At 40.8% G+C, this 63,625-nt stretch overlaps 2 protein-coding genes across 11 annotated transcripts; one reads left to right on the top strand and one right to left on the bottom strand.

The window, feature by feature from the left end:
• The first annotated feature begins 2,956 nt into the window (after positions 1-2,956).
• On the top strand, positions 2,957-37,091 carry ACOT9 (acyl-CoA thioesterase 9). 10 transcript variants are annotated; one of them, XR_010884296.1, is made up of 18 exons: positions 2,957-3,053; positions 5,201-5,292; positions 7,025-7,051; positions 10,101-10,146; positions 14,014-14,184; positions 14,278-14,315; positions 16,328-16,411; positions 16,985-17,088; positions 17,865-17,938; positions 20,267-20,334; positions 21,287-21,398; positions 22,503-22,593; positions 23,101-23,186; positions 23,973-24,060; positions 24,249-24,399; positions 24,660-24,799; positions 33,853-33,963; positions 36,699-37,091. XR_010884296.1 is itself a non-coding variant. In XM_067297211.1 (16 exons), exons 1-16 carry the CDS (start codon positions 3,040-3,042, stop codon positions 24,716-24,718), a joined length of 1,305 nt encoding a protein of 434 aa, XP_067153312.1. In that variant the 5' UTR covers positions 2,958-3,039; the 3' UTR covers positions 24,719-27,622. The 10 variants fall into 10 exon arrangements, 8 of the variants coding, with proteins under 8 accessions (XP_067153320.1, XP_067153312.1, XP_013807417.1 ...); XR_010884297.1 differs by lacking the exon at positions 33,853-33,963; XM_067297211.1 differs by lacking the exons at positions 33,853-33,963; positions 36,699-37,091 and having other exon boundaries at positions 2,958-3,053; positions 24,660-27,622.
• On the bottom strand, positions 33,553-43,274 carry PRDX4 (peroxiredoxin 4). The gene is made up of 7 exons (XM_067297260.1): positions 43,031-43,274; positions 40,034-40,151; positions 38,852-38,968; positions 38,239-38,361; positions 37,098-37,228; positions 35,347-35,381; positions 33,553-33,676 (listed from the first exon to the last, which is right to left on the bottom strand). Exons 1-7 carry the CDS (start codon positions 43,272-43,274, stop codon positions 33,626-33,628), a joined length of 819 nt encoding a protein of 272 aa, XP_067153361.1. The 3' UTR covers positions 33,553-33,625.
• Positions 43,275-63,625: the final 20,351 nt, after the last annotated feature.

Below are 63,625 nucleotides of genomic sequence, written 5' to 3'. Positions count from 1 at the left end.
TGAGTTAGCTTTCAAATTCACAAGGGAGAAGAAAAAATATTTAAAAAAATCCGAAAGTATCAAAAATAATTTCATGGACCCATAAGAAATACAGGGAAGAAAAAAGAACAAAAGGGAAATTAAAAATCAGGTGATTAAGATACCTAGACCTCATAACCTATGCTACAATTATTTGGCTATATGTAAATACACTTTTTTTTTTCCGGTGTGATGGTAAGAATATTTTACAAAGAGGTTCTAAAGAACTCAATTTGTGAATGAATTGTATCGATGGACATTGTACTTTAGAAGTAGCTTCTTCTGTTTGTCTCAGCTCTGTTGATTTTTGAGAATCTTTCATGTAATCTTGACCAAGCTGAAGTTAGTGATGAAATTTCTAATGACTTCCATAAGGTTAGGATTTTAGCCTTGAGTGGTCAGCCTATTTATTTACACTTTTCCTAGAGGAAATAAGAAGTGGTAACTGTTCTGACAAGGATCAAGTTTTTTTCAAATTATACAATTATGCTGGAAATTCATTAGTAAATGCATTTAAAGTAAACCAATGTTGAAATAAACTGTTATAATGACATATGCACTAAACTCTGGATTAGTTCTTGCTTCTCATGTTACAAGCAGTAGCTTGTTCCATGCAGAACCTGCTGAGTATGAACCTATATTTCCTCTAAAAGGGATGGTACTTCACTGTTTGAGAGGTGGAATGGTTAGAATTATCTGAAAAGATGGTACACATTTTCCTCTCATTCTCATTTTATCTCCTCTCTAAATCTTACTTCTAAGTGAGGAGCCAGAAAATGTTACAACAAAACAAAAAAAACCAAGCAGCACTTAAAAAAGAAAGTGTTGCAACAGGTGCTGCTGTTAATAAAAGCATACAGAACAATATGTATCTTAAGAAGGCATGTTTTCCCCACATCCCTCCAGAGGTAGAAGTACTGTCCAGGCTTGAGCTACAGGCTATAGTCATGCTAGTTCCCCAAGATCCTTTCATAGGGATGCAGCTGAACAATCTATTCAGAGAATTATGGGCCTCAGTTGGATACTTGTATTGATAACTATTTCAATTTGCATCTAAATTTCTGAATTTTCTCTTATTTTGGAGGATGGAGGAGAAGGCTCAAAGTGGGGACCAGCTTGCTTTCTTCAGTGTTCAACTAATCAAACTCTTCTTTACTTTTGGTATTTTAATTTTTGATTTCCTCCTTCGCTAGGAAGATTCCTTGAATTCCTGTATGAATGCCTCTGTCATGCCTCAGAAGTTCTCTGCTTATAATAAATAAAAGAGGGAAGAATAAGAACTTCTTATTCCACATTAAAATGCAGTGAGTTAATAATTTTTGAGTGTAGTATTAAATGGCTCTCAAGTATTTCAGTCCAAATTATATCTCCAAATTATATCCCTTCTCAAATCTCTCAGTGTTGTCTTTTCTAAGTCTTTAGCAATGTACTTATTTCTTTGCTAACTCGTATCTCCTATGAGCACTGTTTTGCTGGTAAATTTAAATAACCAGTGAGAACAGTAGAAATTATGACTGGTGTGCAAGCCATGGGCTGTACCTGTCCATCTATATACAAGTTGCCCTGAGATGTTTAAATAGCTACTGATTAGTTCTCTGTAAATTACATCCTTATAATGTTTATGGTCTGTGAGGAGAGGGAGCTGCCTCTCTGTTCTGAGACCTTGGTATGGGCCCTGAGGGGCCTCTCTGCTCCCAGATAGTTTTTACCTCTTTTTTTTTCAGTTCACAATATAAAAGTAATTCTAATTGAATTACATTTGTTGATACTTCGTGTGTGGAAAACGCATGGATTTAACAAAATAGTGCCGCATTAGCCTTTTTTGCCCTAGAAAATACGAATTTTCCCAATTACGTTCTGTAACAGTGCCACCAAGTGACACGTAAAGGGAGGAAAAGGTATTTTCTAATGATTCAATTACACAGCCATTTATAGATTTTGTTGGTCAGTGTGAGAAAGGCAGTTTGGAAAGGAATTTGAACAGGGCCTGCTGACCCCCCCCTTTTTGTTTTTCCTGGAATGGGAAGGCTGTGTACACTGACAAGGTAGTGCCCAGGCATTCATAAGCCTATTTTTCTTTAGAATTCAGTGGAAGTGAAAACAAATTAATATTAAAAAAGAAAAAAACACCCACAACATTTATTAAAAACAAACAAACAAACCCAAAACGCAACAGGAAGGACCCGAGGCCGCCGTGCTTTGCCCGGGCTGTGGGGCCCCGTGGCAGCAGCGCGGGAGCGGCTCCGCAGGGCGGGCCGGCCGTGGACTGGCCCAACGGCCGACGGCTAACGGTCGCCGCCGCGGGCGCGCGCCCCGCCGTGCTCGGGCGCTGACCTCGCCGCCGCGCCTCTGCCCTGCGGCCGGTGCCTGCGCGCGGCGGCTCCCGTTGGGCGCGGCGCCCGGCCCCGCCGCGCTCGTGCTGAGCGCCACGTAGAAGAAACCGGTTCCAGCAGGAGTCACGGGGCGGCGGGGCGAGGCAGCCCCCGCCGCCGCGTGCGGCCCAGCACGTGCGCGGCTCGCAGCCGCCGAGCCCTCTCGTTTCCGTGCGGTGGCGGCCCCATGGGCCCCGGGTGACTTGTTTTCACTCGCGTGCTTCGCAGCCACGCGGGGACAGGGAGCGGGGCAGGCGGGCGCCCGCGGCAACGCACCGCAGGAAGCGCTCACGGCCGCGGGGGAAAATAGGCGACACCGAGAGGGGAGGGGGGGTGCTGGGAGCCCGCACGCCGCGGGGCGGGCGCCAGGCCCTTGGGACATGTCGCCTGGGACAGCGGCGTGAAGCTTTGCTCGGTCGAGCCCCGCCTGGGCGGTGGCGCGGCGAACGAAGCAAACCCACGCGGCGGCAGGGAGGTAGAGCGCGCGGGACATAGAGTGTCACTGCGGGAGGGCCGTCCGGGTCGCACGCTCTGTGCCAAGAGGGCCGCGAGTCTATGGTGCTGGAGGACCGCGTGCCTGTGGCAGGCGTGGCCCTGGCCCGCAGGCGCTGGGCGAGCGGCGGTGCCGGTGGCGGAGCGCGGAAGCACCATGCTGGCCGCCCGGTAAGGCTGCTCGGCTCCTGCCCACGGTGGCGAGGCCGGCGGAGGCGCCCGCTCCGGGAGAGAGGGAGGCAGCGGTTCAGCCCGCCTTGTGCTGCACCGCCGGGCCCCGGGGCGCAGCGGCGGCGGAGGGGAAGGGAGGGAGCCGCCGCCCCGGGACGCAGCGTCGGCGGGGCGGCGGCTGCCCCGGCGGCGGGCTGTGCGCGTCCCCTGAGGAAACGGTCGCTCTCGGCAACGGGTCTGGCGTCCGCCGCGACCCCCCTCGGCCCAACAGCCGCCCCCGCGGTGGCCGTTCACTCAGAGTCCGGCGCCGCAGGTGCCTGTGGTGTACCGGCTTGCCGATACGAAGGCGTGCCTTTATCATTTCGGTGGCCCCCACCCCCTTATTTTTATTATTATTTTTTGCGTTGCGGGGTGTTGGCTTGATACAACTTGGAGGAAGACAAAAAATACTGAGTGTAGTCGTAGGTTTCTTTCACAGCATTTAATTTCATTTTCTGGCTCTTGGAAAGTGAAAGATGTTCCAGACACTGAAAAGGGCTGGTTAAATCTCATCAAACTATTGCTTGTTGGATGAATAGAACTGAGGATATTGGTTTAGATCCTTCTATAGTAATACTTGGGTCAAAACTCTTCCCTAAAATCTACTCTGAGCCAGTGATTCTCATTTTTTAAAAATATACTTCTCAAGTGGTTGTCATGCCATGTTTAACAGGGTGAAGGGGTTCTGTGAGTGGGAAGCCATTAGGAGCAGCATGATAACCAGGCAGGTATGAGAAGAAGCAAGGCTTGCGAGGCACCAGTGCCCTCACTTTCCCTCCTTTGGCCCATAGAGTGTTTCTTCTATGTCTCTCTCTTTCTCACTCTTGTGGAGAGGAAACAACTCTTTTTTAGGAACTGATGGGCTGTGCAACTTTGACAACACAGTTGGCAGCACATATTTGAGAAAGCATTTTGAACTTTTGTATGTTTATTTGTGTAGGGAATGTGTATCATCATACATAAATGACAGCAAGTTTTATGATCCTGTGGGAGTGCAGGCTGGGTTAAGCAAGAAGTCTTTTGCTGGCTGTGCTATGAGATGTGTTTGGTCCAGAAGCTGTATCTGTAACAGAAAGGTTTCACAATTACCACTAACATGATCTCTAGTGCATATGAAACTCTATTAAAAAAAACTTTTAAGGTGGTTAAGGTGTGTGTGTGTTTTTTTTTTTTTTCCTTACTGTTTTAAGTAATCCTGATGTAGCTGCAGGTGGAGGCAGCTTGTATGTACACGATACATGTGTGTAAATATGTTCATAGGGGAGATGTAGCTAGAGATATGTATATGGCCCTGCTTTCCACTGGTGCCTGGGGATGTGTCTTTTTTTCCTTTTTTTAGGAGAAACCCCAGCCTTGATCACAGAAAATTAAGGGACAGGCAACCCATGTTACTTCTTAGGATAATACTGTGAACTATCATGAGGGGTTTTACTCTTGCAGACCTTCTGTGTGTTTTTATGTTACCACAGTTTTGTTTGCCTGGAGGATCCTTCCTGGCTGCTAGCTGGTTGAACAGTTACTGAATTGCTGGGCAGATTACATTCTCTGAAGGATTTCATGGTTGCTGCTTTTTGCTGAGCAACTAAGAAGATTATGTCCTGCACTTTATGCTTGTTATGAGTTGGAGCAGTGCATAACCATGGAGAAGAATATCATGGTTCGCTCACTGGGGAAGTGTTGGGGGCCTTGTGATATCCTTCCTAGAGTATTCCACCTTCCGCTTCCACATATGCCAGACAAGCGCGTGTGTCGGTGTTTATGTTTAGAGTCGTGGATAACGTGCTAGATGCATGCAGATCCTGTCTGTGCTAGGATGTCTACATTGTAAAGCTGGTGTTCAGTCTAAGCTGTTGTCCCAGGGCATCTGAATAGTCAGTGAAGAGCACAGTCACCTCCAGTGAATCATTCTTCCCTCCTGTTTTAGGATAGGGACAGATACCAGTTTGAATTTCAACTGGCTTCAGCTGTTGGTTTGCTTATGATTCTAAAAATCAGACTAAAAATAAAGAATGGTAGTTCTGAAGCAATCTGTACCATTAAAAACAAATCCTAATTTAATTGCATGGCAGTAGTATTAATGATACTAAATCCTTCCACTATGTCTGTAGATTGTGCACCATGAAGAAGCTTTCTTCTGTCCTGGCTAGGACACTCACTTCTGGGACCAGTGGCTCCCTGTCACTTCCTGACATGTCTGAAGGTAAAGTAAATAGCTGTATTTTGGAAGACTTAGAAATGTTGCTAAGGAGCTTACTGTTTCAGATGGTAGCCTTTGATGTGTTAATATGGTTTGGATACATTGCAAAATGGCCTTACCCTTGACTGTTAGCTCATAGTACAAATATTTTGGAAATAGCAGAAAATCATTGCGTGTGTTCTGAGATCAATGACAATGAATATGCATACGTTATAGAAATTACAGATTTAGGGATTAGTCTGGATCTTTAGCCTTGGAAGAAGTCTCTTTTCTGGAGGAAGAACTTTTTTGTAAGGAGACTCTGGATGGAAAGTCAATATAGTACAGGCAGGTACTAAGGAGATTGGAGACTATGGTCAAGAGATAGTTCTGTAAGACTTTATTCACACTCTGTGTTTTTTATTGTGTCAATATTGTTTCATAAACATAGAAAAATCTTTTAATTTGATCAGCATCACTGCCATGTGAAAATGTGCTTGTCAATAGTGCATTGTGCTGAAATATTGTTTTAATGCTCTAATAATAATTAAATCATAGTATTCCTGTTTCAAAAGCTTTTTAAAAAGTTTTCTGGCATTCTTAACCTATGCATTGAGAAAAGGAGAGGAGGAAAAGGGCCAAAATTGTATACAAATAATTCCTTCATGAAGTTCTGCTTGTTTCTAATGTCAGCTTTTCCCTTTTGTTCTCTAAATGGAAGCCCTAAGTAATCCAATAAAAGAGAAAATGAGGCTTATTGGCTGTTAGAGATTTTTTTTTCATTATTGTTAATAAATAGTAATTTGGGAGTTAAAGGAGAGAAACAAGTAAACAGAACATTGCATAATTGCAAATATTACCCAGCTTTTTTATTTGGACATTTTATAATGATACTACCTGGAAGGACAGTACAAATACTGAAGTCATGAAGCCATCCTGGCCTTAACTCTGATTTGTTACTGAAGAATACTAATATTTTGTGGGCTATAATAACTGTAAATATTTGAAATTTTGTTCCAAAATTATAAAATTAATAAAAATGCTGTGCAGACTTTTGAGGATATGTAAACAAGCTCTTCTTCCTTTCATTTGCTATATATGTTTTCACAAAACACCAAATACTGAGTAGCTTTTCACACCCTTCTTTCTAACTTGGGGTCCCAGTTGTGAATGTGCTCACTTCTTCCATGGTTCTCCTAAAGCATACTGTGCAGAACTTCAGTAATTTCCTTTGAAATAACTCTCATCCCACTTCCTGAAAAATGCTCCCAATTATTCTTTCGTCCAAGTGCAATCCTGACGTTCCCATTAGTGTCTGAGGTATTACGATTACTCATGCTGTTAAGTGTTTGCAGCTCTAGATTCAGAGATCTTGTCATTAATGTGTGCATTGAGAACCAATATTAATATTGCTTGCTGACAGTAAAAGGTAGCACAGTGTTTGAGAAATTAATTGGAATTACGGTGGAGGCAGATATTACACAGGGCCACTAGATGGATGAACAGTAAAGCTGTCTGTGATCAGATGTGAAGGAAGGGACTAATTCAGTTGAAATCACAAAGACACTGACTCAACCTTGGAAACGAGCAAGGACAAGTTGCTTACAGTTGCTTACTAAAATTAAGGTGCATGTACTTAAATGGAATTTAAGCAAGTAAAATTATCAGATTCATAGATTACCCCTGAATAAAGGTAACTTGTTTTCTTTCTTTTACAATGGTATTGTTAATTTAACATGTGCTTTCTGCTCCACAGGACATTTACCCATTCATGTGAATAATGGTGTGTTGTGGTAATCTGTATATATTTTAATATTTGCTATAGCACCAAACTTACCTTGCTACTCTCTTGCCTTACTTTAGCATTCATGAAGAATGAAAAGCTGTTGTTCTCCTCTGTCAACTTGCTTAAAGCCTCTTTGTCTTTATTAAAGTTGTTAGTCATAACAAGTGAATGGTCTGGTCTTATTTGTAGAGATACTGTTGTAGTAGGTCTCAGTCAGCACACTGTATTCCTGATGGCATGCTGGATAACACATTTATAAGAGGCTTGTGGGATACAAAATCTCTTACATACCAACTCTTGCAGTATTTAGCTTCACTGTAGACATCTGAATAAAAAGACTTGCTGTTTAGAAGCAGTGAATATCTGCAGCTTTCACTGAAGTTTGGACCAAGTTCTGTACACAAATGGCTGGTAAAATATATTAGTGGTCTACCTGAAGCTGGCCACAGCCTGGGGAGGCATCAGCACAAGGGGGTATGGATCTCGTTGAAGGATGCAGTAAGCTTGTCCAGCTGCATTCATGTCCTCTGTCATTGTACAGAATAGATTGAATAAATGCAGGTCCTCTTGCTCTGGCATTAATGTTCCAGGAGATTCTGTAAAATATTGCAACATGATATGGGTGAATGGGTGAAACCCATTTTCTATAGTTATGTTTTGTACATCTAAGACATTTACCAGTTGTAATATAAAAAAAGAGAAATAGTTAATGGTGTATTGAACTTAATTCTGTTATAAAATAATGAAAATGTAGAAGAGCAATATCATTTTCCCAGGGGGAAAAAAAAAAAATTATGTATTTGTGAGTCTATAAAATGGACCAGATTTAGTTTGGCAACATCTTAGAAACACTTTTACATTCAGTTCTTTTATTGTTAAAATGAAGGTTACATAGTCGCAGTCTGGCAAACATTTACTTGTATGCCTAGCATTGAAATCAGAAAGAGTAAATGGGATTAACACTGTATATACATGTTTGCAGGTTTGGACCGAAGGCTTTTTAGAGCTTTTTACCTCTTTAAAACTGAAAAGGAAGATGAACTTAGTTTAAACCAAGACAGAGACACTGACTCTGGAAGTGCTGTTTATCCTCCCTATCCCAGCAGTCTGCACACTATTGGGAAATTGAGGTTTTGTGTTCTAGAAGCTGTAACTGGGTTTCTGCTAACTCTGTATTATTCAACTGCATGCTATGGCAGCTTCACAGATGGAGTATGAGTAACAGGAAAGTAGTACCTATTATGTAAGCAAGCTAGCTGCTGCTTAAAAAACCAATCAGAACCCCCTTCCAAAAATCAACTCTTCAATTTTTAATCAGTTTCTTTTCACTGATAATTTCTTGTTCTTAGAATTAGTAAAGGAACTCTTCTTATTTCCAAACATATTTTTAGCCTAATTTCTTTAAGAAGTTAGGCCTCAGTAATCAGTTTTTGTCTTTGTCTATCTGCCTATCTTCGTATCCCCGTATTCTTCCAGAATCTTTTCTTGCCTGCCTTAAGCCAAAATAAAAATAGGTAAGCACAAATCGCAGAGACCTGTGTTTCCACAAGCTCTGTGAAAATTGGCATGTGAATTAGAGGTTCATTAGGGTGCCAAAATTAGTGTTGCCATTCAGCCGCTGACCATTGTGTTTGATGGCAGTTGGCAAGTAACAGGGATCTGCGTACTGGCTGGCAGTCAGCCGTATGTAGCTGAAGTGGCCACAGCTCGTGCTGGTGCTTGACCAGAGGTGCTTGACTAGAGGTCAGAAGTAGACTGAGAGTGTACAGACGGGAGCTGAGGGTGCTGGGGGAAAGGAATGAGAAAGGGGAGGTTAGGAGTATTGCAGCTATGGAGGTATGGGGGACTTGGGCAGGAAAGGAACAGCAACTGAAGTGACTGTGCCAGCGGGCAGAGTGGATCTGGCTGAAAGATGGTACCTGTTTTTAATCCATAGGAAGTCAGGCTTCATTAACTCCAGTGCTCACAGGACAGCTTGCTGACCACAGGGAATACTCTGACCTGGCATTTAGCTTGGAGTTGGCAAAGCCTGATTGTATCTAATAACCTAAACATATAAAGGATCAGCTGATGGGTCACCAGCAGCCCCCCTTCTGTTTCATTGTGGATTTTTTTTGACAGCCCTTCCTTGATGTGTCCTTAACTATTTTGCCCTAACATTTGAGCCCTCTCCATAAAAATCTTTGTAAGTAAGCAAGGTATCCACTTCTCAACTTTCTTCTGTTTTGAACTTAAGAATTTATTGTTGCTGTTTGTTTTCAGATGTTTGCAAACAGTATACATTCACCTGCCTGATAGTGATGGAGTGGTCTGATCGACTTGACTAGATCTTAGCACACTTAATAGTCCCATCCAAGGAAAGAGTCAAGTAATTGCTTCTGCAGGTTCTTGAAATTTAAGAAAACCTTATGCAGGGCTAGTATTAATTGTGATAGTGCAAAACAGTGCTGGAAGCAATTGTACAGATCTGTCCTAACACTGTAATGTCTGAGGCTGCTAAAAATGTATTTCCTGAGTGAAGGCATATGAAAATATGCTGGCAAGAGCCAGACTACTGACATTACCTGCCCTTCATGGGTGGGACTGATTAAAAAGTGCTCTCAGCATTCCCTGTCTCCCAGCTGTGCTGTTCCCTTTTGGGTTCCTTTTTATGACTTCATGATCTGTGTTATCTCCACGGTTTGTTTGTGTTTAGCCTGAAATATTTTCACATCAAAATTCCTCAATCTGATTTTGATCTGCTGTCTTTTTCAGTTGTTAATTAGCACTGCAGGCATTTGATTGCATTAACAAACACTCTAAATGCATTCTTTGCTGATCTTGGCTGTACACAATAAGCTACAGAATCATGTTACTCAATCCATTATTGTGATATGCCTACTAACAGCATCAATGAATTTGGCCAAACTTTTGTTTTGAAGCCAATATTTGCATGACTGCTTAATTTTCCTGTTCTGGAATGAGGATTTTGTTTCTTTGCACCAGGCAACCTCACATTTATCACTTGCAGAACTAAGCTTGATTTGCTTTGATTTTTTTGTTTCAGTGCGAAGCAGATTGAGGGATATAGTGGGAGCATCTACCAACTGGAGGTACAGTGTACATTAAATGTATTTTACTTTATTTGTGAAACCCAGAGGGAGCTCAGGGTTGTGGTAATGGAAATTGACAATGTTCGCTAGCTAGCTGGGGAAAAAAAGCATCTGGCCAATGCTAAAAAATAATGCAAACCAAAGGTTTTTGAATTCTTACTGTACCACAGACTTCTGAGATTTCTCTAGCAGAAGATTTATCTTTAACACCAAAGGAATGAAGTTTATGTTCTTAACTCTTACAAGAATTTTGCATTAGCTTTGAAATTGATGGAAGTTTAAGAGCCATAGAGTCTGACCAAAAATGTTACATTGCAGTCATCTCTTGGTTTATCTGTTGGGGGATTATCCATGTGGCAGATTTATTCTGCCCTGGATTCAGAGGCAACAGAACTGGGTCTGCATGAAGCAGGCTGTATTATGAATGGCCTGGCAGCACCCATGTGGCTTTGTAAAATTGTCAGCTTTGGGTCTCTGTTCTCTAGTCAGGAGTATCTCAGGCATTTCTTTTTTCTGCTGTAACCTAATTGTGGCTTAATTTGCATATAATTTCTATCGTCCATGTTTTGGGTTATTTTGCTCCCCCTCCATTATGTTGGATAAACCAGAGCTGACTGTAGTCCTCCAGCTGTTAACAGTTCTGAGTAAGTCAGTATAACAGTCTGGGGAAATTATGTATTGCAGAATGAGTGGTTCCATAGCTATTTTATTGACTGTTGATATTCTTATGACTGTATTTGCTGAGCTATTATTTCACACTTTGTGCACTGATAGGAAATGTGGAGAGGTATCTGCATGCCTGGATTGAGTGTCTAATGTGTCCTGGCTTTCTGACTAGGTCTATCTGAACAGTACTATAGGCATGCTAATGAAAGTGCCTGAATCTCGGAAGCTGATTTTTGCCAAGTAACAAAGCATGAGGCGACCTGAAAATTTCAATAGGTCAGCTGACAAGCACTCTAAGGTTGATTAAAAAAAAAAAAAAAAGCCTTTCCTGCAGCCACAAATAGGGAGGAACCATGCTATATGGAAATATCATCTGAAGATAGGAAACTCATAGAAGGCCTGGTCAAATACAGTCTTTCCATCCATTTCTTCTCCCCCACTGCTCCCACCATGACAGGAGAGGAGACTGAAGCCAGGATCACCAGAGCAATGTATTCCTTAGATAGGTATATCCCTTGTGCTATATAAAATGCAGAATAATTGTGTTGGAAGTTGTTTGCAGAGTGTTGTATGCTTCAACTACCATGAAGAAGTAAAGCTGGGTAGCCCATAGCTGGATGTGCTTGAGAATGACAAGCTTAATCTGTGGGGAAGTTTGGAAGACATCAGTCATGTGGATGTTGAGATCCCACTTGTAGGACGGAGTGACAAAGAACTGATATGCATAGACAGAACAGCTAGTGCTTTAATGAACTTAGACCACAGGATGACTAAGAGGATCCAACAGAGCAGCTTGACAGGGGTCTGGAAATGGGAACTAGATGTGGGCTGCGAAGGCCTGATGCACAGACGTGTGGACTACTGTGAGAGTAGGAAAGATACAGGTTGGAGGAACACCTTGGACCATTAAGTTTGCTAAAATGAAATTTTGTTTTGTGATTTCTCTTATAGGGGTCAGTGGCATTTTGCATTAAAAAGAATGATTTTGCTTGTGCGTTCTCTGTTTCTATACTTACATAGTTAAGAATGAATCCATTCCCCTTTACTAATACAGTGCAGTGATTCTTACTATGGATATGAGATATTTCTAAATAAAGCTATTGGATCTAGGTTATGGAGTAGTTTGGACTGTGTTGAGATCATTAGGAATAACATCCATAGAAGTCTGCATAAGAAGACCTGTAAAATTCTTTTGCAAGTACAGTTTGATGACGGATTCATAGGATGATTTACACTAGACTTCACCAGAGTCTAGGAAGAGTTTTGGCCATTTTAGAAACAAAAAATGTCATTTCTCAAAATACTTAGAGCAGTTATTAGGTGAATACCTAGGTGAAGTGTTGACTGGTATTGCAGTGTTGAAAAGTATTTATCTGTTGTAAAATGTAACTGCCTTGAGCCCAATATTTCTGTATATTAAAGAGTGCATTCTGAAGCTGAAGTGAAGAAGAGCTCTGCTGTTGACCTCAGAGGAGCCAGGATGGGACTGGTGAAAACAGAATGTAGTTGAATTTTTATTGTTTATTTTTTATGTTTTTAGACAAAATTTTGATTTAATCTCTGACTAATTTCTCTTAAACCTTTCACTGAAAGACCTTAGAAACAAATCTTTAAGAAAGCATAGGGGTGCATTGCCTTTGACTGCATTTTTTTCCTTAGTCATCTAGTATATTCCATGTCTATACAGTGTCTCAACTTCAAAAAATCCCTCTGGAGTAGGGAGCTATCATTTCATCTTCTCTGAACTCTGCAATATTATGTATTCATGTTGCTCAGATGATATTTTTTAAACAATAAAATACTCTTGAAATTTTCTGTAAATGTCTGTGTTCTTTGATTATGGATTATTCACATTCCCCCCAAAATTATTAAACAGAAAAGGGGGTATAAATATGTGGAAGTGTGACTCCTTTGGACCTCTCCTCTGCTGAAATAAAACACAAGCCAAAAAAAACTTTGTCTTAAAATATGGCTAATATCCAGAATGCATCCAAAATAAAAACTTTAAGACAACTTTCCATTCCTTTTTGGTGAAAAGTTTCTTTTCTGTTATTTTCTTATAGATTGTTTTTTAAGTGTCTCTGTTAAACAGTGGCACGCAAATCACAGTAATGCAGCATGCACCACTGGATGAATGGTACATATCCACTACAAGTTTAAAATTAAGTTTGGTTACTTAGTGTTTAATGCCTTCTCTTGCTCTAAGAAATTGATTAATCATCTTGTGCACTCTCTTGCTTTATACCTGAACTCTTGCATGTCTAACCCTCAGATTATTAATGCTTTGTTGTTGATTCTAGGGATGTTATCAAATATTTGCTTTCTTCAGGCAGGCTGCACTTTTAAGGGAGGGAAGTTTCAAGGAACAGGTAGGAGAATGGTGGGCAGGGTTGTTACATGGCGTAGGTATCTGTGCAGGGAACCAAGCTGGTGGATTGGAAAGAAGTGAGGATAAGTTGGCCCTCTCTCTTGTTCAAGCTGCAACCCCTCTGGACTCGGTGGTGCTGGAAAAGCACCCTCTGAAAGGGTAGAGTTCCCTTTGCTGTGTGGTTACTTTCCATAACTGCATAGCAGTAAGAGGACTGGGCAGAAAGAGAGAGAAATAGGTTTGTTTTCCCTTTCTTTTAGCTTGCTGGTCAACTGTATGCTGTATGAACTGATGCTGTAAAGGGAAACGTCATCTGCAGGTGACAGCAAGTCTTAGCAGATGAGATATCTCTCTGGTCAGTACTAGGCAGCATTTTATGTCTCCTTTGTTTACTTGGGAGAGATTATAGGTCTGATTTCCAGCATACAAAATTGGCAAGAAGAATTGGGATATAGAAGCTACAGAAGACATGAGTGTGCACAAAAATCCGTAGGTTAAATTGTACATACTTAAATTTTTTTAAACTATTTTGTTTTCAAGGAAAAACATTTTGCTATCATTCAGGATTAGATAAATTTTGTTTATCTCTTTAGTGCAAAGTAAGGGTTTACCACTCATACAATAAAACTATTTTATTAAAAACTTCTCAGCAGTAGTCTTGCATAACAAAGCTTATTATGTGCTTTTTACTTTCTTTTCAAGGCACACTTGCTGTGTCTTGCTATTTTTATATCTTTCTTCCTTTCATTGTAGTAATCTTCACTGTGGCATCTTTTAGGTAGGGTTTCAGTTCTGTTGTCATACCTCAAATGGTGTTTTTCTTCTCTTACTAGGGATCATGTACAAGCAATGCAAGAAAGAAAAGCTCTTCATACTTTACTGGCAAAACGGCAGGAAGATCTGCCTCCTAGGAGAATGAAAGATAGCTATTTGGAAGTTATCCTACCTCTAGGAAGTCAACCTGAAATAAGAGAAAAGTATCTGAACGTACACAACAGTGTCAGGTAACAAAGCAAGTATGTTATATGTACAGAAAGGTGTTAACTTTCATGCATTATCAACGTAGGTATTTAATTGTCAAAAAACATATTTTACAGGTTTGGAAGAATTCTTGAAGATCTTGACAGTTTAGGAGGTAAGTATCTGTCTCTTGAAATGAATGCATGAATAATGCAGACAAAGTGAGTCTGAGTAGTGTTTGGGATGGTATGATATTTCCTCAGAGAGAGGATCACATCAAAGTGCTATCTCTAAGGGGGGATCAGGGAAAATATACAGGTGTTGAAAGAAAATGAGGGGTGATAAAGAATAACCAGAAGCAAAATGGCTCCTTATATCTTCAGTTTCTTGCCTCTGTCCAGTTTTGTAAAGGACCAGCTACAAAAATAGTTTATTGAGAAATGCGCCTAGACTGTGAGTCTGTGCTGAGTTCTAAGTGAGAGAAAATTGCATAGAGAGCTATTTCAAATTAAATCAGATTATTTTTCTCTTAACAAAAAAAAAACAAACCCAGCTGATAGTGAGGGGAAAGTTACTTAATATTCCTTTTGGGGGAGAAATAAGACAGTATAGTGTGGAGAGAATGTATCCATTGTGATCAAATAAAAACCACCTGGTATAGATTCTTGGGTTGTGTTTTGGAATTTGTGTTACAGGTAGAAGTAGAAACCACTCAGTTGTTTTGTGAGTTAGCTTTCTTGATCTTTTTCTCCCTGGTTCATTTATTCATGATGTTTAAAAGTTCAAGGTCTTTGTCTTTTGTTTTCCAGCTAAAATAAGTGCTGGGTTGTTAATATAACCTGGGGATGTTTTTCTCTTAAAATGTCACAAGATGATTTCTGTTTTGATCAAAGTTCTGTAACTCATTGGGAGCATTTTGGTGGAGGTTTTTGACAAAGAATTAAACACTTATTTAAGGGAAGCTCTGAATGGAAAGTACATATTGATTTCTTTGACGGAAAAGAAAGACCTTTTAGGAGTCCGGATGGCCAAAATTGAGGAAGGCAGAGAAACAAGTGAATGCATATCACCTATGTCATCAGGGATAGATGAAATAGCTAGGTTATTTGTATTTCTTTCTGGGATGTGAAAGGTATTGCCTTCCAGTTCCTGTCCTGAATTAGGAAAGGAGTCTTGAAACTATTGGCTACCCTCTGCTGTTAAATGAGATGAGCTTGTTTTTCTTTCTCTACCTTGCTTATCTTCCCTGTAGATCTGTGAAAATCTTAGATTTTTCCTGATACAGCGCAGAATGTTTTCATTTTTGTTTTTAATCATATTTGACTTCAGTCAGTTCTGTTGGGGATGTATCAGTTTGGGTTAATCCTAACTGTGATCTTGACAGGCATTCTACATCAAGATGTGATTGACTTCAAATTATTTATCCATGGCAATAGAAGTCTGATAAATCCAACTCCGACTCTTACTAAATTGTATTGATAGGTATAACAGTTTTTAGAATGGTGACTTTAGCAATTTGAGAGAAAAAGTATCTCATTTGTTGGAAGGATCTCTCTCCTCTCTGCAAACGAATACTTTTGATTACAGTAATCTCTATCAAGTGAAAATCACGTGAATAGTAGACAGTATCTTTGCAGCAAAGTACTTTAGGGAGTTTACTTGGATGTACTCTTGTGATCAGAGCTAATTAATTTAAATAATGACTATACTTTCATGCCTATAAGCCACATTTATCTAATTTGCACCGCTTTAAAGGAATCAGTATTTGAAAATAAGTCCTCAGATAACATGTATCCTTGGACAGCCTGCATAAAATCAGAGTAGGAGGTAGGAAGGGAATGCAAGATCTGAGACAAATGGGCTACAGGGATAAAGGGAAGAGATTATATGGGATAGGGAGTAGAGGAGCAATGGGTTGAGGTAAGGTGCTAAAATCAGTTTTCCTTTGTAGTAAGTAAATATGCATATAGCCTAGACAACTGCTGAATCACAGTTTTCTTTATAGCAATCCCATGAGTTACACACATGAAAATGTGGAATTCATCTGCAGCCATGCAGGCTGCTGTTTGAGTTTGTGTTTTTAGGTACCTCTCATGTTTCACGGAGATGGCTTTGATAATGCTTTACTAACGCTTTGGTAAAATACAGGAGAACTGAAAGCTGACTCCATTTTTCAACTCTCTGCAGTTCTCATTTGCTACACTCACACGAAGCAGGAAGCACAGCCAAGGTCTCCCTTATCAATAGTTACAGCCCTGGTGGATAAAATCAGTAAGTGGCAATTTGATCAGTAGAAATGATTTCATCTATTGGCCTGAACCCCTGGTCTTTCTGCAGCTATTGCTTTCCCATGTTTCTTACTGGGGATTTCTTCTTCCCTCTCCTGTTTAGTTCACTTTGTTGTTTTGGCTTATAAGTACTCTGGCTTTTTTTGGAAGGGGGCGAGGAGGGAAGAGGGCTTTGTAGATGCTTTCCTAGCATTTCAGGTTTCCCTTCCTTTCAAAACATGAGTTTTTATGCTTTCTGCACTTCTGTGTTCAGTGTTGTATTAGCAAGTGATTCTCTTACCTTCATTATTGAACAGTATTTCTTGTGATGGAGTTAGGCCTTGCTTATGTCCCATGTTCTGCTGAGCATCTCTGTGGATCTGTCATCCATCTGCCACCTATATGCCTACTTCTTCCTCCTGTTCTAGAGTGTGGTCCCTTGCAATGACTGTCTTTTTCTGGGTTGTCTTTGTGTGTGTTGTCACTTACAGAAAACAAAGAAGCCTTAGATCACTCACATTTAATCCAGAAAGACTGGATTCTCTATCTCCAGTAACCTCTAATGTTTGTCTTTTAGATTTGTGCAAAAAGATCATATATCCAGACTGTGACATCAAATTCACTGGCAATGTTTCCTGGGTTGGGAAGACCTCAATGGAAGTGAAGATGCACATGCTGCAGGTTAGTTCTTGTGACTTCTCTCCATCCTGTGACAGTCACGCTTTATATTCTGAGGTGCTTCAGAAAGGATTCTGAATGAGGATGTTAGCAGTCTAAATTAAATTTTCTAGGATAACTGTCTTGAAGGGCTTGAAACAGCTCTAGTGTTTCCAGACCAAGGTGAGTGCTGATGCTCTAGGATCAGCAAGATCCGTTGTTGCTAATTTTTCTGTCATTTATTTAAGAGTAATGCAGATACAGTATGAACGCCTAATTGTTTATACTGTATTACTTAATATATACTTACTTCAGTAAGTATACTTAATTACTTAAGTATTACTGGCTACAATTCAGATAAACACTCAGCTAAATATTTTATGATTCAGTGTGTCTCCTTGAGTGAAGTCTCTAATGTAGAAGATCAGGTTACACCTTTGTTGTCTGAACTCCTCCCAGTGTGGCAATTTGATATTAACAACAAATAGTTGTTGTGGCATTTCTCAGAATAAAGGATAATTGGATCATTTTAGAATGAGTATGATGATTTTTCTAGCTGAAACTAGTAATTAGTTAGCATTCCTTTGCTTAATATTTACATTGCAGAATTCTGGAAACTAATGTTTTAAGTTTTGTTCTTTCCTTGCCTTGGATCTATTGTGAGAGAGCTCAGAAGGGATGACAATGAGAAAGCAAACAGGTTTACAGTGTGATTGTATGGTTGATGTCCACTGGATAGCTTGCTAAGCACTAATACAGTTTTAGAGTTTACGAATATAGTTGTTTCCTGTCTCTTTTAGCTACATGATGGTGACTACAGCCCTGTGTTAGATGCGACCTTTGTCATGGTGGCCCGGGATCCAGAAAACAAACGGTAATTTGTAGGACAGAGGAATCCTCTTCAGACTCCTGCTGTAGTGAAAGTTGCAAACGTGGTAGCTTGCTATGTATGTGTAGAAACTATATAGCATCGGTTACAGATAAATGACACACTTGGTGTTTTCTCTTGGCCAAATGTCCCTCTAATTTCTTGTTACTTTTCTGGGGCAAGCTTCAGAGCATTGCATTCAGCAGTTAAGTGACACAAGGAATCGCTGTTAGTCCCGGGATTTGACCCTTTTCTTTAATAGATTTATCCCTGTGCTTGAATGACTGGCCTGATGAACATGGAATTGAATGAGTTGGCTAGAAACTCATCTGCATTCTGGAGTACTAGTTAGAGTTAATTGGTTTCCTGTCCTAAGGAATGGAAAGATTGAGCCTTAATGGTTCGGTAATCTTTGAGTGAAAAATGCCTTTAATTCCTTAATAGAAAATAGTAGGTGTTGTCAGAATGACTCATCAGCCTGAAACTTGCTATGTAAATAACATGGGATTGGGAAGTATTTTCACAGAATTACAAGAAAGAATTACCTTATTTTTTCTAGTTTCACTCTTTAATGCCTAGTCATTAAAAAACAAGCTGCTTGGTTTCAGTTTTGGTTTGCATGACTCCAGCACTATTAAAAATCAGCTGTATTTCTTACCTTTCTGTAAATAGCTTGCAAAAGTCATAAACCATTTTCTGTTTCTAACTAGTTTAAATAATTGTTTGTATTTAATGAAGAGGGTTGTGTTTAATGAAGGGGTTTTTGCCTGACATAATTATTTACTCCTGATAATAATAAAAGTAGTTATTAGTTTGTTTTCCTTCAGGTTTATATGATATTTTTAGGTCCCGTTAACATAGTATTCATGCACAATATACTTTAAAAGAAATTTATCTATCTTATACCCATTTTGAGGAAGCAGGCTTGTTTTGCAAAAAATAATATCAAATTGATATAATTATATGCTAGCAGACTGACTAATGCAGCAAAACAAATGGTGGTAACTCCAAGCAACTCTCCAAGGCAGTGTTCTTATTCTACTTTACAAATGGGCAGCTGAGGGCATGTCTATATGGAGGTACGTCATAGATACAAACTTCACTGCCTTTTCTCTGAGCCAGATGGACAAAAGCCAGCTGTGTTTTGGAAGACTTCTATCTGTATAAGAAGGGGATTCTGTGTTAGGTAAAGACTTTGCAGAGAGGTACGAGATAAATTAGATTGTGCACAGCACCACAGAAATGTGGGCGTATGGCTTTGAGCCATAGCAAATGTGCATCTCAGCAGCTTGGGGCATGGACAGAAGAGCTGGTGCTGACGTGCCCTGAGCTGGGGAGAGCAAATATGAGCCATGTGATGGAGCAGGAGCCACTGGGTCTCGAACATTCCCCAACCAAAGTTCTGGCAAAGAGGAAAGAGAGCAGGCTGTTCCCAGCAAACAGTGTCTCTGTGTGCTGCTTGTCAGCCACCCGAATAAAGGTTCAGGGCTAGATGTGAATTGCTCAGCAGATTTGCATGTTTGTGTGTGTATGTATATATGTATACATATACACACATACACATGTATATACATACGCAAACATGCAAATCTGCTGAGCAGATAGATATGTATGTTTTTGTTCTGAGCATTCCTATAAATAGTTAAAATACAAAAATATTATGTGGAAATTATGAGGAAGAAGGGCTCTTGAAAATAAGCAGTTGCCTTGCCTTGTGAACAGAAAGAATCAAATTTTATATAATTATGCTAGAGTGGATTTATTTGTGCAGTAATATAAACATATGAATTGGGACTCCAGGCAGCCTCATATCATCATCTTTGATAAGTGTTACATGTGGTAAACAGCTTTTGGCTGTTGATAAGGCTGTCATGGGAATGTATAGATTATAAGAACACTTGCTACTTAAAGCACTGTGTTCTTTCTATTCCAGAAGGAATTTTGTTTTGCCATTGAAGTTTTGTATATCTATTTTAGACTGTTCTAGATCATCACATCTTCATTTGCTATGTTTCTAAATAGCTTTCTCCTTGAGTGACGTTCAGTACAATCTATGGGTACAGTTTGGGCTCTTTAAGAAGCACAGATGCATTGGTTACTCTTTCTTAATGGTACTAGATAGTGGTTGGATCTCTTACCTGACTCTTCAGAATTAAAGTTAATAAGATACTCATTTGGCAGCAGCCACATCATGAAATAACATTTATTTCTAAGATATAATCTGAAGTCTGTCTTTTCATCTTGTAACTTGTATGTAAGTAAAAATGTTATAACGTAATATTTATAGGACAAATTCTTATAAAGTTTGTAACTTAAAAAAATTCCTATCCATAGGCCAGCATTTGTTAATCCACTAATTCCTGAGAGCCCTGAGGAGGAAGAAATCTTCAAGCAAGGGGAATGTATGTTTTATTTCCTGGCAGTATGAAAATCTGACTCAGCTTCAACTTAGTAGCTGGAAAGTAGACTTCAGGAGTTCTGCTGCTAATAGATGTTCCTAATTTGTTTAAAATCAGATTTTTGTTGTGTCTCACGTGTCAATATGGCTAGAGATGGAAGAGAGAGGATTTAAAAGCTTGATACCACATTCTTGGAAACCCTTTGGCTAAGCTGACAGGCAAGGGCACTTTTGGTGTACTCTGCACCCTAGACTTCTGTTTCCAGGATGCTCACTCCACTTCGGTCCTGACTGCGGCATGGGCTGTCCTGATGTTCTGGTTGATGCATTGGCCCCACGGTGGGCCTGCTGGAGTGCATCACAGCTCATTCCCTATCTGGGTGGCTGAGTTTCCTTTGGAAAGGAACTCAGGCATGGGAGAAAAGCGTGCAGCACCTTCTTCTATTGTTCCAAGCTGGAATTTTAAAGCAGGGAATTAAATTTAGCAGAAAAATAAAAGATTGTATAAACTGAGCAACAGATCTTTTAAAGTTTCAATCAGTGTGGCCTGGGGTAATAAGTTTGATCATAAATTTGCATTCTTGTACCATTGGAAAACCTACAGATATTTGTCTGTTCTGTAGGGTTTTTTGTCTGATATGTTTTTTGTACTTTGGGAGGATATTTAAGTGCCCTGTTGGAGGGGTGGATGGATATCACAGTATATGTATAAGGAGTCTTCATCACATTCGGGAGTAACAGTGGATTTCTGCCTTATTTTTATTTTGATGCCATCAATTCTAAAAGCCAAATTTCTGTTTGAGTCCAAGTCTAGCACTGTGGGACTGTGAATCTTATTTTTTAACTTGTGGGAAAATAAAGTGGAAAGAGACAGATGATTCCAGGTTAAAATCCCCAGAGCCAAGTGAAAGGGTTTTGTCTTTGAACTCCGATTTTTTTTTTTTTTTAATGTTTAGTTAACAAGACAAAGAGGATTGATTTCAGCACTGCTTCCTTACTGAAAATGGCTCCCACTGCAGAAGAAAGAAACATTGTTCATGACATATTCCTTAATACATTGGACACAAGGCAAGAAAGGGGGGGTGGAGGAGAACTGAAGTCTTGTGAGAGGGAAAAGTAACATGCCTTTTGAGTTGGAGAGCAGAGTGGAAGATACGTAGACATTTGTTTTCCTATTTCAACATTTAAATTCTTGGGTGCTCTGCTTGAAACACAGATACAAAGTTTGATGTGACATTTATGCCTCTCAAAAGTATCTTTCAACATCCAAGAGTGTTAGCTGTGCAAGGATGATAAAAGTGACAGTGTTAGCACAACGAGCTTCTGAGCAAGCTGTTTGGAATAATCTTCAGAAAGAAGGTTAATGATGTTTAACTGAACAAGGGAATGGAACTCTTTTGCAGCCTTGTGACTTGCAACCATATAAGAGTTTTCTGCTGTGATATCTAGAAAAACCTGTGAGGGCAGGAATTGGCCATGTTTGACCAGGTAACCTTACAGTGTGTTTTAAATATAACACCTGACAACATTTTCTGAGGGAGACTAGTGTTGACATACTTCTCCCATTGAAATTTCTGTGAAATCTTCCAGTGCCAGTGGTGGTAGAGCAATGCCTAATGACATTAGTGTACTGTTGCATTTGTGGATAGTTTATAATTTCTTTAACTTACTAACATTATGTAGTTGATATTTCAAAACTGTTTACCAAAGTAAGACGTGCCTTCCATTAGAATTAGCAAATGTATTTTGTTCACACTCTGTCTGGGTTTGAAAACCTCAAACTGTCTGCCTGTTTGATGTTGAATTACTCTGTTAGTTGATTGTGTGCTTTTAATTCATATTATGACTTAATAAACAGTGCAAGGCTTTTCTGGAAAAGTAAGCACATGCTTTGTGGATGTAGTTCATTTCTTCTTTCATGCACCTTTCATAAGTTGAGACTGTTCACATAAACTTGAACATTAGCAGAAGTATTTGAAAGATTGGGAGCAGAGGCTATATGATTACAGTAACAAATCCAAATACCTCTTTGGATAAGGCTTCAAGGTCTGTTGGAATAGCTTTTAGTGGTAGCATTTTTGGTTTTTTTAGTGCCCACATTTCCTGTTGGTGCATTTTTGTCTTGCTGAATTCTGCTAATGTGGGTTATTAAGTTTATTGCCTCTTCCATAGGACGGTAAGTTTCCGGAGTCGTGTATTACCACCCAATTCAGTGTGGATGGAAGATGCAAAGTTGAAGAGCCTACAAATTTGCCACCCTCAGGTATTTTGAAGTATATTAATGAATTACAAAAACAGTTATTGAATTAAGAATTGTCTTTTAAGACTAGTGAATCCTTTATTCTGTTTAGGTTCTTCTGTCCTCCTTACCTATTTAGAGCTGAGTTTCTGTTGCCATTCTTGTATTATCTGTATGGATTAACACTGAAAAATAGAAGATTTTCAATGCTTTCTTTTATTATTAGAGTGCTCATTTTGTGTAAAGAAATTCCTTTGCAAAGTGTTTAAGTTGGACTTCTGGTTGATGACACAATTTTGAGTTTTGATCTTACATTGTCAAATGAGTCAGATGAGCGCCTATTAAGTTAACTTGCTACAGCCATTTGGCCTTTTGTATATATTTTTCAGTAGCGCTCTTTATATATTCAGATGCTGGGTGTTCTGTTAAATCCTGTAAACAGAAGTGCAGATTACTAGGCAGAATTCAACACAATATTTTGGGAAAAATATATGTTATATAGCAGTTTGCTGATGGTGTTTCTACATGTAGGAACGGAACATCTTCAATAGGATCTTTGGGGGTTTTCTCATGAGGAAAGCATTTGAACTGGGATGGGCAACTGCTTGCAGCTGTGGGTGAGTTGCAGACTTGCAATATTTATATAATCCAGAACGTGGTGCATGCATTCATAGGTCAGAAAACCAAGCTAACCAACATAAGTCTGAATAGAAAGGACCTAGATGTCTGACTGAATGTGGCAGGACACAGCAATATTTTGCTTAGATGGTGCACCTGTCATTTTTACAAAGAGATCTGTATCTTTCTCCTTAGAGCTTGGTTTTTAAATATCACATGCAAAGATAGAAAATATATCCTTTTTGTTTTGTCATTCCAAGCTATTGAGATTGACTTCTAAAGATGCATTTTCTTTCTAAACATACGAAATAAACATTCTAACAGGTACTGCATCTTCTCATTACATACACAAGAGTAATGGTTTCTGAACTTCTAAAAAGTGCTTGTTCTTAGAAAATGTGACTGAGGTCATCATCCAGCAAAGATCTGTGTATGACTTTAATGGTGAGCATGTGCATAGCCTGATAGAAAGATGAGTGTTTTTTGTCAGTACTTGGACACCTGAGGCCTAAGCAATGATGGCATGAAGACTGCCTGGCAAGCATAAGGCAGTGATGCCATAGTGTGTCCTAAAGGAGTGTGTACTTGAATGCATATAAGAGAGGTTTCCTCCAGTTATTTTTGTCTAGGGTGATGGCATAATTCTTCAGCAATTCCTGTGGCCTGTATTTAATTGAGACTTATTTTCTAAAAAAAAGTCATTAAAAGGCCGACAGGGAAATAGCTTCAGTTTCTCCAAGCACCCTAGTTATTCTTGAGAGCAAATTTCTCTTTTTCTTGCTCAGGGGTTCCAGACCCTTTATCGTATCTGTTGATGATATCATGTTTCAGAGGCCAGTTGAGGTTGGCTCCTTACTACTGCTTTCTGCACAGGTAGGAGTTGGTTTCTTTTTGAAGAGCAGAAAAACTTACCCTTCATATTATCTCTCTTAATCACTGATAATGAACAGTGCATTGTGAGAGAGTGTGACTTTTCTTGTTAAGCAGTAAAACAAAGCCTGTTTCAGTTTTTCAGTGCCAATGATGAATTACTAATTGTACCTCCTGTCTTAACCATGTAGGTTTGTTATACAGAAAAAAACTATATCCAGGTTCGAGTACACAGTGAGGTTTATGATGCAGATACCAGAGAACACCAGACAACCAATATCTTCCATTTTACATTTATATCAGAAAAGGAGGTCCCACGGGTTGTCCCCAAAACGTATGGAGGCAAGTATCCAATTAATGCATTTTCATTATAATTCTGTGGAAAAGAAGACTTTCTTTCCTTCTGTTTGAATATAATGAAATGCTGAGATGAACTATTGACATTTGAATAATTTAACAGCATTTCATGGCAAAGCACATGTATGCTTTGATGACAAAACAAATGCATTTTGGATTGCTCTTTAATATTGCCACTCTCTGTAGTTGCCCATTATTGATACTAAGTTAATAGTGTATTATCTCTTTTCTTCACGTTATTTCAGAGTCCATGTTGTATTTAGATGGAAAGCGACACTTCACTGCAACCGTAAAAGAAATCTGAGAGGCACTGAATGCTGCATCAAAAGCATAGCAGCATGCTGTCTTTGAAAGAGAGCTGTCGCCAGAGATGACTACCAGACAGGTGCCTGCCATACTGGGAAAAAAAAAAAGTTCCTTTTTAGCACTATTTATGTATTTGCCTATAAGTGGATTTCTTAGTCTCTGCTACTAGCATTTTTTTTAGAAATCTACTTCAACACACTGATTCTTTTAGGAAAAAAGGCTGGAAAAAATACCATTTTAATCTTTAGAAAGCTTCTGTCTGTCTGCTTTGAGAGATCTTGTTACCACCTTTGCTGTCTTGTCACCATCTGCCTTATTTCCCTAGATAGTTCCCCTCTGTGTTTCTCTGATAAGGGGTAGAAGTTCTATCAGAAAAATATGGGCAATAAGTAGATAAACACAGATGAAGCCATTTGACCTACATTAATGTGTAAATTAGGTTCAGGATCTTGTTGTTTTTAACAAAGACACAAGCATCTGGACAGCAGCAGAAGCTCACAAATTATTAGAGTGTGCACGCGATATTAGCGTGTACATAATATGCAAGCAGGCATTTTCCATCATCTGGGATTTTACAGGGTTGTTGCAGCTTCTGTTTTGGATGGTTTCCTGTTCCCTTGGGGAGCTTGGTTTTTGTAATGAAATAAAATGGCCAGATGGGCTGTTCTGGCATTCTGTTTGCATACAGGCAGTTCTGCCAGTCTCTTGTAAAACTTTTTGTTGTTGTTGTTTATTTGTTGCTAAAACTGCAAGTGCTTTCCTGAATGAATTATTCATGACGGTCTGTAGAGTAGGGATCTGACTGAGATTGGGAAAGGGCATTGTGGAGCGAAACATTTTGGTTTATTTGGAGTTGGGAGCAGAGAAAGGAAAATGCTAAAATGGTATTGGTTGTATCTGATAGATGCAGGAGTCAGGGGTCCAGGGAATCTGTGCTGAGCAGCTCCCAAGTCAGCTGCTGAACAGTGAGAGAATTGTTACTCTCCTATGAGGGAATAGCTATACCACTCCTATGTAGGGGTGGACTGTAATGGAGTATGAGTATTGCACTACTTTAAAGCTTGTCAAGTTTATCTGTGAAGGACAGTCACAATCACAAAATTGGATCTCTGATACCTTCAAATCAAGACTGATGTCCTGTGTGATCAAGACACCCAAACAAGAGTAGCAGGGCTCAGCAATAGGTTAAATGGAGGAACTATCATGTCTTACAGTGCAGGAGAATAGACTCAGCTGTCCCTTACAGGTTTAAAATCTTCAAAATGGGGAAGCAGCAGGTAGATTTGATGCAACTCAGCAAAGATGTGTGAAGCAGGTTGATAAAATAAAGCAATGTGATGAGATTTTATTTCAAAGTAGGAAAGTTTGAGAAATTCATGATTAGGAGCAGCTTCCTCTGGCGCTGGAACGATAGCGTGAAGTTCATGGCTTGTAAAAGCTGACGGCCGTTCATGGAAGGGGAATGAGCGTTCCATCAACCCGCATGTTATGCATTGACTTTTCCCTTCTAAGATTTTGCTGCATGTGTTAGGCAGCTTTCCAATGGAGAAAGTGTTACTTGATACAGATTGGGTTGATGCATTGCAGTGATAGCATGCTCCCTGTTCCTTATATCGAGTTCCTTTCTTCAGCCACACTCTGTTGCTGATGCAGCTGTATGATCTTATAATCCTTTTCTTTAATGGTTATGAAACTCTGGGTATGTATTGTGTGTGTATTTTCTGTTTTCTGCCTCTTCGTGTTCTAAAACTCTTTGGAAGCTGAGTATATTTGACTGGTCACACAAATAAAGAACGGAAATTCTCTCCCAGCTTCTTCCTCCCTTGCTGTATGCATCACTGGGGTGTTCAAAGAAAGCAGTAAAGCAGGAAGTTGAGACATCTGTCTCAGAACTATCTATTACTTCTGACTATATAGTTTTTTTAGCTTTGGCCCAGGGGTCCTACACGGGTCACTTTTGCATAGCAATTATAAGTTAAATGAGTATCAAATTCTTCCTCTGCTGCCTTTTCAGTTATATTTAAATATGAAGTTATCATAATTTCTAAAATTATCCTTTGGAAAGTGGTTGGAAAGGAGGAAAAGAGATAACATAGTGGGGAGGAAAGCATGACATAAAACTCCCTGGGCACAGTGAAGAAAATGAATCCAGTAAAAGAAGATGCTTAAAAGGATGTGTGTTTTCAAAGTTCATGATATCTTAAGAATGTACAACAATCACAGTTAACTATAGAAATGTACGTACAGCCATACAGAATATGTGTGTGTGTGTATACACACATATATATATATATAAAACCTATGTAAACTATGTATAGTAATAAAAAGAAAGAGAATATGTGCTCATGTATTTTTATTCTTGGAAGGTAACTCCAAGCTGGCTCCGTCTCTGAGTACAGGCTAAGGATATCTGTATTTGAGGAATGTTGTTTATGTACATCTCTGTATGCTTTCATGGGTGATATAAAATTAGTTTTTCTTAAATCTCATATTCAGAATTAAAATATTTTAACATAGTAATTATTATTAGGTTTATTTTGCAACTTAATGACCAACCCCTCAGTGCTATAAAGTAACTAACCATTACCACACAAAGCTAAATGTGTTAATAGAAAATCTTTTTGTTTATAGCTAACATATCTGTGTAACTGGCTATGACTAGTGGAAAGTAAATGTTTCTGTGCCCATCATGTCTTGGAATGCAGCAAGGAAGGGGGAATTCTAGCAGCTGGATTGCCCCGCCCCCAACCCTTTCAGTTAACAATGACGGATAAGGAGAATTCTGTGAGATTGGTGAGCTAAGTTGCCTCCCATAGTACTTTGTTTTAGATGTTTTTATTTTTCTGTGTCAAAAATAAAATGATTAAAAATGACTTAATAAAAAATACCATAAGAACTTTTAGTAATCCCTCCTCAAATTCTCATTCTTTTGCAGCTAAGTAGCAGTGTTTAGCATTGTAGGAAGAAATTTCTTGAAGCTATGACAGCATTGGCAAGTGTGAGGGTTTTAGTTCAGGAACTGTAAAATTACTGCATGTTTCATTGGTTTTACTGTATGTTCTCTTCATTCTTTGTCAGTATCTATTGGTGACAGACTTTTATTGCTGGTCCTCCTCTGAACAGATTTTAAACTAGGTGTGTGAGATACTATTTCATCTTGGGCTAGGGACTAGCTAACAGGAAAAGAAAAGAATAAATATTCAGATTTCATGAAGGGGTTGGCAGCGAAGTAACACAAAGCTTTGCTCCAGGGTTAGTGATGTGATGAACTATGAAGCTTTGGATTGTAATTAATGTGGTTGCTTTAATTCAGAGTAGAAGGAGTTTATTAGATTTTTCCCAACACCAGCTTGCTCCAATTTACATGATGGTGTTTTCTAACTGTGAAGAAGGGTGGTTTGTGATTTAAGTAGTTAACTAGACTTTGGTGGGCAGCAGTGTGTATTTGGCTTCTGTTTCTTGCCCTGGCACTGACTTTGTGCATAACCTTGGGCAAGTTGCTTGGGCCTGAAACCAGTAAATGTTCCCAGTGTCTGCAATAGGAATTGAGGAGTGCCTGCAGTTTGCAGTTGTGATTGGAAAACTCCCTGGGTTCCTGGGTCCTTGATGGTCCCTGGGGGCTCAGAGAGCCAGGAGCACATGCCCAGGGCTGGCCTGGCCTGAGCCCCAGCGGGGACGCAGGACTTGGGCAGTCCTCGCTGTCTCAGCTGGCCCAGGGTAGGGGCAGGCTGAGCGCAGGGTCTCTGCACAGGGCTGCTGATTGCTGTTGTTGAAGGCGTAGTTGGAGGAGGGCATAATGATAATACCTGCATATAAAATATACTGGTGCTGCTCTGACTGCAGGGCGCCCCACGTCCCAGCAGGGCATCCTAACCAGGAGGCTGGAGGCTCTTCTGGCCAGAGGCTGCTCCTTGCTCTGTGTCTTCTGTTACATAGCAGAAATGGGAGACCCTTGGAGCAATGGAGCGGGGCTCTGGGGGCTGGTGCTTGGGGCACTCAGTAAGAACAGTTACACATTCTGGTCCCTCACATGGTAGCTCCTTTATTTTATCTTGTAACACTTCAGTAAGAAAATGCAGTCCTGGAGCAGGGACCAGATTCCCCCCTCTGGGTCCTGGGCTTTTTGTGTTCTCCAGGATGGTGGAGGGGCCTCCGGCAGAGGCTATCAAGAATTAAATGCTGCTTAAAGTGAGCTTCTTATTACAGGCAACACAAATAAAACAGCATCAGGGCTCTGCATCTCCAGAAAGTCAGACCCCAGCCTCTGGCAGAGCTGGCTGGCTGGGGAGCTGGAGGCAGCGCATCAGCGTGTGGTTTGGGCACCATCTGCCGGTGTTTTTTGGTAAGATAGCTTTGTTGGAATACCAGCCCCAAAGGGGGTTCACTTCTTCTGAAAGGTAGAACCTCTGTACTTGGAGAGGTGGCCTTTCACCTCCAGATACCACCACTTTATAAAGCTTTTCTTTTACAGCTGAGACAGCAGTCCAAGAGTGTGAGTCATTTGCCTGAAATGGCAGTGAAAGTTGAAGGCAGACAGTCTCATTGCTAGTAATTATTTGCTTTCCAGGAGTTCTTTGTTCACCTCAAACATGCCTTCCACAATACATGTTAAGGAGCCTCTTTGCTGAAGAGTTTGTTGGATCTAAGTGGTCCATGGAACGGAAAAGCCTTTTGCCAGTTAGCGTGGGCTCAGAAGAGAGCTTTTATTATGTTTGGAAGAAGTTGGAGCCCTGGAAATTTTGTCCTTTTTGCCTTTTGAAAAGACAGGTTCAAAATGGCAGTTTCATGCATCTGTGTTTCATGCACTTCCAAGAGAGGCCTGTAAATACTTCCCAGGGTTTGGGAAGCAGAGTTTTATGAGGTTTAATTCTTCCACTACTTCAAATCTCAGATGAAGAGTACTTGAAGAACAGACCACTATGTCTTTTGTTCAGTTACCATTTTGTAAGTGACCATTGCAGATGGCATTGCCCAGTCTGAGTTCATCTGTGGCTGTTGTGATGTGGATCAGTATTTTCAAATCAGCTGTTGGAAGTCAGGTTCTTAGATTCAACTCTGTGCACCAAAATTTGTGAAAGCGTCATATTTCAGGCAATGCTACAGATGTCCAGTGCAATGTGGACTTCAGTGAGGTTTGTTGGTGGGTGCTCTTTCCTTTAGGAGATAATGTCACTTCTATTTGTTGCCTAAAAGCTTTTTAAGATTTTAATTTTTGTCCTGCTTGTGCTTATTTGAACATGTTGATCCTACACCTGTACATAAAACATACCCAGGTATGTTAACAAGACCATGGAAACACCTAATTCAAGCAATAGGCAAGCACTGGTAATGTGCATGTAGATGAGGTGAGTATGTTCTGTTACTGCCTCAGTGTTTCATTATCGCTATGAATCTGAATTAATTTTAGCTGGTTAATTGAAACTAGTCTTTGTCAACTGTGGACAGTATGCGTTACTAAAGTATTCATCTTGCCTTTTGCCTCCCAGTGGCTCTCCTTCAGCTCAGACATATTTTATATGGGCTTAATATAAGAGGCAGAATTTGAGATAGGAACTAGAAGGAAAATTGCAACAGTCTGTTAATTAAAACACGGAAGGGCAAAACAAATCCTGAAACTTCTGTTTGCTTGCTGGATGATCCTATTCAGGATTGTGGTTACTATTAGACTCTGATTTTGGAATTAATTTGTTCTTGCTGGTTTTGCTGGAAGATCTCAACCCTGACGTGCTGATTATATAAAATAATTAAACAGCCACCTAAGCCTCTGATGTAGCTATCACCATCATCACGAAAGTTACATTATCAATTTATTACTATTTTATTGGGTTTATCAGGTATATACATGTCAATGACGGGCAGAGCAAAAGTCCTTGTTCACCTCAAACATGCCTTCCACAATACATGTTTCCAGCAAATGTCAGATCCTTCCAGCAAAAGTCAGATCAGAATAGGGCTCTATACTTTCAAGAGCTTTATTTGCTCTGTTTGTGTATAGTTAGTTTCTAGTTCTACTTTCTGTCATTCCTTCCTTGACTTTTCCCTAGAGTAGAGGGAAACAAAAACCCGAGGAAGCTCTGTACTGTTTAGATCTGCTAGTCAGGCTGCTACATGATGGAGGATATTATAAAAATCAGCTGATACCATTAAATGGTACATGGTATCCCAGGGAGCTCTGAAACCAAGTCTGCCCAGGAAGTTCTAGAGCAAGAGAAGGGCAGTAGGTTTAGCAGGTGGTGAAGGTGATGATAGGCCAGATCCTCAATTTGGCTTCACCCCCCCCACCCCCCCACTTCTGCAGATCCTAATCACAACCCCAGCACCACAGACTTCAACCTTTTGTTTTTTGAAGTTTCCAATCTCATCTTTTATTCAAGGTTCTCATCTTCCCTCTTTAGGTTTTCCCACTCTTTCCTGGAGGCAGTGTGTAACTGAGCTTCTGCCAGTGTTTCCACCACTCTCCAACTCTTACATCTCTCTCCTCAAACACCAGTACTTTTGTATTTTTCATCCATCTTTTCCTTCTTAAACCTCCCTACCAGCATATCCAAATCTCTATAAAACCCCATTCTGCCTTTCCATAGAAATACTCTTTCCTTTCAAATATATACGGTGACATGGAGACTCAGGTCTTTGCTTAAGGACTGTTTCCTTAAGACTTTTTATTCCTTTTGAACTGCTTTTTAAAAAATAATTCCTTAGCCATTCCTTATTGTATGCATTTAGAGGGCTAAGCCCTTTAAATTTGGCACGGCTGTACAGCTGCACACATAAATCTGCTGTTTTCAGAGGTGTGCAGACTGCATCAGTGTTTTCAGTCAGTAAGTGTTCTTGGTCCTATTTTCCTTTTTCAGCTTGGGATTCGTACAGCTTTCAGTGCCCGCTTTTGTTTGATGCTGTTGCTGTACCCGCTGCAGTGGCACAGCCTGTGGTTCTGTTACTCTAAGTTCCTACCTGCCTGGCTCAGCAAGGAGCAGTAGGCTGGAGTATATTCAAAGTATGGGGGGTAACTCCTCTCGCGTTCTCTATAATGTCTCATTTGCTGGCTTAGTAGAACAAACGTCCTGGCTGCTAGGAGTACTAGATGTGAATGAGAGTTACTGGACTGAAAGGCAGGCAAAGTACTTGTACTGTATTGCTAAACAAGAGCACAGAGCTATTTTTAAGAGAGGCACATATGTAGGGCTTGTTTTGTGCCCTGGGCTGCTTATGAATATCCATGGAGTAGCTGGGCCTGCATTAGTCTCGCTGGAGTCGTTTGGAGTTATTTGAATGTTCTCTTTGTTGATGATTTTTTGGTGTTTCAGGATTGATAAAGGCTGTAGACAAAATCCTGAGCTGCTGATTTACAGCCCAGTTATGTGAGAAACTGGCTCTCTTACTGGCTTTCTGGTATTTGAGTTTGCAGGGGCTGGAGCAATGCATTACCAGCCTCTGGCATTCATGTCTTCCAGGTACCTGTTTTGCCTCCGTTGCACTGTGGCTGTGATCGGGCGTTGCTCTCCCCAGATCTCTGAGCAGGAGCTAAATTACCATCAGGGCTCTTATATCTGGGGTTGGTGGAGTTATGCTTGCTGTGGCAGTAGTTCTGCCTGCCATATGCATGCCCTGAGCATTTGTATTAGAGTTGAAGCAGAAATCAAGCAGCAGCCTCTACCCTCAACCTGCAGCTACTAAAGAGCTGCTCATAACTCACTGAAGTTTACACAATCAAGTAACTTTACAGTGAAAATGCATCTATTGATCTAGTTCTGCAGAACTGTACTGAAGCATCTATGTACGTGGAAGGTATATGAACTGGCTGGGAAAGGGGGAATGGAGTTCTCCGGAGCATGGTGTGCAGGTGTGGTAGCTAGCGATACTGGATTAGAGCAGGGAGGACACGTCATCTGTGGCCTTTTCATGGACCAGGGCACAGCAATCCTGGTGAAGGGCTGACACTGATTTCTGGTATCAGGCACTGTTTTTCCAGTTGCATAGAGTATTATGTTAAAAAGAGGGAGAGGTGGGGAGGGCAAGAAAAAGACATTATTATAAAAGGGATCTCTGGTGAAGGTAAGGATTAGGTATGTCTTAGAAGGTGATGTTATCCTTTGAAAGAAGAAATTCATGTACATGAGCCACAAAAGTTTCTGATGGCCACTGGACATGTCAATAATAATCCTGGGAAAGACAATTACTCCCTTAAAACTAGGAGCCATGGTAACACGTGGAGCAGCACAGAACAATAACTAGTATGTCTGTCTGTAATACTGTAAGACCAGGGAAAATACAGCCCATGGGAAACAGAAGTGATCTTATCAGCACATTAACTACAAATGTGTGAGAAAAAAATTACTGGTTCAACTCTTGAATTACATGAACTGACATAGCTGAATTTTTTTCAGTGCAGTTGTACTGATTAATGTAGCATAGACTATGTTAATAGCTTAAAGAAAAAAGCATTTTCCAACTTCAGGCAAACTAGAAATATAATTCAGCAGCCGTAACTGTATTTTTGGCTTCAGGCTACTATTGCCTCTGCAGTGTGGTCTAATGGACCATAACCAAGTTGCTGTTTGCTAGCTGTAGCTGCTAAAATATGACCAAGCAGACAAGACTTTGCGGAAATTAAACAATCTCTCAGTAGTGAAACTCATGAATCTAAGCCTGAGATGCTAAGGAAAGTATGCTTTGGGAAAAGCAAGCATCTAAACAATACTGGCAGGGTAAACATGTTATAAATGTATTTCACAAGAATACCCTCTGATAACTAATGAGCTAGTTCAGCTCCTATTTAAGCTACTAGAGCTATGGTGGTCTACTGTCGTTATGTATTAGCCAAATTCAAGAAAGTAACAAAATTAATGAAATTTTATTGGCAAAGATCAAGTTGAATGTGACCTATGTAATTCAACAGAAGTGAGCCTCAGTTTAGTTTATCAAAATACTTCAGTTTCCCAGCAGGATCAGGTATTATCTGTGAAAGAAAGAAAAAGAAAATGTTAGTCTAAAAACAATATCACATAGATATGATGTACTATAAAGCCAAAACAACACAGTACTTCACAATATGATGTTAAGGCCAACCCACAAACAACATCTGAAAGTTACTTGTCAGTTGACCTCACACTAGATTACTGTTTATCTCTATAGATGCCTAAGAGCAGAAAGGTTTAATTGGTGGAAGAGAGAGTGCAGCCTACCAAAGGAAGAGTCCGGACAGCTGAAAGCACATACATCAATGTTGCTTGCCTCAAAAGCAAGGTATTATAATAAATTAACATCTATAATCAAGTGCCTTAGAATTTACTTACAGTTCTTCCCTTGGCCACCACACTCTCATGGCTTCCTCTGGTTTGATCTAATCAAATCAAACACGTTTAGAAAACATGGCTACAGATGTTAAAGTATCTTCAGGCAAGTGTGTCTGAACTACTCTATTTAAATTATCTGCATTTTTTCCATAAAGAAGAAAGAGAACAGCTTATGTGTTTACTTCAGCGCTTTAAATTGATAGTATTGGACCTGGTAATCTCAGCATTGTAAGACTGGTTTTCAGAAGAAATGTAGTAAATAATATGAAGTTACAGTATTATTTAGATTATGGAGGGCCGAACTTCCATTGCCAAAATATGTATCTGTTAGGCCAGCCAGCCCTCTTTCATCTTAAAATCTTAATATCCAGCTTTTCCCACTGAGACAAACCTCTGCTAGCTCAAAGGATGTGATTCCTAGCCTCCAGTCATCCTGTAAAAGTTTCACAGCCAGGAAGTAAAACTAGTTTAACATTCCACTGTTTTTACTGTCAGTTAAAATGTATACTAGAGGCTGCTGGGACCCACTTTTTTGTTAAAGCCAGCTCTTAAATAAATAACAATACTTTGTCATCACCAGATGGTTCAGAGAAAACCACATCTCTGTGAAAGCCACATAAATGACAGTGATCTCATCTAAACTAGGCAGCTTGGACCTTTAGTAAAAGTTCCATTTTTCTCCTGAGGCTCAATCCAAGCCCACAGAACATAAATGAAGCCAATGAGTGTTTAGCTGAACCCTGCCTCCTCTTTTGCTTGTAGTCACATGTAGGGAAACAGTAACAAGAGCTAGTGTGCAGCAAAGCGGTGCTTTCTTAGAGTTCTGGCCATGTCACACTGCCTCCGTGAAAAATCCTACAGCAGCCTGTGAACATCATTTATACTTGGGTAGTGCCTAGGATCCTCAGTCAAGACTCCCCAGCACCTAATACTTATATGGACAAATAACTGAGGCGACAGGTTAGACTCTGGACATTTTCCTGTTCTTTCAACTTCCATGTGTATAACCAAAACTCTCTTGAGCAGCGATCAGTTAGTGGATCAAGAACTGTTCACGCCTGATTAGAGGAACTTGAAAACTCTGAGTCTGACCTATCACCTCAGTTATTTTTAAGAAAAATGAGCTTTTCTGTATGAAATAGGTAGTAATCCAAAAGCTGTAACTGTGAGTTTACTAATAGTTGAAACATTCCTAATAAAAATTAACATCACTCAACCTTCCTGATACTATCACCTCACTGCAAGTTGCAACAATTCTGTGTTTCACTTTAATGGAAATGATAACTGGGTGTTTTCTAATAGTAGGAGGATTTAAATACAAATAGCGACTTACTGTTTCACTGCCAGGTTTCCAACCAGCAGGGCAAACTGGAAAACAAAAAAGACAAGCTAGTAAAAGTAAATATTTTTACACACACTCGCTTTTTTGGACATCTTTAATATCACTCTCTGAACTGGAAGTAAAACAGCACAGAAGCATAGTGTGTAAATATCTGCAACTATTAAATATGCGATTTTCTTTATACATGTGATGGTGTCAGTAACACATTCATAACTGTTACCACCTACCACTTCCATTAACTGAAAACTGAGTATCTCTGGATGGATGTTTGTATCTTGGTTTAATTCTCATGCCCTTCTAGATAAAGTATTGGCAAAATAATATCTGAAAATTAACACCTATTCTTGTTGGACACAGAATTTGCATGATAAAATGCGCGTGAACAACATAGAGACCTAGCTTGTTTTAAAACCAATGCCAGGGAAAATCTGTTAAGCAAGAAAATCAGTTCAAAGATTCCACTAGAGACTGAGTGATTTTATTTGAAGCCTTGCCCAGAATACAAGGATTATAGCATGTGGTTAGCATGCAGTGTGGCTGAGCTGCTTCAGAGAGCCTTGAGACCTCCTGTGCAGTCACATGTTCCTGGGTGAAACTCACGTCCATTCACAGCTCTCTCTGTGAGGCTTTAGCCCCTGAGTTACGCCATATTACACTGCTTTAAAGCACCCTGCCATACAAAATACTGCAAATGCAATTCAGGAATTGTGAATGATTTTTTCCTCCTGCTCTGTGCAAAGAATCCAACAAAATGTCTTGGGAAGCTTGCCTCAGCATTCATGCAAAAGCTGATGAGATAGCAAGTAAGACTGAAAAAGATCTAGTACTTTGGAAACACATTGCATAGATCAAGATTAATTTGTAACTAAATTGAGAGACTCATTTTCCTTACTGGAAAACTACAAGGTTTGTAGCCTAAGTATCGGCATTTATCTTTTCTAATTCTGTACAGCAAAGTATGATGATTTGTATCATTTCTGTTCATAGGTAAACTGTAGCTGTATATCTTTCTTCAGATAAAGATACTTTTAAATGCCAAGTGAAATCTAGTTGAAATGAAAGTTAAGCTGCTGAACATCTGTATTAATATTTAAATAACTAATTTAAATAATTAATGTGTTTATTTAAATTCATTATTTAAAGATATGTAAAAAGTTCACCCTGTGGCTGAACTGCAGGGGGGAATACAGCCCTATTTGGGACAAAATAATGACCTGAAGTCAGTGAGAAATGCTTTGTCAAGGGAAGATCACCCTGTAGCACTTGTAAAGAAAACGGGTAATCTAACTTTCACAGTATCAACATGTTTCTTGACATGAAGCATTCTCAATTATTTGTTACAGATCATCATCAGCAAATAACATGGGACAAGGACTGCCATGTTGTGCATCTCAATCCTAGTCTGCCAAGGTATACTGAAATATTGGACCTGATTCTTCAGTGCCTCATATATTGTGCAGATTTATGCTTGTGGAAAGATATATACCTCAATTCAGACTAAGAAATGCTTTAGGCTCTGCATTCTCACACAGGTGTAAAGCAAAATGTAAATTACTACACCAGAGGCAACCTGGGGAGGAACCAGGCCCACAAAATCTTGAAGCAGGGCAATCAAAACACTTCACAGATACTTCATCATTCTACTCTCTGATGATACTGAGTACCTTGCTTCCAAAAAGCTACAAAAACACCTTCCAGTCTAAGTAAAGCAATTTCTAATATAAAAATATTTTAAAGAGCACCTTCTCCATGTTTGTCTGTGTATTGAAATGCTTGTACTAAACGAAGCGTTTCATCCACTGATCTCCCAACAGGAAGGTCGTTCATTGTGATCTGTCGAAGGATTCTCTTGTTGTCAATAATGAAAAGGCCTCTGTGAAAACATATATAAATTTCTCTTTTTAGAAAACAGAACTGATTACACTGTTGTGTTCACACACTATTTTACGTCTGCTGGATGGGAGGAATTTGATCTCTGCAAACACCATACAATACAATACACACCACCTTAGAATGCTACTTACCTGGTATTTTTTATCTGGGGGGGTATCAAATAAAATGAGCTGAGGGCAAGTTAAAAACAGAAGAGGAGATACATCTTTGCAGAACATAAAACTAAACTTTGGGATGTGGCAGATGCTAAGATATTATAGAGATCCAAAAAGCAAATGGTAAAGTTTATGAAAGAAATAGGCCATTCGTTACTCTCAGTCTTGTCTTCACTTGGATTTGGGAGGTCCCTGAATCACAGCAATTCTGGGGAATTCTCACTGTTGTGTTGCCCTGCCCTAGGCATCTGCTGCTGAGTGCTGTCAAACATGATGTCAACTTAGACCCCTGTTCAGGCTCATTATAGCTGTTCTTTTGTGTTCTTCAGCATTTATCTTGTCCCTGAGCATGAATGCCCAAGTAAAAACTATTCTTGCTTTACAAAAATATCGCTTCCTGGTGTTGCTTAGTTCATTAACAAAGAGTATGTCTGCATCTGTGTGGGGCTACTATGATCCCAATCACACTGATGAGTCCTCATGTATTTTCAAGTATTAAAGGAAGGCTTCATATGAAAGTTATTTAATGCAAATTATTTTGTGCAATGGTAACAAATAATTGGCATGTGTTGTTAAAACATTTTGAATTGTGCAAATGAGAAGGAAAGATCTTTTGTAGGTACATGCTGCAAGTTGGCTGCAGACTTGCTAATACCCCATAAAACAAGATCATGGGATGTGCCCTCTATTTCACATGAAAAAGTACCAGCCACTCTGATAATAATGCATACAGCTCAATGGGTAGCATAAAACAAAAATTTCAAATGCTTCTTTAACTGTATAGTAAGATGTTCTACTCCAACAAGACAAAATGAACTGTAACAAAGTGAAATACCTAAGCGTATGCCCTTGATCTTCCAGATATACGCCATAGTCCTTTGAAATTTGGTGTGTCAAATCTGAAAGAAGTGGAATCTTCATTGGTCCAAGACCTCCTTGTTTTCGAGGAGTATTGATCCTTTGAAAGAAATGAGATGTAGCTGTATTCTTCATTAAGTTTTATATCCTCTACAGAAAATTAAGCCACAAACCAGAACAGTACAGACAGAAGGATTTACTGGAGGTGATTTTTTTTTGTTCTGCCCATGGGGGAGATGAATGCCATCCATGGCAAACCAGTGAACTCATAAACTGGGACAGTGTAATACATTTTTACAGATACTTGCATCCATATACCTGCATCCTTATCTCTTTTTTGTATTTGAAATATTTTGGATTGGGACATGATATATTTCAAACAATACCTATTAAGCAACCTTCAAAGATAAAGGTACTTTCACACACTAGGGTTTAAAATTTTTACCACTGAAAAATATTTTAAAAGTTTTATCAATGGCATCATGCTTTTATACATTATGATATACCTACACATGCTATAAATCTGGGGATACCATTCTTCAGCTAAGATGGACCCATGAATAATTTTTAATAAAAGACAAGATACATACCATGCTAAGTGAGTGAACTTTGAGTCCACTGAACATGCTACTACTTCAGTATTTATTGCTCTGAATTCTTCAATTCTGTCACTGAAGGCGATTATCTCAGTTGGACATACAAACGTACTAGATAAAAGAAAAAATAAAGTCAAAGTTTCTTCAAACATCCAGAAAGTTCACTGTTTAACTTATTAGTAACTAGCTTCTTCAAAGCAGTTAGATTTTTTTGAAGTAAAAAATGGAAAATAAGTTGTGAATTTATCTGAAATTATTTCATCTTTTATTTATTTTTATTGCCTCTTCAAATATACACCAAAATGCTGATTGACAAATTCTCCAACCTCAGATTCTAGCTCAATTACAGTTTATTACTAAAGAAGATTATAAGCTCACAGTTGGCTTATGATCTGGACGCAAGTGTATTTATAATTATTTTCTTCTGGACTTTTCAAATATGAAGTGGCTGAATTTAAGCATGATATGCCAAGTTAGTGGAACATACTCTAACTTCTTGGTGTAGTGCATGTCTGCTTATTTTAAGTATTTTAACTTGAACTTCTTTTGCTACAGAAGAGAGATAATGGTAAAGAAGATCACAATTCCTTGGTCTTTGAAGCTATATGGAAAGTAAAAAGCCAAGAGTCAAGTCATTCCCTTAATAACATTAAGGTAGTTATGCATCTCTGTCACTGTACTACTTATTCTGTTCCTCATTTTGAGGAAAAGAATGTGATTGCTTGGTAGAAAGCAGAAGCATCTTCACTGAACCAGTGAAATTACTGCATTCCAAATAAAGGAGGGGAATGTTAAATATTTTCAGGATGTGGGAAAACACCATCTCTTAATGTCCCTTCATACAGCCTGAAAAAAATAGATGAGATGCTCTCTTCTATTTGCAGAACTGATTTACAGCATAATACAGAATGTAAGGGTTGACTGACTAGATGTTACAGAGGGAAGGTTACTGTTCTGTATGGAGAATTTATGTGGACAAAGACTTTGTTACAATCTTACCACTGCATGATCAAAGTACAAATGCAAAGAATGTCTTTTCTCCCATCTCTCCCCTCCCCTCCCCCAAACCCTCACCTAACAATAAATTTAAAAAAAAAAAAAAAAGAGGAAAACGAGTGAATTATGAGTCAAGTGTAGGTGCACTCAGTTTGGTATGTCTACAGTGGTCTTACTTACAAGTCAAGAGGATAGAAAAAGAAGACAAGGTATTTTCCTTCGTAATCTGTTAATTTCAGCTCTTTAAACTCTCCATTTATGACTGCTGTTCCTTCCCAGTAAGGTGCTGGCTTGGAGACTGAAATATGAAGAACAGTCAAATTAAAGTAAGAGACTACATGAAACACATGTTCAAACAAAGCTCTTCATTAGCTAGCTCATGTACATGGATAACTATTCTTACTTATGTGTGAAAAATAATGTACTGCACACAACTGAAAAAAACAAACTTTCTTCTTTAGAAAGTTCACAGCTGGCCCAGGTTACAGAATGCTGAAGCAACACACATTTCAGTATGCATGGAAAATATACAGTTCGACAAAGTTGTGCTTATACATGAGCCACCTGATTCACTGATGATGAAGGCTGCATGAATGTTATCTGGACATATTTAATACATCAAATGTCCACCACCAGCTGATGACAGAACATCTATTTAGACTGAAGAAGAAACTATTTTAGATTTCAGAAAACCATACTATTTTGTTATGAATAACTGCTGTGAATCATCAGCGTAGGATGGTTCAAATTCATATTGTTACTCTTTGGCCAAGAAAAACTACCTGAAATTCAAGACCACAAGAAAATACATGCTGTAACACATTTAGAGACAAATGCCTAAAAATGCACTGTATATTATTTAAATTACAACTCCTAAGCAAATTGTGATTTGGAGGTAGTTGTATTTAAAAAAAAATCCAATTAGAAATGGATGAAACGTAATATTAACTATTCCTATTTTAAGGGTTCAATCTTGAATTAAAAAAAAAAAATTCTTCCAAGTACTATTTTCAGTATTAAAGGCCATAATAATGTGAATTCTCTGACAAAGGTTAGGGTATGCTGAACGTATGAGGTAAAACTCATCTGAATACACTTGTGATGTAAAGGACATTGGCATACAGCCCCAGGAAATTATTATGCTGCTGAGAAAAATATATGGAGTCTTTATTATCTGGATGATGATTACATTGTTAGTCTTTCCTTGCTTTTCTTAGGACAACCCGTAGCTGTAGAATACAGTCAGAGAGGATATAGAACAAGGATCACAAAAAATACCCTAAAACATCAGACACATTGTGTCTGAAAGTGGGCATGCAGTCTTTGGTTTCACTTTATACAACCCACAAATGATGCATTAATATGAGTACATAAAATCAGCAGATATGTTTGACAAAACCAGTTTAGTTTTAAAATTTTTGAAGAAATGTTCTTTTTCCTCTTGTCTTTTTATAAAATTCTTGATGATCAGATTTCAAGCTCAGGACCTCTCTCTAATGCTTTTTTACTGAATCTTTGAAGGTAAGGGACTATTTTCAAGCAAGGGCAAGGACTAATGTCCAAGTTATTTAAAGCTGCCCACAATTTTTCCAAATATGCTGTTTCATTAGCAAAAACTGATACCCCTAGTTGAATCTGCAGGAAAAAATTCTCTTCAACTGATCTCCAAATTAGCAGGGAGAAGGAAGAGAAATTAAATATGTTCAGTTTTGGCCATTTTTAAATGAATGTGGTTTTTTTGTTTAAAAATTTTGTCTGAAATGCTGTAATAATATATATTACAAAGAGAGGAAAAACACCCAAATTGGTTACATGGGTATCTTGGCTGGCTTCCATGATTTTTCATACCATCTGTTTTCAAAGGTTTAAAATGGAAGTTCTGTCCTGGCTCAGTACAGGAAACGGATTTAAAACTGTAAATTCTCTCAGCAAGGATTACTGCTACTATACTTTTTTCCATTTGCAGTTCTACAAAACTGAAATTTCTAAGAGCAGGTGACCATTTGAACAGGTGCCACTGAACATTTAACTGAACTCCATTAAAGATGTTTGCACCTAGATCTGCCATGATGTAATTAAATGACATGACAGTTTGACAGTGTTTTTTGTGCCTATACTAAGTCCAAAAATAGATGCCAGTACTGCTTTCAGTTAAGTATCAGACATTCTGTTGCAGCTGTAACTTGTATCCTGTTTGCAAGAACTGTAGTTTGCAATGTGGTGCATTAAACGTGTGATACGGTGTGGAACAAACCAAGTGACCTTTTATGTGAAGAGTTAGTACCTCTGATCACACTGAGGGCACCAATTACTTCTACATGCTGTTTATAGAGTTTCTCTTAACTCGTTTCCTACTTCTGGGAACGCAGACCTTGTTGAATTAGCTGTCAATCTAGCACGATAAAAATGTAAGTCTGGAAGGGACCTTGGGCAGTCCTTGACCTTCCTACGGTCTCCCCCAGAGCACAAAATGGATGCAGTGTGCAAACTACTATGACCACAAATGTAGCTGGAAAAGGGGAAGAAATTCAGAAGCTGTGGAAACCTTCGAGAGATGCGACTTCTGCGCGGACCAAACCGCAAAGCTCGCAGTGCGTTAAGGCCCATAGGCTGACCAGCACCGCAGCTCGCTGTTGGCGCTGACCCTGCACAGGCAGCCGGCAAGGCCACAGGGCCGGGGGGCTCGGTGCCCGCCCAGCCGCCCCCTTCCCGCCCACCCCCCGGCGGCAGCTGCCTCCCTAGGCGCCGCGGCGCCGCTCCTGCCCGCGGCACTCACCGCCGAGGGGCGGTTTTGGCTCCGCCGGGCGGGATCCTCCCGCCAACGCCCCCGGCGGTGCCCGTCCCCCCTCCCCACGCCGCTGACCGCTGCACGGCGCCTGACGTGGCTCTCCCTCCATGGGCCGCACTGCCGCCGCGCGCGCACGCACGCACGCGCCCCGCGCCCGCCCTCCACGGCGGCCGTTAACGGCCCCAGCCCGCCCGCCGCTGCCCTTAACGGCCCGCCGCCGGGCCCCGCGCGCCGCCATGTGGCGTTCGCCCGCTCCCCCCGCGGCTCCCCCCCCAGCCGCGGTGCGGCGAGCCCGGGGCACGGCGGGCGCGCAGGGCTGCCGCCCTCCCGGCCCGGGGCCTCCTCCCCCGGCCCCGCAGCGGCTCGCCCCGCTCCCGCCCGGCACCTACTCTTGGCCTGGCTGAGGTGCAGCGAGTGATCGGACACGGGCAGGCGAGCCGCCTCCCCCGGGTAGACCTGGCCCCCCGCGTAGTAGTGGCACTGCTCGTCGCCCCGCGCCCGCCGCGGCTCCTCGGGCTCCGCCGCCGCCCCGCGCAGCGGCAGCAGCAGCAGCAGCGCCGCCGCCGCCAGCAGCGCCCAGCGTCGGGCCCGCGCCCCGCCGCCCGCCCGCAGCCGCCGCCGCGCCGCCTCCATGGCCCGCCGAGAGAGTGCGCGGCCCCGCGGCGCGGCGCGGCCCCGGGCGGCGGCGGGGGAGGAGCCTGGCCGCGCTCGCCCTCACACACAGACACACACACAAATCTCTCTCTATTATATATATATATGTATATATATATATATATATATATACACACATCTGCAGAGTGTGTGCTTCAGTGCATGATTGCAGGAGGAAGCCGTGCACCGACAGGAGAGATTTCCCATCTGGTGTCTCTTATCTGTGGCAGTGTGGGTTCTGCGGGCATTTCCTGACACGGGGTTGCACGGCATCTAAGCTGGCCCAAGGCCTGATGGTGGGCTAGCTTGGTGCAGACCTGGAACAGAAATAAAGCGTCCTGTTTCAGGCCTGGAACCTTGCACTGCTGCCACAGAGGCAGACGCTGGGGGATGTGCTCCCCGCTGTGTGCCTGGGGGCTGCCTTAAAAATGTGGTTAAGTGGAACTGAGGCTACAAAGTGCCTTTTTATTCCAGATGTCTTGGCTCAAGGTTGGCTCGTGAGAGGTCATTTCCCTCAGTGCTGAGGTGGTTCACATCACAAGGCAGTTATGTATTTATTACACTCACACATAGCTAGAAGGTAATTCAGCATGTGTTCGGTTGCAGGCAAGCCAAGAGGTAATGAGAAAGAATTTCAGGAAAAGAAGTGCACTGTAACAAGCAGCTTGTAAGGCTTTATAGTAGTGCAGCGTGTAGCTGAACTAGATTATGCCAGGCATATGCATTTGGCTGGCACAGCTCAGGTTGACTGTCAAGTGTCTCCGTTAAGTTGTAATCAGGATCCTTGAAAATCAAGATGTGAGAGAGCGGGAGCTGTCCCTCAGGGAAAGTGGGGCACCGTGAGCCTCCTGCCTGTGGAGCACCCAGGGACTACGTCCCCTGGGGATGCTGGTGGCTCAGGAGAAACCTTATTCCATCCTCACTGTGTCACAGGCTCTTGCCGAGAGGCCTCTGCATCACGTCCCGTCTCCGTTAGCAGATGATTTGTAGTAAATGTACCTTCAGGATGGTACAGTACCTGCACCAGAACGGACAGTACGATTTCTCTCTTTTACAAAATGATACACAACAGGCATACAAAGAACATAGCCAAAAGAAAATGCTGAGGGCCATTATCAAAGAATACAGGCCACCATAATAGAAACAAAGGATTAACAAGGCACCTATAATTATATACTGTGTCTTGGATGAATCTTGTTATTTTTCTGGCTTTCCTACAACAGAGTCCACTTTTTAAGACTATATTTTGTAAGAATAAATTCAAAGAACCAGGAGAAACAAGACCTTGAAGACTTCCTTATGCTGTGATCTTAGTGTATCTTTTTCTCTATGCTCTTACTCCACTTCCGAGGGAGTTCATTTTGGTTCCCACCTCTTGCCATGTTTGCACTGAAGTTACGCTATAGGTTCTACAAAGTAGGGACAATGTTTGTAAAATGTCTCTGTAAAATGTTATTCATACAGACAGTGTCACAGTAATAAACTTATTCAGGCATATATGCCAGCCTTAAGGGACTGAAGGTTACTGTGGATCAGAAGGGTAACTACTGGCAACTACAGGCCAGTCAGCCTCACCTCCATCCCTGGAAAGGTGATGGAGCAGCTCATCCTGGAGGCCATCTCTATTCATGTGGAGGAAAAGAAGGGGATCAGGAGTAGTCAGCACGGATTCACCAAGGGGAAATCATGCCTAACCAATCTGATAGCCTTCTCTGATGGAATGACTGGCTGGGTGGATGAGGGGAGAGCAGTGGATGTTGTCTCCCTTGACTTCAGCAAGGCTTTCAACACTGTCTCCCATAACATCCTCATAGACAAGCTCAGGAAGTGTGGGTTAGATGAGTGGAGAGTGAGGTGGACTGAGAACTGACTGAATGGCAGAGCTCAGAGGGTTGTGATCAGTGGTGCAGAGTCTTGTTGGAGGCCTGTAGCTAGTGGTGTCCCCCAGGGGTCAGTACTGGGTCCACCCCTGTTCACCTTCTTCATCAATGACCTGGATGAAGGGACAGAGTGCACCCTCAGCAAGTTTGCTGACGATACAAAACTGGGAGGAGCTGCTGATACACCAGAGGGCTGTGCTGCCATTCAGAGAGACCTAGACAGGCTGGAGAGGTGGGCGGAGAGGAACCTCATGAAGTTCAACAAAGGCAAGTGCAGGGTCCTGCACCTAGGGAGGAATAACCCCATGCACCAGTACAGGTTGGGGGTTGACCTGCTGGAAAGCAGCTCTGCAGAGAAGGACCTGGGAGTGCTGGTGGACACCAAGTTAAGCATGAGGCAGCAATGTGCCCTTGTGGCCAAGAAGGCCAATGGTATCCTGGGGTGCATCAGGAAGAGTGTTGCCAGCAGGTCGAGGGAGGTGATCCTCCCCCTCTACCCAGCCCTGCTGAGGCCACATCCGGAGTACTGCGTCCAGTTCTGGGCTCCCCAGGACAAGAGGGATGTGGCACTACTGGAGCAAGTCCAGCGAAGGGCTACAAAGATGATTAGGGGACTGGAGCATCTCTCTTATGAGGAAAGACTGAGAGAGCTGGGCCTGTTTAGCCTGGAGAAGAGAAGACTGAGGGGGGATCTTATTAATGTGTACAAATATCTGAAGGGAGGGTGTCAAGAGGATGGGGCCAGACTCTTTTCAGTGGTGCCCAGCGACAGGATGCGAGGCAACGGGCACAAACTGAAACACAGGAAGTTTCGTCTGAATAGGAGGAAAAAATGTCTTCACTGTGAGGGTGACAGAGCACTGGAACAGGTTGCCCCGAGAGGTGGTGGAGTCTCCTTCTCTGGAGATATTCAAAACCCGTCTGGACGCGATCCTGTGCAACGTGCTCTAGGTGACCCTGCTTGAGCAGGGGGCTTGGACTAGACAATCTCTAGAGGTCCCTTCCAACCTCAACCATTCTGTGATTCTGTGATTCTGTGATTCTGTAAGGCTCTGGAACAGCCTTCCAACAGAAATGGGAACAAAATAGCCCCATAGCTATGGGGCTTGATCAGTGTGTATGAACAAATTAAAAAAAAAAGAATTGTATTAAGTGTCTGGGAATTAAGTGTCAAGGGAAGATGGCTCATGAAATCCCCTTCTTGTCCTGTTTTTTCAAAGTGAGTTGATAGTGGTCAGTCTCTGATTATACCTCTTAAAATGTTGGAAGCTGGATAAAAACTGATCTCCTTTTCAGTACTGCTACTGAAGTTTGACTTTCCTCTTCTACTGAGGACATGTGAGTAAAAGGAAGATGGACATAACACATTTGCTCATGCAAATTGTTAAGCACTCTGGCCCTGGTGGAAAAAAGCACTTAAAGAACACTTGTATTCCCACTGATTTCATATATAGGTATACCTTACTGTTAAAGTTGGTAAAATGTGTCTTATTTGATCAAACTTAGTAGCTGTGAACTTAATATCAAGGTTTCCTAAATCACACTGCTTGGAGGGAAAGTGACAGCCACGGCCTCCATGAATTAATGGAAAATATTTTAGTTGTCCTGCTTCTCTGTTTTTACTGATGTTTTGAAGCATAGTAAAGAGTAGTGATCTGAAGAGCAGTCATATAGTAAAGTGGAAAAAAATGAGGGGTTAACATTATGCAAAGTGCATAATGTTAGCATCCCTCAATTGAAAGATGAATTCTGGAGCATGTGATCTACTTTCCTCTCAATTACCAATAAATGAGAGATAAAACCAGTGAAACCAATGCAGCAAAAGCGGAGAAGAGTCAGGCCTCTTGTGAGTGGAAAAAATGATGAAGGGCAAAAGTCGCTTTTATCCGCAGAATGTAATGTTAGTTAAATAGCACTAATTTGAGGTTCATAGGTAATTAGATATATAGCCATTTAAGAGATACTTAAAAAGAGCAATGAGAAAGACTTTCTGGCTGCTACTGTACTATCAAGACTTTTCTTCTGGAAGTGCTTAAAAATGAAAAATTTTGTAAATTAAATCCAAGATGAAATCCCAATATATATCATTCTCCAGTGTACAATGGAGAACACAGGCACCTTTCTTTTTTTGCCCAGTAATGAAATACTTGAACTGAAGACTGATTTTTGTGTTTAAATTGACATAATTAATTTATGCTGTTGATATGTAATAATAGAAAAACTGTGCTAAATTCATCACTGTTCCATCCGCCCAGGTCTTCTGAAGTTAGTGGGGTTTACCAAGTGCACAATAAAAGCTTATATATCATTCCCTTCATCAATTGCATTAAAGGTTATTTTACTCTATGTCATGCCATATTCAGACCCTCAGATATGATTCAGTTTTTGCAAAGTGCTTGATTCTGGCAAGACTCTTTGTCTTTGCCACAATGGCACTTAGGTTACCGAAGCAGAGGGTGATTTAGGATACTAAAGTAGTTCATAAATGGTTATAGAGGTTCTGTCTACTCTTGCTTATAGTAATAAAACACATTACTAACATTTAAATGACCTAATGTAAAAATACCGTGGAAAAATTAGCGTAGTATATTGTAGCAAGGTGCCTATCACCATTTCCTGGAACAGACGGAACAGATGTTCAATATTGTGCTGGTGAAACTTGCGGTTGGTTTTATCCTCCTCATGTCTTACAAGGTCATTTTAACTAATATATTGCATTGCTTGTCATGTGTGAGAGAAAATCTATAAGGTAGAAATCTTTGCTGGAGAGGGGGCGGTAAAAACCATCTATTTTGTAAGTGTTATTGGCCTGGGTTAGAATGACCATAATTAAGATTACCAATTAGAGAAGTGTTTTCCTTTTTGGCTCCTGGTAAGGCTGGACTGTTGGAATCAGCTGTGTTTGTACTGACTGCAAAGTGTCCCTAAAGAAAAAATATATCAGGCTGAGAATTGCTTTGTGGTGTCATTTGTTTTTATAGGAAGTTCATCCAAACTTCTAACTACTGCTAATATCGTCAGCCAGCTGAAGCAATATGGCTCATTAAATATAAAAATCTTAAAATCTGCCACTTGATAGTATGAGGTATAATAGATGTATTTATTCCTGTAACCTATCTTTGGGGAATACTCTAGTGTTTGGAGGTGAATTTATGTTTTTCCTCTGCAAATACACCTGCTGTAGAAAAGTTCCATTTATTTTTTCCCCCTTTCTCTTATTTGCAAGTGGAGCCCAGACAGTTTTGTTTCCTCGTTGTATCAGTGTCCGAAACCCTGAGGAACTTGTGTGATAGTAACTTGTGTGATAGAATTGAGCATGTTATTAATGTGTTTGACTGAGCATGACATAAGAGTGATCGATACTTCTAGCCATTGTGAGTTGTAAAAATGCAGTTCAGAAAGCACCATCCATTTAAAGCTTTCTTTTGCCACTGTACGTGCTGAGAGTCCAGTTTTACAAAATCACAAATATGAACAAGTCTTGTAAAACCATCTTCTTGACTTAATAAATAACATAGTCCTTTCAGGGCCCTATCAGTTATCCTTTGGCTGTCAGCTGAGGGATACAACTGTGTTTATGCTGTATTTCAATTTTTGTTGCATTAAAAAGCATGTATTAAAAGAAGTGCTCAAGCACAAAATTTCTCTCAACATTAGTGTGATTTTTAGCTAATTGCACTGACCAGTGAGGACAAAGAAAGCCAGCCCTGAACAATGCCCCTTGAACATAGGCTGTGCTCTAAAAGTCAGGGGACTAGAAAGTTTTGTGGAGGTGCTGCACCTGAGAGAGACTGCTGGGCATCTAGACCTACCTTCAGCGACGTGCTGCTCGCGTGCCCTGAGACCGTCACAGGTAGGAGTTTGCTGGCAAAAATAACCTTGATAGCTTCGTCTGGTGTTGCTGACTGGGCAGAAGAGTGGCCATCACCCACACAGGAAAAACCCCAGATACGTCAAGCTTTAGAGATCGCTGTCAGTGTCATTCATAGTGCTCCATAAACTTTTACCTTTGGGGTCCTACCTTTGATTTTGCCTCCTAGGTTTGAACGTAGGCTAACTCATTCTCATCTAAATCTCTAGCTGAGTTTTTGGAAGAATGTGTAAAATTTGTCACCTCAGTTCAGACAGAAAGCAAAGCTGCATCCCAGCCCTCCCTCACAGGTGTCTGATACAGCAGCTTTATATGTATGGGTGGAAAGAAGCCCTGCAGCAACCCAAATTCATATCCTCTCAGACCAGAGCAGGCCTGGATGTTGCTGGTGGCTGTTGGCACTTGGACACGCCTCTTTTATGGGTAGTCACTAAAAGCCTTGCTTAAGCTTATGAGTGTGCTAGCCACTTTTCGTTTGTATTAAGTGGAGGAAAATGAAATGTTTAACCATCACTGCAAAAGCAGACCCTACTGCCCAAAGCATGAATGAGCATGTCAAGATCTGTGGAGAGGAGGAGGCTGCATTTCCATGATACATGGCCTTACGTGATAGTGTGGTCTTAAAATATTACCAGCTCTTCTCCATTCCTGCCTGCCTGCTCCCCTTGCTGTCTTCTCAGCTGAAAAGCTAAGCCTTTTTATATTACAAGTTTTATAGCACTTTTCCATATCTAAATTTGCCTTTCTCTTTTATTTGGATATCTGAAAAAGTTAAATGGCTTTTGACTGGAAATATTCAGGCACCCTGATGCGCTGGTCACTTTTACATTGCTCACTAGGTGGCAGTAAGATGTTGTTATTACAGATTAAAAAAATTGCAGATGTGTATTCTGCAAGTGCCTATAATGTCTTAAAATCTGAAGGTCTAATATCAGAAGCTTGTTTTTTGCTAAAATATGAAATCCACAGATATGGGAAGTGCAAGATGAAAAGCAGTTACATTCAATACTCATTAACAATCCCAGTTCCTCTGAATTCATTACAACAATAAAGGAGATCAACCTTGTGTAAGCTCTCAGTAAGAAATTTTCTCTATTATATCTCTGAGAGGACAAATATTGAGGAAACTAAAGTGGTGTCTTAAGAAGGAGGACAAAATAAGAAAAAAAGTAGCCATAACACTCTTGGTGAAAGAGGCAGATATTTGTAACATAAGATAACTTTTAACCTGGTCACTATTGAGTATTGAAATGAATACTGGATTTTTGTTTTTGCTTTCTTTTGTCAACTACAGACATTTTTCTAAGAGTTTAAATAGAAGTCCAGAAAGGTACTTTAACTAAGCTGAATATAGTGTAGGGGTCTTCATTCTTTCTCTTTTTGTACTGTTTCTGAAATCTCTTTGCTCCATTTAGAATTAGTATGAATAAATGAAGAAGTTACCATTTTTTGTGGTAATATCCTCATCCATTCCAATTTTATTTTTCACACATTTCAGAGATTCAACTATTTCATCTTGTCCTTTTGGAATAATATAATGGCCCAGTAATTTCCTTGCCTAGGAAAGGTGTATGCCTTGGTATAATGTAAGGGCCCAATAATTTCCTTGCAAGGCAAAATTTCTTAGTCATTGGAAATGAAGTAGATCTAATATATTTGTTCCCTGGTATATCTGTTGAATGTCCTTCAATTAGTTCATGTGTTCTGCACGGTTTAATTTAGCGTATAATTTCTATTGACAATGAACTGTACGTGAACTTAGGTCAGTGCTAACATAACCCTGGTGCAAGTCAAAGCTCCTCCTCTGCTTTGGACTGCCAGCTTTCCGAGAGACCTTGGGAAGCCATGCCTCTGTGCAAGAGCCAATATTTGATCTACCACAGCTAAATTTGAAAGAGTACTATCTTGTTTTTCCATGACTAAAGAAAAAAGCCTGTAGTTTCCACCTAGGAGTTTTATATAGTATTGCTTGCTTACGTTTTCTTCAAAAGTCTTTGTCTTCTTGCAGGTTTAGAAATACAGAACTCTAAGTGAACACATAGGGATTTGATGATACTGCACTTAATGTACTTTTGCTTATACCCTACAATCTCATTCACCATTACAGAATGAAAAGATGGAGGAAAATACATTTATAAGATCCTAATATCTGATACAGTTCTGTGCTGCTGACTTTCTTATATCTGCTGCTCCCTTCCTTAAAGCCTATAAAAAGACAGTATGCAACTTAAACACTTAAAAAAATTAAAATAAAAGAATACAAATCAAAATACTATGACCTTTTTCTTCAGCATGGAATCTAAAGAGTTAATATGGTAAAAAAAGGCAATGGATAGGTTCATGCCATTGGGTGATTTGAAAATAAAATAAGAGTTCTGCTTCCTACTGTTAAGTATGGACACAGCTCCTGTTAATGCTGAGGGATGTTCCCTGTGCTTTTAGAGAGAATAATACCATCCTGATTTTGGGATGGGTAGCTCAGAATCCTGCCAAAGCTGCAGCTGTCTTATCAAAGTATATATATCTGAAACATCCATTGAGTGGATGTTTCAGAGATGATGGAGATGATGCTAAATACACCCTATTTCTAAAAAGATTTAAAAACTGTTAAAACTTCAGAGATTTTTAGGATGGTAAGTATTGGAAAGACAAATAAAATGACATGTTGACTGGCTACAGAGCTAACTATTAAATAGAATGATTCCTCAGGCCGATGCTTTGATGTTGTTATTAAAAGAAAAGCCAACCGAGTGAGCTGTAGTTCCCAGTTAAGAAAGCTGATAACACAAAATAGTGTTAGGGACAGAGTTCCTCCCCTGGACCTGGCTATTGATTTCTGAGGTAGGATTTCTGCCAGATGGTGTTTTTAAAGTAAATGACACAAGTTGCACTTAAAAAGAAAAAAGAAAAAAACCCAAGTTCCATATCATTTGATCGTCCTGTAGGAAGGCAGTTTTCAAGGTCCTTTGCAACATTTGCTGCCATTTGACAGAGCATTTTAGTTTTGGTGCATCTGTAGCCGTTGCACGAACAGACTGGAACATTTTACTGTTCAGCGTGGAATAATTCATTTAAAAAAAGCCTAATTAAAAAATACCTGAAATCACCTCTTTGGTGATTTCATTTTTATGACCTATAAGGTTGTTTTACTGTACTTTTCAGAAAACCTGACACGCGGCTTTGTGAGCCACATGTGAATAGCTCGCCGCAGGTAACAGTTGTTCATATTTACCAAATCATTTATTAAGGATCGCTAGCTCATTATAATCCCAAGCTTGGTCATGCTTCGGCTCCTCCATGGGAGGGAAAAGGCTGTCCTGCTGCCAACCCTTCCTCCCCTTCCTCCTCGCTAAGAGAACACACTGCCTAGACCTGTTTGCGTGCTAGATGGAGGTTGTTTTGTTTTTGGAAAAATTCCTAAGAAAGAATGGACCGAAGGCTCCATGCGACAGAGGGGATAATCGGTCAGCTCATGTCCGAAATCCTTCTGCACCCAGGCGACGAAGGTGCAAGGCTGCCCTGTCTATAGCTACAGAGGCCAGCTGTTCGTCACAAGTTATAAGGGTTTTGCTTTTAGCCTGAAAGTCCCAGGTTTGGAGCCTGCTGTCAGCAACAGTGACAATAAATGCAAATGAACAGGGTGAGATTTGCTCTGTAGCACAGATCTGCCCCACCAGCTGCCCAGCAGAGGAAATACGTGGGCAGAAACTGCCCCCTTTCCCTCACCCCCAGTGGCACTGAAAAGCCCCGAACCTGCCAGGTAATCCGTTTCCTGGAATTTCCCCTTGCATTTGCAAATAAATCTGCGGCCTATTGCAAAGACAAACATGTAACATGAAAAACCCACCTCAGCTGTAAGAGTGTCCCTACAAGAAAGAAAGTGATGAGTCATGTGCCCTGCGCTGCTGTGCCATATCACCAAATCCGAATGTTAAAAAGGCAGGAGGTTAGCGATGGCAACAGCAATCAGATTTGGAGATCTTTAGATTTGTCTGGTTCCTTTTGCACGTCTAGGATTCGCATTTTGGGCTTTCTTCCTAGTCAGGGAGGCTGAAAACTTTTATTTGTTGTAAATGAAAATGAAGTTTTTGCGTAATTGTGAGGCTTTCGAGGGAGGGACTTTAAGAAAATAACCATATATAGCGATGCTCCTACAGAATTGCTTTCAGCCTTTGGGCAGCTAAAGCCTTGAAGACTTCTCCTCTTTTTGCCAAGGGGCAGATTTGGTCTTTGGCTGCACCCTTGCTCAAGGCTGGATGTAACTGCAGAGCGAAAGGAGGACCGCGCGGCTGCTGAGCATGCCTCGTGCCGTGCGTGTGTGGCCGTGAGCTGGCTGAGGGGATCAAAGCGGCTCCTGCCATCCCCTCCCGCCCGCGCAGTGCGGGCATGCCTCCTTGCTGGGCCAGAGCATGGGAGCAGGGGGCTGATGCTGAAACCGCCGGGTCGGAGTCCTGACATCCTCAGGAGGAATCTTAAATTATTCTAATTCCATTCTGCCTAAAGTACATCTCTCTCCTATCTAAATACCTGCAGGAGCCCCATTCAGGGCTGGCTTCAGATGAACCATCATCTGTGAAAGGTCAGCTCGGAAGCCTGAGGTAATTAACACGAAAGAAACTGAGCCAAGCCTGGACATCAGGGCTTAGAATATATCAAGGGACACAAATATGTTAAAATAGCATGTAAAATGAAATTTAATGGGAAAAAAAGAAACATTAGTGAAGCATGCTGAGCTGGGAACATTACTGTGGTTGTTAGAGTTTAATCAGCTGGAAATGCTCATTCAAACTGTGCTTCCTAGCAGTGATTGACCTAATGCGGTTGGGTTTGGGATCTGATGCTTCTGCATTTTCCTTTCTTGATGAGTGCTAAATACTGAAATGTTTGTTATACATGTGTCTTCTTTGCTTCTGAAGTGCTGCTGTATGGAGGGTGATTTTTTTTGTACACTAAATTTTGCAGTAAATGAAATCAGTTATTGACTAGTGATACCCCCTGTAGCCCCAGTGACATAAATGGTGCTGTCCAAAAAGCTTTTCATTTGAAATGAAACCTTTGAATATATTTCACAAGGGGAAAGTAGTACCTCCTGACCTGTTTCACGTTTGAATTTCAAAAAGATGTGTGAACTTGACACGGCAAAGCTCAGTGCGTGTGTTTTCACAGATGCTCCATGAGCTCACGTGTCCAACTTTATGTGTGTGCGCACACACAGACACATGCATGTGTGTCAGTGAGAAAACTCAAACTTGTTCTTTCTTCTTCCATTGGAAGCTTTTGTCTCTTCAAGGGAGGATGCTCCATTAATATTAACATACTTCAGACTGTTTTTGGAGACAGGAACATTTTAAATCCCAAGTCTTACCTCATGTGAGTGGATAGGTATACAGATCTACTTGCTCAGAGTTACCTAGAACATCAGTATCTTAAGTTATAATGCCCTATTTTTCGGAGATCACAATGTGGTCTGTTTTCCAACTTCTTGTCTGGAAGTCCTTACTATCTTGTCTGTCTGATGCCTTCTGGAAACAATTTTCTGTTTACACCACTTAAAATTCTGCATACAGTAGATTGCAGTTAGGGCTGGAGGTGATGATTCTAGGCTATTTCTTGCATTTTCTAATGAATTTTCTGATTTAATTCTTTTACAGATAGTACTTCATTCAGGCAAAACAGTGCTTAAGATCCTGGTGGATTTTTTATTTATTTATTGTATGTATACAGTTCTAAGAACTTGTGTCATATTCTGAGAAGCTAAGTTGCCAAGTCACTCGGACTTGCACAGTTATATTTTTCAAGACATCATTGAATGAAAAATCTGAAAAGGATATAAGATAAGAGTAAACCTGTTTAAATACAAATAAATAAAATTGCATACATACCTGTTAAAATACAAATAAATAAAATTGCATACAGCATATTTGCATAGTTAGCCTTATCTGGCATAACTTTGCTACCAGATCTGTTGCTGAATACCTGGATGTTATTAAAAGAATTTTGTCACTGGTATTAATTTACTTAATGCTTCAGGCTTATCTGAGTTGCCATAGTGTTAAGATGATGACCCGAGAATCATAAAGGGAAGGCTCAGCATGGTTGCGTGGGTGCAAAATCTTCATCCCTGGACAAGCCATATGAATTGTAATTGGGCTTTTGTTAACCGGTTTTAAAAGAGCTTGATCACCCAATGTCTGTCATCAGTGGCTGTGCACTGAGGAGAAAGGCAGGGGCCTCACGCTTGTGCCAGTGGAGCTGGGCTTGTCTGAGGGAGCTGCCCAGCTGCGGGAGCAAGCGGGGAGCTGCAGCGCGGCTGTGGCTGAGGTTGGGCTGCCGAGGGGTTGCTTTCTCCGAAGGGGGCTGCTGGGGACATTAAAAGAGCAGAAACGTGGTAGGAACAGATCCGAAGCGCTGCCACTTCGAAAGCCGAACAAGCGAGGGCCAAAGCAACTGCCTTGAGCCCCAGCAGCCCTCCGGGAGAACTGAATGTAGGTGAAACTTCATCAGGAGGATGGGCGCTTCTTACCTTGGCGCGTCAGCTGTCATTGGCCAGTGGCTGGCTCTGCGAACGGGCGGCACACTTGTGCACGTAGCGGAGGCAGTGTCTAGGCCACAGGGACATCATGGTGGCTCTTTTTGCCAGGATGGGCAAACTGGGGGCATTCAGGGACACAAGTGGTACGCTGAGATTTCCAAGGCTGCTGTCTAGCAGCCTAGAAGGTAGCACCCAGCACCAGCACCTAGTTAATGAAGAAGATGGTTTTATAGCTGGAAAGGGGGTGAAAAATCATTCCGTAGATGGGACCTCCCCTTTAAATAGTGACATTTTTCCTCTTGCACTGGGAAATTTGTAAGGGCAAGACCTTAGGAACAGGCAGGCCATGGTGGCAGGAGATTCAGTTATCAGACATTAATAGCTATGGTTGTGAGATCTTAGAGGATTCTACAGTGATTTGCCAGTCATGGCCAAAAAGGGCTGGATACCTTGCGGTGTCCAGACCATATGTTAGGGATAGGGAGTGCTCCAGAGCGTGATCCACAGGACTGAGTGGCTGAGTAAAAAGAAGTAGCAGGATTAATGGGTGACCCCCAGATAGGCTGGAAAAATGTCATGATGGAGAGTGAGAGAGGCTACTGTTTTAATCAGCATGAATGATTGCTTGTTGAAGCAGCTAAAGAGGGGATCCCCAGGAGGGGGACCCTTTGGTCATCACAACCACCGTACATTCTGATGCAGCCAACATTCAGCAGCAAAACATAAAAACCAAAACCTCCCCCCCTTTCTGCCCCATCCACTGTACTAAAGGACCATAGAAACTGAAAATGGCACTTTGACACCAATCGTTAAAAAGGACTTTGGCAAGATGCCAGTGTGGCTTTCGTAGAGAGAAATCATGTCTGAGAGAAACCTGCTACTGTTCTTCCAAAGCACCAACAAGCGATTAGGGTGATTTGGCTGATGCGGTGTGCTCAGGTTTTCCAAAAGCCCTTGATAAACTCCCCAGTCAGAAGATCCTAAAGAAGCAAAACTGTAGCAGGATGAAAGGAAAGATCCCCTCTGGAGCTGATCACTGGTTAAGAGCAGGATAAGCAGAGTAGGAATAGATGTTTGGATATTTCAGCAGAAGAAGATAACAAGTGAAACCCACAGGGATCTGTGCTAAGACCTGTGATGTCTGGCATATTCATAAGTGATCTGGAAAATGTACTAAATACTGAAGTGCTTGATATTCAGGGTAGGAAAAACAAAAATCTACAATAAAAAACTGTAGAAAAATCTCACAATACCAAGTGCAGGGCAGTGAAATGGCAGCCCAAATTCAGTGCCATTAAGCACAAAATAATGTACATGGGAAAAAATAAACCCAACTGTACATATCTGATGATGAGCTTTAAATTACCTATTACCACTCAGGGAAGAGAGCTCAGAATGCCTGTGAGTAATTCTAAGAAATGTTAGCTCAGGGCAGAGCAATGTTCAAAAAAGCAAATAGATTGTCAGAAATTACTATGGAAGATATAGAAAACAAAACAGAAAAAAAAAAATCATTTTGGTGTACACTCCCCTCTTGATCACTGCATGCAGTTCTGATCTCCCTGTCTAAAAAAAAGGTGTAGTAGAACATGAAAAGGACAGAGAAACCTGACAAGTGTTTTCAGAAATATAGAATAGATTCCAAATTGAGATTGATTAAATAGACTCTTTAGATGGGAAAAGAAAAAGTAGAAAGGCATGTGATAATGGTGTTTAAAATCATGAGTGGCATGGAGAAAATAAGTAGCAAATGATTATTTGCTGTTTCTCACAAAACAAGAGCAAGGGACATCAAATGAAATTATCAGGTAGTAGTTTAAACAAACAACAGCAAATAACTTCTTCTTCACAGTGTGTGATTAAACTGGCACCAAGTCTTACAGTACCTTGCAGTTGTCAAAAGTTTAGGTGAGCTGAAAAACAATTAGATAAATTAATGGAAAAAAATCCGTGGAGGCCTATTAAGCACCAAGATAATATTCCTGTCTCAAGAACTCCCAAATGGTAGACTGCTGAATGCTAGGAGGATATATTGGAGGAAATGTCTGTGTGGTTACTCTTTTTTTTAAATTATTTGCCTTAGTATCTGCTACTGGCTCCTGGCAGAGACAGGATACTGGGCTAAATGGACCTTTGGTCTGATGCCATATAATTCTTCTACATAATGTTTTTATGAGGAAATAGTCTGGGAGGTAGGTGCGTAAAATAACCCAGAGACTAACATGATTCTGACGCCTTATCTGTGCTTAAGGAATTTCGATGTAGCCTGGATGTCCACTCAGAGTCTCCGAAGAGAAAATATCCAAAAGGCCAAGTCGATCAAGCTGCCTGAAAAAGGGAGAACTCTGAGGACAACTGTAATGAAACAGAGAGATACATGCTTTCAGGTATTGAATTCAATCCCTTATGGGATGAGGAAAGAAAATGAACACTGATGCTGCACGCTGCACTTCAGTCTGTGGTGCATCCTGATGGGGTGAAAACACTCACTTAGGGAAGGTAAAGTGGTCTGAGCAATGTGGTTTTCCTCATCCTCTCATCCCCTCCTATTTTGTAGCAGTTCTTCAAAGAGTTAGTGTTCCGCATTTTGTATTGCACATTTTATTGTTCTCACTGTTTTCTAGGCTTGCGTAAAACAACGGACATATGGGAGCCAGCCAATGCAATGTCACTGGGTAGAGAATGCCACTTTAAAATAGCGGCAAAATTGCTCTTTAACTAAAAGTGCAGCCATGAGAACTATATTTCAGTGAGAGTCTAATGCAGAGCTGGAGTTAAACTGAATGTCTGTTTCTTCAGGGAAGATAAATTTAATCAGGTGCTCAAAATCAAATTAAGATGGAAATCAGTTGAGAAAAACACAAGAATTATAATCCAGCTAATGACCTGAGATAATAGTGGCAAGAAATTTGCTTTCACATTGTAACACAAAGTATAGTTTCTCTAACAAGGAGCTGCATTTAGCCTGCAATTGCTCTGCATAGTTCAAAGCCCTGTGTTTCCTTGAGAGAGCAATTAGGATGTGCCACACTTGCACCATTTAGTTCCCATTCATTACGGTGATACTAACTGTCGTTATATTGTGATCAGTGTTTCTATCATAGTGTTATTTTCTAACTTGGCTATTATACTGGAAGCTTTTTTTCCCAGCCCAGCCTGAAATAGCCTCTGTGACTGTCCCAAAATGATCCAGAAGTGTCATATCTCCTTCAGAAACACAGTGTCCTATAGCATGAGTTACAGAAAGAAACTTCTCTACGTCTGGGGGTAGAAAACGGATCCAGCATTTGGCTTCAACCCTGCTGCAGAGACGGATTCTGGTTTTAATGTACATATTCTAACATTCACTGTGTGTGAGTAGGGGGGGTTCGTGCAGTGTGGCCAGAAGGGGTGAGTGCTTCCCCTGCTGATTTTCTTTCTCTGCAAAGGGAAAGCTTTGAAGGAGCTGTGATGCAAAGTTATTGTTGCTGTTCTTATCCCTGAAGATGGTCCCTGACATAAATTTGCCTCTCTCATTGATGGAGATTGTGGAGCCAGTGGTTAGAAGCTGCAGCCATGAGTGAGTACAAAAGGGAAATGCGCTGCTCTGATATTACATGGAAAGCATTCAACTTAAACCAGCATGATGGTCTTGATCCTCTATGACCCATAGCCATCAGGAGTTATTAGCTAATTGAATTCAGAAGGTAACTCCCCAACTGTTTTCAAACTAAATTAACTTACTTCAAGAGACCAACTTATGTTTGTATTTCCACAGAGATAATGAGTTTAGGCTTCAACTGAAACCTTGCCAGATAATGAGGAAAAAATAAATCAATGACCTCACTCTTATCTGGTCTTAACAGGCAGGCTTTCCTTTGCTAAAAGTGACCCTGAAATTGTCTGGATTGATTCACATAAATACAGAGCACCACATTCTGCTAAGCACAGCCATTCTGCAAAATGCTTTGCTCTGTGAGGAGTACTAATCTGAACATCAGTAAAGGTGGAAGTATTTGAAACATGGCTTTTCTTAGAGTAAAAAGGAATGCTTCTGAGAAATTCAAACACACAGTAAGATAAAGAGTTAAGGAAGAAATTACTTTCAATACTAATTAGAGAAAAAAAACATTCTCACACTTGCGACTGGGACTGAACAATCTCCATAGACGTATACGTCTCTGGTTATTTAATTATCTGGCATTGTTAAATAAGAAATGCTTTTCAAATGTTAAAGGGAGATCACTGCCTCGTGTAAGCTGATGTAGCTGTATTGGTGGAGATCTCGCTTTTAGTGCCTTGATTAATGGAAGAGATAGAGAGCTCAGCAATGTGCCCCTCTTATAGTCTGTACCTCCTTCCCTTACTCTGGATATGGATCTCTAAAATGAAGGCTTAAATCTTCAGGTAATAAATGTAACTTACAATAATTTAACAGACTATATGGAGCAATTTATTCAAGTAAGCAGAGGTATGAGGTAGGATTTTTTAACTACTGGTAAAGAATCTATAAAACTTTCAAGAGAAAGGCCAAATAAAAGGATTCAAATTTTATAGTGGTAACAGCAGTAGTAATAGTGGCAACCATTTTGGTGTAACAAGAGATGAGAAGTTTTAGAGACAGAGAGTATCTTTTATTAAACCAGTTGATACAGGTTTTATAGTAGCATTGCCTGTTTTAAGTTTGAACTTAAGTATATAGGAAAAAAATTCCCCTAAATAAAACACATACTTTTCTGCTAAAAGACTGGTAAATAGTGATATTCTATCCAGAGAGAGACTTTTTCAGTCCTTTCGGGTGACTGACTAATAAAGTTGGAACGGCTTCAAGAAGTGGGTATCTATATCCAAGTACAGCAAGTCTGAAGGTGCTACAAAATTAGGAGGTGTAGTTGATGCACCAGATGGTTGCACTACCGTTCAGGGGGACTTTGGTAGGCTGGAGAAATGGGCAGAGAGGAACCTCAGGAAGTTCAACAAAGTGAAATGCCAAGTCCTGCCCCTGAGGAGGAACAACCCTGGTGCACCAGCACATGCTGGGGACTGACTAGCTGGAGAGCAGCTCTGCAGAGAAGGACCTGGGGGTCCTGGTGGATGACAAGTTGACCATGAGTCATCAATGTGCCCTTGCGGCAAAGAAGGCCAACAGCATCCTGGGCTGCATTAGGCAGAGAGTTGCCAGCAGGTTGAGGGAGGGGATCGTTCCCCTCTGCTCAGCACTGGTGAGGCCACACCTGGAGTGCTGGGTCCAGTGCTGGGCCTCCCAGTACATAAGAGACATGGAGCTACTGGAGCGAGTCCAGTGAAGGGTCATAAAGATGATTAAGGGACTGGAGCATCTCTCATACAAGAAGAGGCTGAGAGAGCTGGGACTGTTCATCCTGGAGGAGAGAAGGCTCAGGGGGATCTGATCAGTGTGCATAAATCCCTGATGAGGAGGAGCAAAGAAGATGGAGCCAGACTCTTCTCAGTGGTGCCAGTGACAGGATGAGATGCACTGGGCACAAAATGAAATACAGAAAATTCCATTTAAACATAAGAAGACACTTTGTTACTGTTAAAGTGGTCAAAGGCTGGAGCAGGTTGCCCAGAGAGGTTGTGGAGTCTCCATCTTTGGAGATATTCAGAACTTAACTGGGCAACCTGCTCTAGTTGACCCTGCTTGAACAGGGGGATTGGACTCAATGATTTCCAGAGGTCCCTTCCAATCTCAACCAGTCCATGATTTTATGAACCCAGGATATGTTTCTACTCAGTGGTTAGGACCTTCTCATGAGCCTAAGAGGAGAGAAAGGAGCCCAGCTGTCCTGTAGGGGTGGTTAAGAAGACTCCAGAGAGGTTCTCTACTGAGTCAACCTGGGCTCCTCAAGATCCTTAGCTTTTTGTCCTTGTTCTGAAAAATCAAAATCCCATGCAGCTTTCCCAGCTTTCTCTGGGAGCCTGGACACTAGCAAATTCCAGCCTGCCACCCATTACATACTACAGAAGATTGACCATTGGCTGTAAGTGACTGCACTCACTCTTCATTTGTGACAGAATTTCACAGATACTAATGCCAGCTTTCTGTATCTCTTAAAATATTGTCACAAGGAACAAAACCTTTTCAGCCTCTGTTAATCAGTGCTCTTCAGGAAAATTCCTTCCTGGCCAACGTGAAATCAAGTGACTGTCTGTCTCTAGTGCATCCCAGGATCATCACTGTTTGCCTGGCACTGGGGGAAGCTCAGGCTAATCTGTTTTGCTGGGCACCAGAAGCAAAATAGCTGCTTCCTACTTAAGCACTTGTGCTCAGGCAGCACCAGTTAATCAGAGGGCTCTTTCCCCAAACACAGCTGGGATTGCTCAGCTGGGGCAGCAGCAGTCACCCTTTGCCTTGGGCCTACTTGCTGTTGTCCTGGTCCATAAACTCTGTGGTCTGTTTTACCTGAGGTGTAGCCTGCAAATGGCACAGGCCATAAATCCTGTGAAGCAATGAGCACCTGGGTTTGTAAATAGTGATGGAAACTCGGATCAGGGGTAGGCACCCGTGTGCTCAGCACGGCCCGCACCATAGGGGCATGCCCAGGGACTCAACTTAAACCACCTGAGGAACTTCAAGGTTGAAGATGCAGGCGCCTATATAGTACACATTTAGCATTAGACAATGAGAGAAATGCTTAATCTTTAGGTTTTGAGGCTCTGAGTAATGGGCTGAAGTGTCTACAGTGGTTAGCAGATGGCTAATTCCATCTAATCCCTTCACAGATTTTTTTTGTTTTTGTCAAAGTTTATTTTTTATCTGCCTGTTCCAAAAGTGTAAATATGCCTGGACTAATGTTCATCGCCCTTGCTGTGGATAGGGAGCTGCGACAGACATGTGAGCACCATGTTTCACTTAGCTTGGTTATACCTGCTTAGAGACAAGGCTTTTAGCTCAGGTGCAGTGCTGCGCTGTTGTGGCTGCCTTTTTTTGGGGGGCATGAACTAATCTGTGGTTGGTAGCGTGCTGGTTTGGACATACACAGCAGTTTCAGCATTGTGCTCTACTAAGCATCAGCAGCAGGGCCAAAGGGGCAAGCAAACCCATGAGGGAGACAGTTTGATCTAAGCATAAAATGAATTCGTTCTAATAGTATCATGGAATAAAGTAAAGTGGGCATAACACCCCCATAAAACAAAACAAAATGAAAAATTAACTACTCTGTAAATGACTAAAAAAATTAACTACTCTAAATTAACTACTACTAAGTACTTTAAGACAGAAGAAGAAAACGTTCAGTTGTAATACATTTTCTTTTCCAAGTATTTGCAGTGGGAATTTTTCTATTGAAATTGACACATTTTTCAAAATGCTGTGATGAAAAAAAATTAAAGCAAAAAACTCGATCTGCCTTACTTAAAGCCTTGTTTTCTTTTTATATTTTTTTCTGTAGTAAGATTAAAAAGCAGATGTTTGAAAAACGACTTTGAGTCATTACTTTCAAACAGTGCCACAGCTCCTAAGTGAAGACTTGAAGATGTTTTTATTGTGAGAGTGCTGTAGGAGTGTGACAGTGGAGGCTGGAGAACTGTAGGGGAATTGTAGGAGATTTTCTCCAAGAAAAAAGTCCCCTCACCTGGTGGAAATACAGTCAGAGACCACACAGAATACAGCATGCTAATATACAAAATCCAAACCATACTCGCGGTGAAGAAGTTTTAAAGGCATTGGCTGCTATTTGATTATAAATCTTAAATAAAGAATTTTATCAAAGACAATCAAAGCTACTTCACTGAGCTGGATAACACCTCCATTCTGAAGCAGAATATTCATCTAATTTGTGAACCATAACCTCAACTCCAATTAGAAGGCTTCCATCTGAGTTTTAAAAGGTTTTGTGATAACTAAACACTTCCTTTCCTTCCCTGTAAGCAGTTGCCCTACATGTATAAGAGTCTTTAAAGGAATTCACTTAGCAACCAGGGCTCTATCAATTTTACTAACTGTCATCAATTATCAGCAATTAGAGATGGCAACTTCCCAATCTCAGAACCGTTAAAAAATACGCGAGCAATTTTGTGTTTTATCTGAGGTGTGTTTCCCTCCTGC

The sequence above is a fragment of the Apteryx mantelli genome, chromosome 1 (assembly GCF_036417845.1).
Source record: "Apteryx mantelli isolate bAptMan1 chromosome 1, bAptMan1.hap1, whole genome shotgun sequence".
Classification (NCBI taxonomy): Eukaryota; Metazoa; Chordata; class Aves; order Apterygiformes; family Apterygidae; genus Apteryx; species Apteryx mantelli.
This window is presented reverse-complemented; position numbering and strand designations above follow the sequence as displayed.

Bases quoted from the DNA above. Each gene is read 5' to 3' on its own strand.
- PRDX4 (XM_067297260.1), bottom strand. From the start codon at position 43,274: ATGGAGGCGGCGCGGCGGCGGCTGCGGGCGGGCGGCGGGGCGCGGGCC. The intron at 40,152-43,030 runs GTAGGTGCCGGG...TTCATATTTCAG, and splicing joins GCACCTCAGCCAGGCCAAGA to TCTCCAAGCCAGCACCTTAC. The intron at 38,969-40,033 runs GTAAGTAAGACC...TCTTTTATCTAG, and splicing joins TTTTTCTATCCTCTTGACTT to TACGTTTGTATGTCCAACTG.
- ACOT9 (XM_067297211.1), top strand. The intron at 7,052-10,100 runs GTGTGTTGTGGT...TTTTTGTTTCAG, and splicing joins ACCCATTCATGTGAATAATG to TGCGAAGCAGATTGAGGGAT. The intron at 24,400-24,659 runs GCAAGTATCCAA...ACGTTATTTCAG, and splicing joins TGTCCCCAAAACGTATGGAG to AGTCCATGTTGTATTTAGAT.